The sequence below is a fragment of the Platalea leucorodia genome (genome assembly GCF_965183815.1).
Source record: "Platalea leucorodia genome assembly, chromosome: 8".
Lineage (NCBI taxonomy): Eukaryota > Metazoa > Chordata > Aves > Pelecaniformes > Threskiornithidae > Platalea > Platalea leucorodia.
The window spans coordinates 822288-894376 of record NC_138830.1 but is presented as its reverse complement, the minus strand read 5'-3'; positions in this window follow the sequence as shown (position 1 = coordinate 894376).

Sequence of the window (72089 nt, the reverse complement as noted above, 5' to 3'; positions counted from 1 at the left end):
CTAACTTAGACCCTGACTAGATGCAAGTGCCTTATTTCTGTATCTTGTGCCAGACCGCCCCATCCAAGCCGTCCAGCTTGTAGCTCTGCAGTTCAGACAATTTTAATAATTACAAAGCTGTTAGTATTCAAGCTGACAGATGTGAACTGGAGTATCACTGTGTTTTAAAAACATTTGAGACTCTAGCTCCAGGCTAGAGACAGTTAACTAATTGGAAAAAAAAAGCCCTCCTACTTTCATATGCCATCTACCTGCTTAAATTTTAATAGGATTTCTCCCCTAAATATACTAATTTACTCTATGGATGAGACCCTTTGGAATGAGTTAAATTCTTATTACTTTTATTGCTGGGCTCAATTCTGCAAAGTGCCAGGCCTTTCCTACCTCTGCTGGGGAACAGCAGTTTAGGTTTGATTTTTAAGCACCAGTGTTTCTAATGCAGATAGGGAGGACTCCTAATTGTACAACTATTTTTCTAGGAAAGGAACGAGTAAAAACAAGTACAAGAGGGCTATGATAATTGCTAGTAAATATATACTGCTTAGTGAGGGTGGAGTGAGGGGAGCAATCAAATCCATTGAAGTAGGAAAAGTAGGAACCGTTTACCTCTTTAAAAATATTTAACTGCAACAATGCTCTTCTGCTCGGGATCATGCTGCTTAACGGCATTAATTGTGAAGATTAAGTTCTTGAGTGTTGCTAGGCGTTGTTTTGTGTTGACCAACAGCCCTCTGTGCAGCTCCCACATTGGAAGTCTTCGTTCACGCAAGCCTTCCACATTTGAACATTCACCGGTCATGAGGATAATGTTGTCCTTGTCCTGATGGCTGTGGCAGTGGGTGGTGGCCTGCTGTGCTGAAGGCACCTAGGTGCAGGTATTTCTTCATCAGGAAAGAGCAAGGCAGGTGTGCATGCATGCACTCTGCTCGGATGGCTCAGAGAACAAGGCAAAGGGTGGGGAATTAAAGTGCTGAATAAAGGATAAGTTAGATAAGGGGAAAAGTAAGGGGTATTTTGCCAAGCTGAGACTGTCCTGTGGGGTCTGTCACTTAGAAACCCAATTGCATGGTCAACTGCAGTAGCATGAAAGCCTGTCAGCCCAGCAATCTCCAGCTTGTAATTGATTCTGTTTCTACAAATGTTAGCTAAAGCAAAAATCTGCATTAAGGTAAGTTCTAAACATCCATCAGCCTGACTGATTAGTCAAAGTGGGAATTGCTGGAGAAATGCATGTTATTTGCCATCAGATTAAGTGAAGTTTTGCTTCCACAGTCAGAAAGCTAATAATTTGCTTGTGATGGGATCAATTCAGTTTTCAGCTCCATGTGCTGTACAAATCTCGGTGTTTGAGGGCACTTCTCCAGATCATGAGGCAGATAGGCAATATAAATTTTTTTTTTATTAAATAGATATCCAAAGATGTTGAAAAAAGCTTGAACTGCAAAGACTGAACAACTAAACTAGACAATAAAGAGGCCAGACTCTTTACATAGAAAGACAAAACTGGATTTATCCATGGATTGTCTAAATCTTCTTTGATATTGCTTCTTTTGTCTTGTATCTGTTTTTCTTTGCTATTTTCTTTTCTTAAAGCGTGATCAGCTGGTATTAGTTTCCATGAACTTGTTAATGTAACTGCTTTTGTGAACCGGGCAACTATATTCCATACCTAAGAATGCACACAGAATAGATGTTTTTACAATATAATAAATATTGACTTAGTGGGGAGATAATACTGACTTTGACAAAAGTGTGGGGTTTTTTTTTTTTTTTTTGAAACACTCTAATGATTATGTGTGTCCATACTAAAATTATTCCTGGTCCAACCAAAATCCGTCATTTGCTGATGCTGAGCAGTTACGGGGCAGATGGTATTACTGTCCTTTCTAGCTTATGTAACTCCACAAGCCATCGTGAATTACAAGCTTTATAATATTCTACTCATACTTTCATTGAACATTCTAGGATTTAAACTTAAAATTCACTTATGAAAATGTTCTCTAGTAATCACAGGACTCTAAAGCTTAGCACAAATGAATGCAAAAGGGTTATAAAGAGATTAAAACTTGGTTTTCTTTGTGTTCGAGCAAGTACTTGTGAATAATTTTTTTCCCTATTTGCTTATGTCCAAGGTAAGCATCTTGCATGTACCTCACCAAGAAATCCAGTACAGAGCAACTTTGCAGGGCAACAGCAGCCCTTCCCTTGGCAAAGTGCTACGGGATTTTTAATGACCACTGGTGGTCACGACTCTGCTTTTCCCACCACCGATGATCACCTCTGGCCATGTGTGCTGGGCTAGCAGGTTTGATGTCAACAGACGACACTTATCTGAATCAGTGTTTTGGTGTTCCTTCCTCAAAACACCAAATACTTAATCGCCTTGGAAAGCCCTCTCATCCCCAAGTTCTCAAAAAATGTCCTCCTCCTACATACTGATGATGAGCCTCTTGGCCCTGTGATCCGACAGCTATGTTATTTATCAGCAGGATGGGGGAATTGTCCTGGCTGTGATCCCATGGGGCTGGTCCCACCGGGCACCCTGCAAGCCAAGCCGTGGTGGTGCTGAGATCCTAACAATGTCTGAAGATATTTGTTGGTTAGCCAGATATTGCCCTGGATGCATCATGACTTGGCAGGCTCAACCCAGGGGAAAAAATGAAGCAAAACGAGCAGCCCCACAAGCAGAAGGGAGCTTCTCCTACAGATCTGTCCTGGTGGGACTCCCGTGGGGGTCTGAGCTCTGCTGAAACGCTTCTTGCAGGCAGGGTGAGTCGTGAGGTTTCTCTCCTGTGCAGGTGCTGTGGTTCGTGTTCATGCTGCATCCTTTCTATCCGCTGGGGCATTCCTTGTATCGGAACTGGCTGTTTCCCAGAAACCCGTAAGGCTGCTGTTTCCAAAGACCTTTTTCAAATTTAGGTGAAACTGCTCCTCAGGCTCGAAAAGAGCAGCTGGCAAGAAGAACGCCTAGACTGGGTTCCTCACGCTTGTTTGTGGTGTCTTGCACGACTAGCAGTGTTACTCTTCGGACCTGCAAACAAAACCTCTCCACAAGGGCTTTCCCTTCCCTTGTGTGCAATTTGCACCTTACGTGTGTGTGGCTGGGCAAGCTCAGCAGGAGCAGGGAAGCTCAGTGGCAGAAACTGCTTGCGATATTTCTGTCCACAACAGAAGTGGGAAGAGCTGTAGTCTCTGGGGGGTAACTTTCTTTGAGACTTTCAGCTGACTTTTCTGGCCCAAAAAGAGTTGATGAGACTTTGTGTAAGTACCTAAACATTTAGATACATGTGAACTAAATAAAACCACCAAACCATGTGCAGTTTATTTGAGGTTACAATAGCTTAATTTCTTAAGCATCCTTGTTCAAAAATGAGCAACAATTCAGCCTTTAATACAATGTCGAGCTGTGATTCATAGTTGGTGGTAGGAGAAAGCAGTGAACTAATTGCCTGGATCTGGTCAGCAGACAGTGAAGCAGCTCCCTTGTCCGTGATACCATGCCCCTTCCCTTTCTGGTTATTCACCAGCAAACATCCTACGGTCCCATTCATAAAGTCCAGTAACGACACAAGAAACGTCAGGAGTATCTGCTGAAAGCGTGGGAGGCTGACAGAGCGGCACATTGTGAGCCCGCGAGAGCAGCTCTGCCTTTCCTCTGGGGTTGTTTTCAGTTCTTTTGTCAGCTGATTACATGGTCTTTTATAATTTCTAATCTACAGAATAGAGCTATTTGCTTGTGGATTATGTGAAAGTCGCAGGCTTATGCAGAAGAAAAACAAAATAATCTGAAAGTGGATTCTGTTGGCAAAAGTTAAACTTCATTTAGGTGATTTTTATCTAAAGGGGAGTTTAATCTAGGGGTGTGAAGGAAAAAAAAAAACAAACCCAAAACAAAACTTCTGTCAGTCTTTGAGATTTCGGCTTTATGGCATTAATTCACTGGTGCCCCCATGCACATGACTTAAATTACTTGTCCCTATTCAGCCAAATGCATTTAAGACTGTGCTTAAAGTTAAATGCTGGTTTTATGTGTTTTGGTGAATAGGAATGGTGTTAAACGTGTGCTAAAGTGCTTTGTTGATTTGGTGCCTGTACCCATTAAATACTATAAACAAGCTTATTACACTTACTGTCTCCTTTATTGTGAATGAGAATGGCACATACCTATCCTGATGCTTTTTCATGTTAGTCTGTGGCAGTGGGCGCTGAGTCTTTGCAGAAAGAAGGAACTGTGATATTGGGACTGGGATATAAGCAAACTGAGCTGTGAGATGTGTTTTATATTGGTCCCTAAACTTCTCCGGGTAGATCTGGGTTTGCAGCCTCAAGCAGGGAGAAAGTGTCTATTGAGCCTTAGCAGAATGTGCGTGTATGTGTATATAAATATAATAAAAAGAAGGAAGTGGTGAAATAAGTTGAAAATGGTGCTAGGGAGCAGTACAGTTTCTTGTGGGCCTCAAGATGGAAAGAAGGACCTTGAGATGGGACCCGGTGGAAGCAAGGGAGGTGGTTCTTGGCAAGTGTAAGAGCCGAACTAGTGAGAGGGATCTGAAATTCCAGCATGGATGGAGGAGGGAAGGGTTTGCTCAGCTGTATGTAAAACCTCCTTCAGCTCCTTGCAAGGCTTCCATATGACTTGCAGATGTGACTAGGTGTGTGCAGATGGCTGGTGTGATAGGTTTACAATTTATCAATATGAACTTTGGAAGCTGGCTTAAACTCCTCTCCTTAGCACCTGCAGCAGGCCCCCTGCTATCTGCCGTGCAAAGTGGACAGATGTGTATCGAAGAGGCACACTTTATTTTTCTTGGGTCAACATTTCACATGGAGTTCTAGCAGGATAGTTTTGTTTGGTTTTCATCGAGCCCCTTATTAGTGTACTTCTGTTGGGGGGTGAATAGTAATGCCAGCATAATAGGATCTGCAGCGGAGGGCGGTGTGCTGGTACCGCTGAGCTTGGCCTCCCGAGAAACTGCTCTTCCGCTCATGCGAGCGCATTGGCGGAGCAGAGAAAACCTACCAAGCGAAAAAGCAACAGCATGCGTGATGCCCCAGTGCAGAGGCAAATGGTCTTGGGGACAGAATTTGGCTCCGCAACTAAAATGAACAGACCCCAGCCCCGAATAAATAAGTCTTTTTGATATCTTGTTTTGCTATGAAACCTCTAAAAATTAGAGCGAAAGAGTCTCATTGGCTTTGATAACTATTAATGAAGTGTCTCGAGACATCTTGGTGCTTGTTGGATTGATGTATTTGGAGGCATTAAAAAAGCTTCTGTATGGCAAAGCTTGATTTGAGAAAAAGATTCTCGCTTCTGGTTTAAGGTTTTCTGGCTTGAATAGGAGTTAAGTTTACAAATCGGGGTTCCTGCTTCCTATTACAAAAGCAAGTACTGTCTGCTTATAGCTTACTGTTTGTCTGCAGATTATGCAGAATGAATTCTCTTGTATCACTAAAAAATGAATTTGATAGTTTCTGACTGGTTCTGTTAATCTGGAAATGGGGGGTCTGCCCAAGCCGTCCAGATGCCTGTCCTACTTGTGCGTTAATCCAGCACTCCAGCGAGAACGTGATCCAACATAAAGAAGCATTCACCTTGCAGAAATATCATACAAAACATCTTGCTCCATGACTGCACTTGGGAAAAAATTAAAAGGAGCTGCTTGCTTGGGGATGCATGTGACTTCTTGCACCGAGTCAGAATGGGGCGTTTGGCTTGCAAAGGCACAACCCCCCCTATGGTATATGTTCTGCTTGCTCTCTATTTTAAATGCTTCCCTCAGAGTTTACTACTCGTATGTTTAATAGTAGGTTTTTGTCTCCAAGATTACAAAGTAGTTTACAGACTGTTTATGTAGGGATTACTTTATTTATCTCTCAGCTGCCTCTCAGAATTTGACAACTGTGTCCCACAATAATGCATGATTGTTATTGTTAAAAAATAATCTGCATGGTGAGGATCTAGTTCACAAATCCAGACTCACCCACGTGATTTACATGAAGACATGTATTTGAGTAGGAGTTCAGACTCAAGCCTGGAGCAGAAAAGCCTATGCATGTTTTGTCCCCAAAGTGAATTGTTAAACTGTGCGTTTCTTCCCCCTCCTCCTGTGCCCCGGCAGTGGGGCTGGACAAGGTGTACCCTCATAAGGCCAAACGCAGTCCAGTCTCTGGCAGATATTTTGAGCCTGGCCTCTCCTAGGTGCTCTGTGGGTCCTGAGCCCGACTGGCGGCCAGACGCCTGGCTGGGAAACGTGCCGTCCAGGAGGGTCGGCAGCTTTTGGTGCTGCTCGCTGTGCGATGTAGACAGCCTTGGCGTTTATCTAGCTATGGGATAGGAAACGCACATTTAATTCCTGTTTTAAAATCAAATCTGAAGTAACAGAAAGCACCATTGCCACCAACCTCGGAAATTTGAAAGCAAGTTGAAAGGTAGGAGAGACTTCAGATCTTGTTGTGACCTTACAGGCTTTGCTTCTGGCTGTGGTCCCATACTCTGTGACTCACATCTTGATTTTTGTACAGAACTAAACTAAATCCTCAGGAGGGCCCAATTGTTCTTCTGTGCCGGAAGCTCCAGAGTTAAAGATTTACCTTGTTGGTCCTCAAGATGCTCGTATTGTCACGTCTTGTCACTTTTATACTGAAATATTTTGGTGAGGAAGATCACAGGTCATGGCTTTGATGCTGAGTCAACTCAGTATAAAAGTAGTTTACAGCTGCAAAATACCAGTACATTTAGATACAGAATTTACATTTACCCATAGCGCTCTGTTTCTTGTCTTTAGTCATAAGACTAGGTGTCTTTTTTTTGTACTCGGAGCTGGTGGTTGTTTTCCCAGACGCTGTGCCTGTACAGCCCTTGTTTTCTGCCCTGCTAGGCAGCGCCGGCTTCTGCCTGGTAACAACTGCGAGAGCCCGTTTTGTTCCTACAGAAGGTCTCCATCATCAGAGAGAGGGAAAGTTTGCCCTGCCTGGCGAAGCTGCTCTGCCCCCTGCTTTCATTTGGACTCGCCCTCTAAATCCAAGGGACATCAAAGGTTTCCTCCATGTGATGGAGGCTCCCTGGCCTGTTCTAAAGCGAAACAATGGCTTCCCTATATTCTGGGATCTGTGCTCAAAACGCGCCTGGCTAATGGGGCTCGGGCCGTTTCTGCTATAAAGGACTGGTTGTCTTTTGCCTAATGGCCTTTGAGAGATATTCTGGGTGGGTACACCCTAACATACAGTGCAGGGTACCAATTGTAGCCGCAAATGTTTTGTTTATGAGATTAAAATCACACGCGGTGTTTGAAAAAACAAACCCAAACGTGAAATAGGAATGAATATTTTGTGACAGTATCAGTGCAGATGTTCTCTGAACAGCCCAAGGGGGATGTGCAGGTGTGAGTACGTAGTGTTTGTCAAGCCAACTTTAGCTGGACCAGGTAGCAAAAGCACTGAAGAACAGATTTTTTTTCAAAAGTGGCTTGGCCACCTAAATGGAGTCAGTGGTCCCAGGTGGGCTTGCAACATGTAATTTTTAAACTTTGAGAATAAACAGGGATGCTGCAGCTTCATTGCTCTTTGCACTTGGAATATATAGAGGAAGCTTGTTTGCAGACATCCTGCTGGCACACTTCTCTGCCCCATTTTTAGAAAGCATGCAAGTCCTATTTTTAAAAAAAACTACTTTTGAAAATCTAATTCTGGGTCACTGGGGCCTGATAGTTTGTGCTGATGGAAAGTTCTGTTGTGAACTGGCCTTTGCTCAGTGTCCCGCAGTACTGCTGTCTGACTTCCACCTCTTGAGTACAAATGTGTCGTCTTCAGAAATGTGGGGATCACTTGAAGGAGAACTGCAAAACTAATCTAGAGGCAAAGGTGTCCTTGGCTTGCTTTATTTTAATTACTTCTGGAAGTTTTGTCAGGATACTTGGAGTTCTGCAGAAAGGGAGTTTGTGGGGAATTTTGTGTGCAAAGATTAATTTTGCAGAGGAAATTAACGTTATTTTGCATGTTTTCCATCTGAAAATGAAAATAATTTGGCTGAAACTGAGTAAAGTTAAACCTGAGGAGGGAAAATGAGAGAATACAATTGGGAGGGAAAGTAGTATCTTTTGCTGCTTGAGAAAGGGCTTTAATACCGAGGGTGTCTCGTGCACGTTCCATCAAAAGAAACATTCATGGCTGAGACTCGTGCCTGATATCGGGCAGGTTTGCGTCAAGTTTGGGTGTCTGGTGTTAGATCACTAAATATCCTCTCTTGCGTTAAGTTTTTGTTGCTTTTTTGCCTCATCTGTGCCTGAGGATTTCTATTAAACTGCAAAGTCATTGTTTCTTCTGTAGCTTGGATTCCTTCCTGTAAGCAGAGATGCGCTGACTGCAGAGCGCTCATGCGGCCGTGGCCGTGTAAGCTGGCAGACAATAGCTCGCACCATCACGTGCGTTAAAAGCCAGAACGTTCCTGCTTGGCCGACTCCGGTTTGACAACCATTGTTCTTTTTGTGTGTGCAGTATAGTATCACAGGCAAATAAGGAAAAATTGCTTTTTATTAACAACTGTATGAATTGGAATGAAAGTGTCCTAATTCTATTTCAGTCAACCTGAAAAGAAAATCCCTCCTGTCAGGATATTGACAACACACTCAACTAATGAAATACAAGATGCGAGGGTTGTGTCACAAGAAGGTTTCTCGTCGGCTAAATACACCTCAGGGCAAGCTAGAGATACATAGCTACTTCTAGGAGCTTATTAACTTTCTGATTGTGTCCTTTAGGCTGTTACATCCTGGAAAAAAAATTGTTTCTATCATTCAGCTTCTTTGTTTTCAGACCACTTTCTAATGACGATGCTTGTTTGCTCAGTCCAAGTCTACCCACAAAGGTTCGTACTACTCCCACTGGACGGAGATGATTTATCTCCGTCCACCTATTTATATCTCACATGGGGAGCACTGTCTGAAGTTACGCCGAGTTATTGTCATAACTCGCAGGAGAAATGCGTGTTAGCTTTGGGGTGTACTGCCTGAGCAGATGTGGGAATGTAAATCGCCTGGGCAAAAATGCTTTCTGGGCGAAAGCAATTTCACTACACCTTTACTGCTTTGATTGCTGCTTTTTGAATACAGTGATGGCAGCTATTCTGGAAAATTAGGTTTGAAAGACAAAAATCAATGAAGGTACTCCCCCCGCCTCCCAAGTTAAAAATAGTTTGTCTCAAACATTTCTGAGGTATTTGGTAGTGCTTCCTTGTTTCTTCTGTGGGTTTTAAATCAAATCTGTTAGGTGACGCAGCCTTGCTGCAGAGCAGCTCTGGCTCCATTTTGTTTGCTCATCACTGTTAGCCAGAAAGGAAGAACAATAATTTATCAATGTGGTATAGAAGTGGTTGATGTTGCTTTAGGGAACTGGCCCTTTCTTAGCATCCAGAATAAACGCCATGAACATCTCTGTATTCCTGCTTTGGTCCAGTAAGCGATATTAACATCCTTGTGCTATGTGGCAAGTCACCAGTGCTTAGTTGCCTTTGTGGTCTAGTGGACACAAGAGGTAGAAGCATTACGGGCCATTCCCATCTAAAACATACTATCATTTATGGCTGATGTCCAAAGGGTCAACCAAGCTGTCAATTTTAGATGCCTAATTCAAATCTCCCCTCTTATTCTTAAGTCTTATTCATCAGAAGAGGTGGAGGAATCCAGTTGGCCCCAAACAGCAGATTAGGGCAAGGTAGAGGATTAGGATTTGGGATGGTGTGCTGCCAGAGGGTAAACCAAGATACCCCTCGCTCCCCATGCTGCTTGGTAGCAACTTTGCAGAGCACTTAATAGATCTGGCTTGAACTTTGCCAGTTCAGTGTTCTTGTTTCCCGGAGACCGTGTACTGGTGTGCTTGACTTGGGTAACTGGAGATGGCATACAGCCCCCTTCAGTTTAGCCACCCAAAAATTAGGCGTCCAGTTCCAGGGAGCTGGGTGTGCTCCCCTGGCAGCTGGTGGTCAGGGCTGGCCTCCTCCAGAGGTTGCCTTGTCCCACCCGGCAGCAGCTAAAATGAGGTGAGTCCTGCTCTGGTCCGTCCTTTCTCCAAAGAGTTTGTCTCCATTACTGCCCTCTGGGCTCTCTTCGTTGCTTTGGGGGCAGAAAATGGCCAAGGGCATGCTCCTGGACTAAGCACAGGCAAAAGCCAGGCTGAATCTGAGCTGGGCAGAGAGTTTATCTAGGGAACTGGTTATTTCTTTTCTTTTGTGAGAACAGTCTTAGGCCAAAATTTTTCGCATTTGAAAAAACAAGTTCTGATCTGAGCTTTTATCATCTGCTAGTGTAAACCTCTGTAGTCCTAAAGAGTGTTCCCGTAACAGCTCCAGCTTCTCTAAATTGTTTCTCTGTTACCACCATCTCGTCCCCTGTCCCCATCCTTCTGCCCCTTTGCTCTGACATTAGTGCTTGTCTTTGAACCAGCTCGTCACGGGGCCAGAGCTCATCTGGCTGGAAACCAGCCCACCCCAGAAAGGTGCAGGGAGGGTTGCGTGGCGGCTTCGGGAATGTCGTGGGGTTTGAGAACAGAATCCTTCTCTGCCTGACTTCAAACACATGGAAAAAAGCCCCGAGGGTGGATTGTTGGGATCTGCCAAGGTTTAGTTGCCAGTACAACTGCTTCTGTTGTAAGAGGCAAAGTTTGCTTGCTGCCTGCCTGGACAAAGGAATCCTTCAGGTGACGCTAGCAGGTGTCACCAACGACCTGCAGTGGTCATCAGCCACCTTGGTCTGGTGTCCTGGGTCGCTCAGTCTCTGACATCAAAGTGAAGGCAGAACAAAGTGGCCACGCTGACTTTTGCATCCCTGTTTTCTGATGTAGGAAAGTGAAGAGTCTGCACAGGTAACGCTCATTCCCCTGCTAATTAACCAGTAGGCTGTGTTTATAGATGTGTTTTTCTTTCACTGCTTGACTCTATCAGGGTGTCGGAGGGGTCCCTTCTGGTCAATGCTGAGGGGTGAGGAGGACGAGGGATGGCGATATAACGCTTATTTGCGTTGGTCGCTTACTGCCTGGGGCCTGGCAGCCTGCAGGCTTCCTTAAACGCAAACTTATTTGTGGAAGTCTGGTGGAGCCTTTTGTGGACTAGTCTAGCCAAGAGGTATTTTGTCCCAAGGGGGAGGGAGGGAAATGCATCTGCAAAGTCTGCAGGAACTGTTACGGAGGCCTCTGCTTCGGATCTGCCTATACCTGTCACGGGGTAAACAAAGCGCCCTGGGAGGACTCGGGGTTAGCTGAACACCTTGGTCACACACTAAGCAAACTCTCCCCCAGGTGTGCTTGCAGAACAGACTCTCCATCAGCATCCTGTCATGCACAAAATGTTTATCCAATTTGTCAAGATAATCTTTCTTCAAATAAGCTCAGGTCCTAGGCCTCAGAACAGCCCAATTTCAAGCAGTGTAAAGTAACTCTTTTTTTTTTTTTTTTCCCTTTGCTCACCTTCCCCCCCTCCTTTTAATCACTGTGTCAACTTTTCCTTGGCTTTAAGCAAACTGAAAGTAATTATATCATTCTCAAGTGAGTTATCTTTTGACCGAGTTAGCTGATTTGTAAGTTCCTTCAAAATGCTCCCAAGTTGTGGTATCCCTTTCTAAACACATGTTCTCGGGTGCTTCGTGAAGTTGAGCTCATCAATGACCCAACAATTTGTTTATACTGGCACATGTAATAGCTAATTAATGATAACTAATTTGGGGCATTTGTAAAGAAATAGGATTTGGATGATTTTTTTTTTTTCCCCTTAATGGTAGCTTTACCTATAGTTCTGGATTTCCCTTAGGAATTCAAAAGAGCCGGTACATTGTCATTTTCTGCTTGAAGCTGTCAATACATTTTAAGTCTGTTCTGAAGTATGGATTAATAATAGATCAGGTGTTACTGCCTAAGACAATGCTCACTCTTATTTCTGACAGACAACAGAGTTTCTTAGCTTTATTGCATACAGAATATTACTTCTGTGATCACTCACAACTGTCAGATTGGAAGTCACTAGTGCATTTTTCCCCTGGCTCCCCCAAAGAGCTGACTGTATATCCAAAAATAGAAAGATAAATAATCTTTTTTTTTTTCTCCCCCCCCCAATATGTTTCATTCATTGATTTCCTTCCTTCCCCCTCCCGCCCCAGGTAATACTACAGAAACTGTCACTTCCTTTTCGCTTAAATTAAGGTGGAACCAAACTTTATGTATTCACTTAGCTCTTTACAGCTTGGATCCTGAATCCAAAAGGACTGCTGTACATGCTGTTTCATCTTAAACCTTGTGGATAAAATCCTGCTCGCTTGGAGGCAGCGGGTCTGTTCCGGTGGGGCTGTATGGGCCAGGAGTGGCCAGTGGGGAAGCTTGCAGGAGGAGTTGAGTAGGAGCCCTGTATGTTCTTAGGTTGCCTCCAGTGGGGCAATGGCCAGGTCATCCATAACGGCTATTTTTGAGCTTTGCATTAGAAAGCCTCTGTTGAAAGGCTGATTTTTAAAGGGCACGAAGCAGCACCAATCGTTATGTTAATGATGCTTGTGGTTTTGGGAAGAATTGCTACGTTTAAAACAGACTGGTGATATACTATTTATTGTTTGTGAGGGGGGAAACGGTAAAATTTGCCTCTGCAGCAGATTATGAATTGGAAGAGGAAAAAAAAATATTCTTAGAACCAAACATGTCTGTCCTCTTTGAATAGATTCTAGCTGGATTTAATTGGCCTGGCTTTCATAAGTCGTAGCCCCCCTACCTACCCCTGGCAGAGCAAAGGGGCTGCAGTGGGCGAACAAACGTGGAGTTCTGATCCAAGGTGCTCCCTCACCCGTCAGTCGGTTCTAGATGTCGATAACAATAAATCTTTGGAGTACAATACGGCAAAAAACTTAAAGGATTAAAAAATATCTAAAGCTGCTACAAAGATAATGATTGGCATATTTACATAAGTAAGGGATGTGATGGCCAATAAATAGAACTTAATTAATAAAGATTGCCATTATGCAGCTGAGGACCTTGAAGCGCTTAACAATTAATTAAGTCTCGCAACCCTCCTGCGTTATTGATAAGCGTTGTTATGACTATTTACCTATTCTACAATAGGTAAATGGAGACCCTGTGCACTTAAGTGAATCTTTTCCCTCAAGGTCACGTAATGACTTGGTGATAGAATTCAGGAATCTTCACATCACCACCTGAGACTGGTCCTTAGAAAATATGGTTTTGGCGTGGAGGGGGGGGGAAGTATATTCATGCTGGTGTCAATACAGCTCTTCTCTCTGAGGAACCATTGTCTTTGGTTCACGTGGAGTACATGTTCTACATGCTGTTCAGGGATTTTTGAATGGTAAATTAATCTTGCCTATTGCATTGCCAGTCAGCTAATTGCCGCCTGTGCAGCCTCCCAACTGTTCTAAGTTTGTTCTGTATAATTTTATTTCTGTTCATGCTCTCTCATGCTTTTGTTTGTATAACTTGGTTTGCACATTATACAGCACTTGTCAGCCTCATTTGCAAGGAAATAACTGAAGAATTGTGCTGCATAATATTTTGAATGAGAAGAAGTCATTCTTCATCTGGTTGATTTGATAGTCCCAGGAATCACTTTGCTAGTTGCCAGAGTGAAATACTGCCTGTAAATGGGTGTGAACAGGCACACACTCAATCACAAAAAGCAAACTGGAAGAGCAGCATGTCAAAACGAAGTCTGGATTTTGTTGAGGTAAGTTGCATATTGCCTGGCTCACAGAGGTAGCAGGAACCTACTGCTTTCGGGTAGAGCAGAGGCAGCATCCTCCTTTACAGGTAGCTCTAAAGCTATATATATAAAGGCTATACAATATATAAAGGAGATATATATATATATATATATATGTGTATATGTAAAAAAAATAGGCTTTCCTTTCTGGGTGGTGGTATGGCAAGATTCTTGTTACTCTCTGACAGGCTCCTTTGCTGGCCTCATGCAAAGAATCTGTCCCAGTGCCCTGTGAAAATAATGATCAAGTACTCCCCGAAAGCGTTAGCCAGGAACTATTTCTGGCAAAAGAGAAGTGTTCTCTGAGCCTGTGCTCAGGCAGAAAAATAGTGAAACACATATGGCCAACTCCAAATGTTTGCTATTCAATGAGCCAGATCTTTCAAAACAATGACAATGGATTAAAGATATTATTTTGCCCACATCAGTGAGGGCTGGAAATATGTCTCTTGTAAATAAAATAGATTCTTAAATAACAACAAGATTCTAGGAAGTGGGGTGCTTATGAAAATCATGCTATTTTCCATCAGGCTATCACAAATCTTGTAATAAAATGTTAAGTTTTGGCAACAGTAATGTTGCTTTGTGACTGTCTAAAAAACAAAGTCTTCAGACTGATCAAGTCTCTTAAATTTGTGGGTTTTTTTAAAAGCAAAACTTTATTTTTGTGTTTCCTTCTTTTGCAGCAGACCAAATTTTGCTCTTTTGCCATGTGGAAAAAAAACAGTTGTTTGGTTTTTTTCCGGATATTTTCACGTTAGGATTATTGGAAAGATACGCTTTTAATTTCCCTTAGTTTTGGAATCTCAAGGATACTTTAATTTCGTTTTTCATAGGTTTTTGTTGCCAGTCTAGATCTCGTGTGCTGCTATTGACCTGTACCAATTAAGGCTTCGTGTCCAATATGGGCACTCACCGTTTTAGCGTCATGGCAAAAACAAAGCTCAAATCTGCCATACGCAAGCAAGCCATACGCTTGCCAGTTGTGCTAAGGAACATCTCTGTGACCTCTTGGCTCCATGAGGGAATCAAGTTATGAGTTAGTCTTACTCTACCAGTATATGGTCAAGTTGCTAGTACTCATTGGACAGCTCTGGACACAACACTGAAGTAAAAACACGGAGCTTTGATTCTCAGACCCATGCATATGTGTGGAATTAAACTAAGAAGCTGTGGTTTCTGTGGAGCATTATGGCAGGAAAGCGGCCAGACTTTCCACTTGCATATTGGTTTTCTAGGGGTGATGAACTTCTGCCATTTAAGTCTGAGCTCTGCTGAAACTGGAAATAGTCAGAAATATGTTGCTGTCAGAATATAGGAAAATGCGCATGCTCTTCAATTGTGCTTTCTCTTTCTTCTGATTTATTAGTTGAATGTGGTTTTCTTACTAGTATCTTGTCATATTTTGGGAAAGTTAATATTTCAGATTTTTTTTTCTTTTACTGAGAATGTATTACGTGGGGAACGTAATCAGACAGCAGTGGTTCTTGGGGAAAAGCTCAACCTCATTTTGCAGACTCAAGAAGTTCAAATAATTCTGACAGCATGCAAATGTCAGTGCTTAACCAGGGATTGTCTCTGAACCTTTATGTTCATTGCTGCTTCTTGATTGAGTATTCATGTTGTTGTATGGAAGAAGAAAAGGTTGCAGGATAATTCCTTACCACTCTGGCAAGCTGTGATCTGGGGTGTGGAGGGAATCATCTCTCTTATTTTGTCAGTGTACTCCTTTGAACTCCTGGCTAAAAAGCTGTAATAAAGGTCTGTCTCAAAAGGAAGGTCATCAGGCAAGTGCTGAGACTTCAGGAAGCCTTAAGCAAACCTACGGAGTCTTTTTGCCATTCAATTGCTCCATCTTGAGCCAGACCCTTCCTTACCGGTGCGTACTGTAATGAAAATGCCAGCGCTGCTCTGACTCCTGCTGCTCTAATGTGCTTCTCCCCGGCCCTTGCACTGAATGCTGATGATCCCCTCGGCGGTGGTGCCCTGTGCATGCCGTACGTTGTGTAGAGCCCTGGAGAAGCAACAGATAGTCACGAAGTCGGAAAGAAAACGTGGCTGAGTCTAATCATAGAGGCAATCGGATACTAGATGGTAAATAGTATGTTGGGGAAGATAAAGACAGGGGGGTTGGAGGTGGGAAGAGCAGCTAAGTTTAGCCATATGCTTCAAAAACAGATGTTTGACAGCTTTTGCTATGAACATTTCCCACCTTTAAAATAGCATGTTCTGATACTTCCAATTTATTTACCCAGCTGTAACTATTGGGAGCCTGTTACAAGGACCGCGGGGTACGAGGGCAGTATGCTGTGAGTGTACCCTGCAATACAGGTACGTAACAGTGGCTGGTGTAGAAAGAGGGAAGCGGTGCACAGGAGTTTAAGTATTCCTAGAAGTCCTTTTCTCATGAATTGCCCAAGGGCTCCAGCTGCTTGAAAGACATGTCCCAAGGGCAAACTTATTCTCTAAGAAGACAACAGAGACATCAGATCTTGGCAGACTAATGCGCACGCTCTTTAATGTCTGCATTAACGCTTTAGCTGCTAAGCTCTTTTTTTCTTAAATATTGGTAATAATGTCTTTGGAAGAAGTTGACCTAGAAATTGAAGTTGCTCAGCGAGTTTGGTTGTGAAGCTCAGCTGTGCTCCAGGTGAAATCTCAGAACTGGTTGCATAAGGCTAAAGCATATTCCTTCTGGGTGAGAGAGTTTTGGCTGTTTATGTTCTCCAGTCAGTGCAAACACAAAAACTGTAAAAGCTGTTTGCAAATTCTCTTCTTTCAGGTGTTGTTGTTTTTGTACGTTGCCCGTTGGCTTAATGGCTTTCCAGGAACTCTTTTTGTTTTTATGTTCTTTTCATGAACTGTTGGGCAGGGTCTGTGCTCCAGAGTCAGCAGGAGTGTAGACTTTGAGTTAGAATATTCAGATTTGATTTTCCCCTCCCCTGTATCATTACAGCCTTGAGGAGCTATCCAGCTTTCTCAAAGCTCAATGTTCACCATCCTATGATCAGATTTGTAGAGGTCTCTGGTGGGTTGTGAGTTTTTGTGGTTTTTTTGGAGGGGGTGTGGGTTTTTTTGAGAGACAGGGTCTATTACGTAAATCAAGCACCCACAATTATCATGGATGTCCATAGGAGCCCATAATCATTATAGGGGGTTATTACCTCTTGAGGAGTGATCCTCAAATGACCCAAGAAAAGTAATTTGGAATAATAACTGTTTCCATTTCACTGATAGAAAAGTTTTAGTCTTGCAAAAGAAGAAACAGATGTCTGGTCTGGCATCGGTAGGTACAGTTCTGCCCATAGAGGAAGCCATAATGTGGCCTCAACAAGAAAAGAACCCATGCAGTTTTAAGCAGATTAGATAATTGAGATTAGCCCTCTGTGATCTTGCTGTGTTTTCATTTATTTCAAAACAGTCTAACACAGAGCATGTTGAGCAATCAGTTGAAAATCACGTGCAAACACTGCCTAAGTACCGATAAGAATCGTGGAGGTAAACAATGAATTCCTACTAATGGCTAAGTCACCAAGGTAAGATCAAGTCTAAACACACACCCTTAGTTAAATATAATTTCATTAACTCAGGTTACATGGCTTTGGTAAAGGGTGGTTTTTTTTTTCCCCTCTCCCTGCTCTCCACTTTCTGATGCTTGTCAAATGAATTGCATACAACTAATCCATCACTTTCAACTTTGTTTGTCTGTACCAGAGATGTGTTCTGAGCTGAGCAATAACCCAGTGTAGTTCTGTAAATCTAACAGCAGATCAACACTAGATGCGCGTGGTAATGCTGGTTAGGAAAGTGTGATTTCAGTGCATTTTGCACATGACATGTCTGTATCTGAAGTCTACTAAAATTTAGCTTATCCTAATAAAAAAAAAGACCACGGCCTATTAGAAATACCCAAATATCACAGCATTTCCCATTTAGAAGACACATGCAGATTTTGCTGGCATGTTTTTATTGCAGGGGTTTCTAATCCCCGGTTAACATCGTGCATTGTGCACTATGCACTTGATGTCATTCACTCATCCCTTTTCATCCTCTCCCATTCCAGAATTCTACATAGCTGTGGTGTTTGGGTTGGCTTTTTGGGGCGGGCGGGGGGTGGTGTTCCATACTCAACAAGCAAGTTCAGGTATTTTAAGTATAAGCAGTTTATCACTGGTTTAACAATTTTGTGGACAATCCTAACTTGAGTATCTAACCGATATTTACATCTCAGAATTTGCCTCTCTTTGTGAGACTTGCTCTTCCTTTTTGTGACATCTCGTGTCCTTTGCTTTTTTCTGCCCATGCAGCCATTTGTTTGGATCAATTGTCTTTCCTTGGTTTTCTGGCCAGCCATCCCTTCTAAAATATCCAAATTCCCCTTTGCTAAATACTCTGCAGTAAAGCTTCTAATCAGCAATGCAGCAGACGAAAGCAATGGGCAATGTGAGGGCTCCCTCTTCCACAGGGAGTTCTTGCTACCACAGAAAATGTTCCGACTTTAATATTCCTCTCATCCTCCCTGTTAAGTTCTACAGGGCCAGTTTTCTTTTTTAACGTAACAGAAGACTTTTCACCCCGCTCAGTACTGCCAACTGGCCCAGCCCCAAGGAGACAGTTAACACATAACAGATGACAATACATAATAGCAATAAGTGAAGCATCCATGGCAGTGTATTTAGGATTTATTGGCTCATTTATCAGCCTGCACAGAAAAACAGGTTTCCTTGCTGCCATAGTCAGTAGCCTGACAAGGGCCAGTAATAGATTCTTCAAGAGGGAATACAATAAAACCCATAGTGGGAACATATGGGCTCTCCTGACTCAAAAAAGAAAAAAAGTCATCCTGTTTAGATGTTGATGCATGATTTGTCCTATTACCTAGAACTATGAAAGTTCTTTATACCAATGGTATCTTGTGATGATGAATACTGTAGGTGCTCGTTATTTGTCTAAAGGCTGGACCTCTTTGTGTTAAGCAAACATGGAACAAAAAGTTAATTGCTGCCTCAAGGAGCTTACAACCTTGGAGAAGAACTAGAGATGGCTAGAAAGAGGTGGAAGAGTGTTATAAGACTTTATTGACAAACATGAAAAGCAGCGACCTCAGAATGAGAGTTGTCAAAGCATCACCCGTGATTTTTTGGTGAGGCTGTTGGGAGAGGACACAAATGAGCTAATAGTCTTGCAGGTGCTTGCAAGGAGCTTCCACTAACCACAAAGGCAGTATGGTTGAAATCATGAAGATGTTTTTCTGTTAATGTAACAAGTGTGTTTGACTGGTATATTGGGATGATGATGGTGCAGAAGATGGGGTCAGGGATAAACTGTGAAAGACCTTGCCAAGGAAGATAATCTTATGTAAAAAGTGAACCAGCTGAGAAATGGAACATGTAGTCAAAGTGAAGAGCTAAGAAATGATCTGTCCCCCGTGATGAGGTAGGAGCAAAACATTATGGTGTGTAATTGTGGCCAGAGGATAGTGGCAGGAACGGATACGAGATGGCTTAGATAAGAGTTGGCTCAAGTGCCCGATGTTATGCGGGACTGTGGAAATTGTCTATATGGGACTCTAGAGGAAGCTCTGAATCTAAGGTGACTCTCTGATACTGGTGAGGTCTCCATACTCCATGTCATGTCCATGACAGAACGTATGTGGGTGATGGGGAAGATGGTGGTATGCTCAACAGTGAGAAAAGGACAAAACTGGGAAGGGAGAGAATTTAATACATCAGCTTTGGATGTGGTCTGATTATGTTTTTTTAAATCCATGTCCCTCGTGGATATCCTAGCAATAGAAAAAGACCCCATTTGGAACACTAGGGAGATCTGGAGTAGAGATATGGATTTTTAGAGCCACTAAGATATGGTGAATTTGTGAATTAATCATCTGTGTAAAAGGAGTGCAGGGAGACAAGACAGAGAATAAAAATCTCTCCTGCTCCCAATGTTGCCACTGTGAAAGACAAGAGAAGGTGAGGACAGATTTTTTCCATAGAATGCAATAAATTACGCACTTAAACATGTTCCGTTAAGGTATGCTGCCTTTTAGCTTCACTGAACATCTCCCTGTTCCTGTATTGCAGAAGAAGCTGTATGAAGTACCCATTTTAATCCTTTACAGTTCATTATTTCTTAGATTTTTTTTTTATTTGCTTTTTCTCTAATCTAAAGAGCAATCATCTCAAGATGGCAAAGTAAGAAAAGGAATTGTGAACGCTGTGGCACATAAGTAGCGCATAGGAAGGAGCTGAAGTCATCCATTATTACTGTTAGTCTCATTTGCCGCTTTAACCTCTTTCATCTCTCTGCACTCAATGCCCCTTTCTTGCTTGGGAAGCCGATGGTTTAGCTTTGTTCCTAGATTTATGCAATTACAGGTACAAATATCTGCTGTATGTTTTCTGTGTTCAGAATTCTGGGATGAGATACCAAGAAAATTTCTTGGTGTGTTGCTATTACTGTCCAGGCAATGAGCTAAACTTCCAGCAATTCCTGCATTTCTGCAAAGTGTAGGTGGAGGTGGAGAATGCAGTTTATTGGCTGCATTTTTGTTTGCAACCTTTGGTCGTTGAATCTTATAGCTTGTGTTTGAAACTGGGGTGTTTGGATCTGATGATCTGACACTTTCTGTGGTGTTTATTTTTTTTTTTTTTTAACCCCTCCCTGCTGGAGTAGGGAAGCGTCCTTGCTGCCTCTCCACTGTGACAGCTAAGGGTGTCTTTTTGAAGGCACTGGGGATGGATCTCCTTTGGGATCTGGCACAGCATCTCCAGCGAGCACAGTCTCGGGTGTGTGCTGACCTGCTCTGCCCAGTAACAGTGGCTAAAGAGATGCGTGGAAAGTCAGCAGGGATCTGGCTCCCTGTGTCAGAAATGATGTAACAAAGTCTCCCATCCTTTGCCCGGAGCTATGTTACTCCACCTGCGAGAACAGCAGAGCAATACAAATAAACCACTCACCTGCTCTAAGGCATCTCAGTTAGTTAGCCCCTATCTGGGCTGTGATCAAAGTCTGCTGTTCCAGGTCTTGCTGCCTCTTTGTGCTGAGCTTGCATCTAGTTTTGGGAAAGCAAAGAATAATGTTGAGTATGGAACAGATCATGGGAAGTTTCCTAGGAAAACAAAAAAAAGCATTTAAAATCTGTTTTCTGTTGAAATAAACTGTTCTGTGCGCATCTAAATAGGAGGAAAATATCTCTGAGATTATGTCCAGGAATCCAAATCTGGTCGTGTGAATCCCAACTGCCGGCTCTGCGGCTCATCGTTTAGGAGGTTTGCGAGGAGGCGGTGTGGAATAGGAAGATCCTGACTGATAGGACAAAAACGTGTCTAGGGAGGGAACGAGCTACACATTGGCAAGTGTCTGCTCTCTAATGTCGTGCAGGACAGTATCAGCCAGGAGTGTGTACTAAAAGCAACAGGAGGGCCATGTGATGTTATATCCCAAATTGCACTCGGTACAAGTGAAGGAGCAGGCTTGTTGTGCCAACAAGCTGCTTGTACTCCAAGCCAGGCAGGTGGCAGCTGTGGCTGGTTCAGCGGGTAGGTGATGCTCCAGCCTGACCGCAGGCTTGAGGCTGGTGTGGGATTTGGGTCTGAGCTGGGAGGCAGCAGCGTGGTGCTTCATGAAGTTTGGCCTCTCAGATTTCTTCATTTAGAAAGTGCGATGGATTCCAAGGAAGGATTTTTTTTTTAGTGGCATTTTTAGTACCTTTGGCTGGAATTGGAAAAAGATCCTTTTGCAACTAAACCTGACCCACCAGCACAACCCAAAGATCTGAGGTTGTATTTCAGTGTTTAATCCCATCTCTGATGTCAGATTGCCTAATCCTCTTTGTAAATTCCACTTGCCCAACAGCACATGGTTGTACATTGCCCAGACCTCGACACCTGCGGATGCTGGGGAAGGAGGACAAGTTAAATCATCAGAAACTTTGGAGCCGGTTTTGGCTCTGTCCAGAATGAGATGGTAAATGAGATGGAAACTCATGGTATTTTACGGCGGCTCAAAGTTTGTCGATTGAATAATCGTAGCCGAGTCATTTACCGGATTTGAAACCACTGGCCAAGTAAGATTATTGTTGTATCCCTGAGAAACTCTGCAGATATGCCTGAGCCTGTGAACCTGAGGCTGCGGGAGCAGGAGGGGAAAGTTAAACACCAAACAGCAGCCAGGTGCTGTTAGCAAATGTTTCCCCAATAATCAGATAGCCCTGTGGTGGGGACAGCGGAGCCAGATGGTGCAGGAGAGTTCACATTGTTAAAAACCAAGAGAGGCAATGCACCTTTACAATAAATTTCACTTTCTGTGTCTCTTAACTACAAGACTTCCCCCCCTCTTTCTATGTTATCTTTTGGCAATGCTGACAGTTTTCTCTTATTCTCTTGGAAGTATTTTCAACATTGCACAGCTGTTTGTTTAATATGTCTCTAGTGCCTCAGCAGATAATAGCAAGTCAGAGTGAATATTTACCTTATTTCTGAAGCACTATTCCATTCAGCACTTCTAGCACTCAGTTCGGCGGTTTCAAGTGAGCAGCGTAGCGTTTTAATTTTTCTTTGCTTTGAGCATTCAGTCACTCTAGAACAAGACCACTGCTCATGTTCTTTCTCCCATTATCTTTTCTTTCTCATCAAATTGCAAATAACTTCGTCACCTCTTTTTCCTGGCAGACTTTCAAATTTTTATTTGACGGGTTTGAGTGACCTCATAGAGAAGAGCCGCTCCCCTCGCCCGCCCCAGCAGCTGCAGCGTGCGGAGGGAAGGACTGTGGGGTGCTGTTACGACGCTCCCCGTCCCGCTACCAGCGCTACCAACTAGCTGAAAAGCAGACCGCAAAGTCTATTAACATGAAGAGAAAGGAACCCCAAATATTACTTCCCCGCTGTGAGAAAACTAAGCTGTGTTTATTCCACCACTCATCGTGGTGTTGGTTTAGGGGTAGATTCCCAAAACTTCTTAGCCCCGCTTCTGCCGAAGTCCTAAATCTCTAGTAAACTTCTAGTGGCGGCTGAGAGCTGGAACCCTGAAAACCTGGTCCCCAGCAGGTGCCTAGGGAGGGAGCGGGGGAGGCTGTTTGCTGCCTGGATTGTACTTGTGCAAACTAAGTCACTCCGAAGAGTTTAAGAAATACTTCCCTTACTTTTCAGAAATAAAAATTAGCCCCAGCTGAAGCCAGGGCGTTAGTTTAACATGATTCTTTTTCACTGCAGTATGCCACAACGTAGTGCTTCATACTGAATGCATGATCGCGGGAATCTATTCTGGTCTGAACACGGTAGTTTTATACTGTATCCAAGCATCCCTTCATTTGAACCAGATCAGGAATTCACTGTATCTTGGAGAATAGGTAGTAAGGGAAATACTCTTCAAATGGCAAGGGTTATTTTTGTGCTTAGCTTGGATAGTGCACATTACGTCAGCCAGAGCACTTCTGCAAAGGGCTGCCAAGTCCTAAATTTTCAATAATCTCACTTCCTTCTCTTAAAATTGAAAAGGTAGTGACTCCCCTGGGAATGCCTGTCATTTCAGCATTCCCGTTGACTGTGTATTCTGAAATGCTGCAGTCTGTTTGCTCAGTAATCCCCTTGTCTGTGTAAGTTGTTAGGGGTAACCAAAGGCAGCTGATTACTTAATTGTATAAGGCAGGAAATCAGGTTCTTTCATTAGTTCCCATAACGTTCTTGAGAGCAGCCAGTATTCTGCCTGACTGAGTTTTCGATCCTTTAATTCAAAAGATATACTTTCCCTTGGCATACTCAGTGACCCTTTATCCTGATAGGCTATTTACTGAATAAACTGAACATTTTCCATTTTAAAAAAGTCTAAACTTTCTAAATAAAATAAAACATTATCTCTTACAATAAGACAAAACATGTTGCAACCAGAGGAGAAATAAGACGTGCAAGGTCCTCATGTCACTTTGCACTTTTGTAAGTTCATTGGTTTTTGTGTGTGTTGCTTGAACTGATGGGCCCAAATAGGAAAAGAAATATTACTATCAACTTGTCGCAGCCTTAGCGATCTGCTTTTGGTCAGTGTCTCATGCTTGGGGAGCCCTTTTCCGTACCGATGATTAGTTTTCTTTTGCTGAAATTAAGAGAGAGCTTGGGGCCAAATTGTGCCGTTTCTGTGTCCGTTGGCAAATAGTTGTCAGAGAAGGAGACGGTCCCAAAGTTTGTGCTTTGCCGTGTGATTCGGGGTACGTACAAAATGCTGGGCAGCGCTGGTGGGGTGGTGGCTCGGGCATGTTCCCCCCTCCCACCCCAAACAGGCAGGGAGTGGGAGCGTGGCGCTGGCATGGGCTCTCTGCTCTTGCTACCCATCAGTGCAGCCCCTGTGACTGAGCAGCAGGGGAAGAGAGGTACAACGGCAACCTGATCTTTAGGCGTATCTATTGCTTATCTCATTAAGAAAGAAACAGCAGGTTTTTTTCCTTCTTGTTTCCCCCCGCCATGTACAGTTAAGCTGATACAAGCATGGCATTTGCCTTGCTCTTCAGAGTCTGCTTATAAATGTTTCTCTTGCCTCCTCTATTTAAAACCCCAGAAGACCAGTTTGTGTCAGATTGTCCTTGTTTTCATGCCATGGGAGTCAAAGGGAACTTTGCTGCAGAGTTCAGAGTGCTCGTGTTCAAGTCTGCCTTGAGTCTGAATCGAAACTTTTTTTGGAAGCATCTTCTATGTATCTCCTCCAGCTTTCCAGGCCTAATATGCCTAAGGAGAGCTTGCTATGGGGAGAGATTAGCCTTAGTACATTAAGTGGTGGCAGGTGGAGGCTGGGAAAGAATGTCAGAATCTTTCTGATGCTTTTGGGTGATCTTTGGTTCCAGAAATTATGTTCAAACCCTCAGGTGTGAATACTTCTCCCAGGATGTCCCAATATTTCTGCTCCTGAAGAATTAAGGGTGTGTTTGCCATAGCGGCTTAAAGAGTGCACTGAACGCTGTTCCCGTGTAATCAGAAAGATAAAGTAAGCACACTCATCACAGCCAGAGCAAGGTGTGCTGCGTTGCTCCCTGCCAGCGTGCTGGCGTCGAGCTGTGAGCCCATTCCTACAATAACAGGCTGCCTCAGCTAGGAAGTCTCCTCTGCCCAGCGGAGATGTGGTACGCAGCTACTCTGCCCTACGTTTCCACGCAACGGAGGACGTTGTTGACAGTGTTTGAGAATGCAGAAATAGCAGGGGAACAGGGAGACCCCCCTGCCTGTTATCACACCCGAAAGCAGCAGTGCTGTGCTTGCATTTCATGGGTCCGTGGGGAGCTCGCAGCCCACTCCCTCAGTGTCCCCGAGCCTTGCATGCTGTCATGTTTTCATCTATGTACAAACCATTTAAGATCATGGATGCTGTCCTCCTCACTCTTTTTGGAAAACCAGGTTATAGAGAGGCTTAGCAGCTCGCGGAAGGTGTACAGGGCAAAGAGTTAAACCAAGATCTCTCACTGCTTAGGTAAGTCTGCCAGCAGACAACTCTTAGCTAATTTGAATTACAAGCTGTTACAAAGTTAATTTTCATTGTCTGATGGATCCGGAGTAAGCAGGGAAGTTGTTCTGATGAACTCCCATTTCGCGTCATTATTGTACTCCCATAGTAAAGGGGATAAAATGGATATATGCACCAGACGGGGCAGAGCCACGTCCTGAAGAAATGAAAGGATGATCAAAACGCAAGGGGATATGTGGCCCTGAGCAAACGTAGCCAGGAAATGAGAAGGCAGTTTCTGTTCAGCAGGGAAGTGAGTTTGTAAGACAGCCTTCTAGAAATAGCGAGGACAGAAACCCAGAGTGGTTAGAAGGATTTGGTGTCAAAATTCAAAGCTTTCTAAATTCTCGTAAGGCCCAGCTGAGGTTCCAGGGACCCCTGGGAATGTGTGACCTGCTCGTCAGGCTCGTGGGTTTTTATTCCTTGCAGCTACTGTGCACTGTTATGGAATGGGGCAGAGCCTGGAGGACATCACCTCTTCTGGCTGACGGAGCACCAGCTCCACTCTAAACCCGAGAGTTGCCCGTGGTCACTCGCGTGTATTGGCAATTCTGTAGCCTTTAAATAAAAATGTGGCGATTGTGGAATGGAAGCTCTTATTGCTTTGGATGGGAAGAAAGGCACAGTCCTGTCTCTGTTATTAGCTTTCCCAAAATTTTCAATGATCTTTTTCCTATGCCCTGTTGCAACCTCCTTCTTTTCAATACAACTGAATGTCCTGTGTTTGATGTCAGTGGGGAAGAAAAGCAGCGGCTGTCCTCTGCTACTATTTTCCAGGTGTAACTCTGTCTTGCCGGCTCAAGTGAAAAAGCAAGGAGGAAATTTGTGAGCTATCCACATGGCTGTGGATAACTTCAATTCTGGGTGGCCTGTTCATACTCCTCAGCAGCGAGTTGGTTCAAATAAACCTCCAAACCTCTTCTGCCCCGGATCCTCTCCCCACCGCTTTTCCACTCCCTGGAGCTGAAGCTGGGGCTTGCCCAAACTAGGCTGGGGTACCCCGTGTGCCTGCACTGCTGCTTGAGGTGACCCAAGACATTTTAGGCATGGCTTCGGGAGGGAGCGATGCCTCCTCCTACCTGTCACACATCACTTGTGTTACCTGTTCCTGTCACTGAAGGAGAACATTGCGTTCATAAACTTGTAGACTACTAAAGCATAAAACCCAAACAAACACAACTTACTAAAATTTCCAATGATTTGTACAGGCAAAGATATCCCTTGTAAGATATTTTCTAACATTTTGGACAGTTGGACCGCTACATCGAAACCGCGCATGTGGGTGAGTTTTGCAGGCTTATTTCAGATAAAAATGAATATAGTTAGAGAAGAGGAGCCTTAATCATTGAGCAAAGGTGTGCACCTAGTTTGGACCGATGTGAGAACAATCGTACCTGTATGCTGTGCGTCTTAGTGGATGTGGAATAGGTGAAATGAACTGTGAAAATGTTTGCGAAACATGCATAATTTCAGTGGACTGTGGTGGTCATGCCCTTCCATTGAGTTTGTGTGTTACTTTCCCTGGATTTGTAAGAGGACACCTTCGCTGGTCATTGGCCCATATTGACATAATGCAGAAGACAGATCTATAATGAGGTGTTTACTTTGGATCTGATTTAACGCTCATGGCAGCTGATGAAAAATCATCAGGTGATTTAAATGCCTTTATATAAATAGAACAGCCATTTTTTCCTTAAGGAAAATGTAGGGTTGCCTGAAGGAGACTACAGCCATGCAAACACATTTAATTTGAGTCTAATAATTTCAAACAAATATGTGACTCAACTTAAATTAATTGGAGGTTTCTGCTTCTAACTATAACATTTCTTATCGTGTAAAGCATTAAGGCAGCATAACATATACAAGACAAATATTAAACAAAGGTATTATGGATGGGAAATTCCTAATCTCGCTCACTATGTTGGTACAGTGGAAGTTTCTTAATCCAATATCTGATGAAGGAACAAGGAGAGAATTAATTTACTGCACACTAATTACTGAGGAGTATGCACTGTATATACAGTGAAAGGCGCTGAAATGAATACTTGATAAACAATATCTGGCAAATTAAAAATCTGAAATGTTAAATGAAATGCAAATTAAAAATCTGGACCGTTAAATTAATTGAATGCAAAAAAACCTTGACATTAACTATCATCAAGGGTCAAAGTTATATCAGCAAAAGCAAAGCTATTCAGAGTTAAATGCTGCTTCTGCCTCTGGTTTACTTGTGAATGGGTGGGTACGAGAGGAGCCCCAAAGATAGGGATGAATTTGCATGCATGAGGAGCCGTGCTTTCTGCCTGCTGTGCAAAATGCACTCCTAGGAGATGACGGGAACAGTCGGCACCTAAAGGAAGGTCTGCTGAAGTGAGCGGGTCCTTGGGGACAGGCGAAATGCAAGACCTGTGTTGCCGTGTCCGTACCAACTCCAGCTAAGCTAGTGGTGTGCAAGTTCTAATCTAGAAGAGACTTGATTTTTGTGTTATATTTTAAGTCTAGTTTTCTCTGTCTCTCTTGTCTTTTGGTGGAATGGAGACTGGAAAACACTACCCTGTGAGGATGTAAGATGCTTTTAAGAATTAATTTACAGGAAGTTAATTAAGGCTTAATATATACTCACACATTCATATTAAATCATGTTTTTCCAAAAAATATGCCTGTTCAGGATCTAATGCTACATGTATGTATGTAAACTTCTAGTCCAATTGAAGCAAATGGAAATATGTTTTAAGGATCATGCTGCTTATATCAAGCTGGTCAAGGAGAGACTGAAAAGATAGGGAAAATTTCGTATTTATCTCAGAATTCTGGGACATACCACAAACTGCGTTAGCATAGGGCTTTTATTTAACCAATTTAAATTTTCACATGTTTTCCCCCATTTTCATGTTTATTTGTAATTATTTGTGCAGTGTATAATGTTATATAAAGCACAGAGTATTGTTCCAGATGAGAACCGTTTCTGCATGCCCACCAGGCTGGGGGGGCCTAGGGGGAGAATCTGGAAACCTGGAAAAAGGTATGTTGTAGGCCAGCCTTAAGAAAATGAAGCCCTCCCAAACATAAACACACACACACATATGCATACATGCACGCTGGCCCTTATAAAGTGTAAGGGAGATGAAACCACTCCCCATTGTAAGCATGTGCATAGTCCTGTAAAAGCCAAGTGCTGAGCAGGGGGATCTGGCGATGCAGGTTCTCTTCTGGGGGGCAGGAGCCGGCTCTAACAGCTCTGGGACAAACTGTTTACGCCACAGTTAAAGCGTGAGGCTCTTTGCAGGTGCTTGCTTGTATCATCTGATTGCAAAGTGCGATGTGTTATTGCTGGGTGTTAGATCTGAGCTGACTTGAGTGCGTATCCGGAGAAGTGGGCAGCGTGTGTTCTGCATCATTACACCAGCTTCTTCAAGTGCGGGGTGTTCTTCCAGCTGAAGAGCCTGCGAGTGACGAGGGGGATTGATTTCACTGTTTGAAGACAAGGCCCTCAGAATGGCAGTTTTCACTGATTAAATGAGGGCACTTTTCAGAGGGAGAGCGATTGCAGTAAATTCCAGGTTAAACTGATCTTAGTATTTGAATTATAGGCAAGTATCGTAATGAGTAAGCATTAGGAACTTATATTAAGATAGGATCGATCTGGGAGAGAGTACTGCTAGTAAAAGATGATCTATGTATTACCCTTGTAATGTAATGTCACGACCCAATTCCAGCGTGCTATACCAGGGAAAGACTGGAAAGAATGCAATGCAATTGGTTTAACATTTAACAAATCTGAACTATAGCCTAGCACTATATTGCTATTAATCTTTGTTTGTTCCAATGTGCTTTAACAGGTTTAGACATACAGTAGCAGATCTATCTATCAATTAAAAATAAAAGTTCTTAGGTACTAGTAGCATTTCCCTGGAGGTCTAGGCAGTCTCCCACGGTAATGAAGATATAATTATACTGATGTAAATCACTAAATCACAGCACCATAACTAGGAGGGATTGGCCTTTCCCTCATTTAATTCATTGAAAGATTTTATCTTTGACAGGTACTGTCAAACAAGGTGATGGGCTGGAAGGCAGGATGATTTTCCTGGTAACTAATTTTCTTGGGGAGAAAACGATTTTTTTCTTCTTTTTTCTCCAAGATGGTTTGAGTTCTGAGATGGTTCTCAAGTCCTGCTTCTCCCATTCTGGGATAGCAGCAATTCCTGTAGGCTTCCTAATGAAGCGTGGTTAAGATCAGACTTTCTGCTCTGACTGTGCTGTTCTCGGCCTGAGAATAGGAAAATGTATCTGAAGGTATCTTGAGGTCACCTTTTGGGTTCCAGCATAGTCAGCTCTGCAAAGAGCCTACCTGGCTCCTGCTGTAAATAAGAAACAAATGGCCTTAGGGCTGATTTATATTCTGCTCAACTGTGATAGTCGCAGACATCCGTTCTTTGCCGTGAGAACAGCAGAGTACAGCGTGCTCAAACCGTAACCTTTTCTCCCTTGGTAGGCTTCCAGATATACTTCCTACCTGTCAGGTGCCGCAAAAGGCTACTTTGCCAGCTTTAGTGCTGCCTGAAAACATCCATTGACTCAGGATGTTTTCTGCAGGTTTGCTTCTACTTTGCTGCTGCCTGACTACTCTAAATGGGCCACAGCAGAGGGAGGCTCCTGCCTGTTGGTTTATTTTTCTTGGCCGTTCAAATACGACTCGTCCCACCGAGCTGTCAGCTTCTTAGGAAAAGAATAAAGTTTAAAAATAATTATCTTGGAATGAAATAACAAATTTATTGCTGCCAGCTCATATGTTCTGTGCTGGTTTTGTGTGTGTATGTATATATAAAAAAAAAAAAAAAAAAATCCCTAAACCAAAACCAACACCAACATCAGAAGGTGGCGATGTGTTAGGAAACACTTCCCTTCAGGCAGCAGTTTAACTTATCAAGGTTTTTTTCTGTTGCACTCCTGGACTGAAACAGCATTTAGTTTTCCCTTAGTCCCTTTTCTAGCAAACACATCTCGTTTTCTTTCCCTCAATAACCTCCTCTCCTCGAATCTGCGCATGTGTTCTGCCATGTTTTGTGTATGCTGTTAAAGCCCACAAGCAATACTAAATTAAGCTCAACCAGAAGATCCACTCCTTGTTTTATTGCATGGCTGGGACGTGGCGTCTGAGAAGGGAGATGTCGTCGCTGCAGTAAGAGAAAGGGCTTGCCGCAGAACAGTCGGAGAGGCTGCAGGTTTCAAACACCATCTCGGTGGTCTGATAGCAAGGCAGGGCATTTCCACAGAAATGGGTCAGTTGTACCAGAAAGCTGGAGGGCCACCGGAGAGGCTGTTCAACATGTATCATCATGAGCCTCCTTCCAGCCAACTGATGGTTGTGATCTATTCCTCATCAGATTGGTTACCAAAGATTTTGTAGGGACACATTGAGTCTCCTCTAACCTCTGATTTTCTGGGCAATGCAGGTGTCAAAGGAGATGTTTGAGGCAAACTGTCTGTAACACCTCTCGCAGGAGAAATTCTCACAAAACAGATTTCCCCCGCCATCAGTGATGACAGTCGGGTTTAGAACTAAGACAGAAGTGAAGGAAGTTATCATTATATTACTGAGAAAAAGACAGCTACTTTTTTTTTTTTTCTTTCCATCACTTGAGTAAATACTCTGAGGTTTTGCACATTTGTGTTTGTCATCTCTGGCAGTCGGCAGTGGACACCTTTCCTTGGTAGTGAACATAGGAAGAGGGCAGCAGCCTCAGCCGGCCTGGGCCTGGGGGCTGGGTGGCTGCTGACCCGTGGGGACGCTTCCAGGAGCAGACAGAGCTGCGGTGGCCGTGGCACTGCTGTCTGAGCTGCGCGTGCTCGCGGCGGAGAGCTTCAGCCTTCATGCTGAGAGTCCGGCGCCTTTCCCGATGGCTGAAATTCACTGAGGAAAAGATACAAAAATAAAATAAAGGTCTCGGTTTTATTTTCCATTGAACTGATGTTTCTTTAGAATTGGCTGTTCCACATACTACTCACCTTGCTGGCAAAAGCATCGGTAATCAATGAGGACAAAGTGATTCTGACTGTCAGCTTGCCACACACATCCAGAGCAAACGAACACATCAGAAGCTGATTTTGTGCAAGGCCGCTTTTGATTTGTCCATTTTCTGGCAGACTTGGGCTATGTTCTATTACTTTCTTACAATAAAAGGGAATGTTTCTTCTACTGGAGCTTGCAGCATGCAGCTGCAATAATCATAGGGGAGCCCCAGGTGGTCTGATTTATGGTGTTTAATGTGAACTCCTGAGGTTCTGTGGGGAGAGATTATATAAGGTATAAAACATTTTGCAGAATTGTTTTGCCACACTTCAGTTCTAACTTTGCACTGGGCCTCTGTCATTTATCTCCCTGCCCCAAGACAGCTTATCTAAATGCATGTTTATTAAAGAGCTCCTAAACCATGTTAAAGTTGCTTCTGAAAATATTCTGACTAATGGCGATGTTGATGAGGGTGAATCATCGCTGAGAACATCGTGCTCATCAGGACAGTTTCTCAGCTGATGGGATTTGGCAGAACGCCACGGAAGTTCACGGCACTTTTCTACGGATTGATGCTGGGCAAGGATTGATACGCTGGGCAGGTGTTGACTGACTGGAGCTCTGATGGAGCTCTGTGGGTTTGTACTGGCCCGTAGCCTGCAGTTCATAAAAGGAAGCCCTGAACTTAAATCAATCAAATACCTTTATTGTACAGTCTTTATACAGGGAATATTATTTACTAAATGCTAGCATACATCTGTGAGGATGTATCAGAAAGTTAGGCAAGGAGCAAGAAGCTATTTGTTTAACTTTGCTACCATTATTGAGGTACCAGCCCCAGGTTTCGCTGCTGTCCTTCTGGAGAACAAGTCAGAGCAAGCTCGGTTAGTGCTACCCTCCACGCTGGAAGTCGGCAGTGGGAGCGGTAGAGGAGGTGCACTGGCTGCACCCATCCATGCAACTGCACTGGCACCAGCGGCAGGGAGTGACTGGCTCAGCAAGCTGAAGGGATGTGCCTGAGGCTTTGGCTGAGTCTGTTCAAACAATGGTTTGTCCAGGCAAGGAGATGGATTTCCACCCTGGTACAGCCCATGACTCAGAGTCTGTGCTGGAGCCCTTCTCCTCCGTGTGCTTTCAGTGTGCGGGGTTGCAAAATACCACAACAGATGCAGATCTCCTCTTTCTTCAACAGCCAGGGGAGCTTAGACTCAGGGTTTAAACCTAGGTTTCTCTGTAACTAGAAATGATGTGGTTGCATAGTATTACAAGCACAAGATAGTCCTGAAGATGGAATTCATGTCCTGAAGTGTTTAGTGGAATAAAATAAGACAGCAGCTGAGAAAAGAAGGTACTTGCTATAAGTTGATGCTTTTGCTTGGTGAGGAAATGAAGGAATGAAATCAGAGTAAGCTCTGGATAGGTACAATGACCAAACTTGTACTGCCTCAGCTGTAGGGGTTTGGTTTTGTTCATTAACCCTGTCCATTCCTGTGCTACCTACCACTGAACAAACTTCCTGATTTTTTTTTTTTGGCAGAGAATAGATGATGTTTGGTGTTATAGCGCTTGGTTTCAGCTAATGACAAGAAGATACAATCTGTAATCTTGTCTATTACCTGTCCTGTATTACACCCTTTTATTTACTGCATTAAAGTAGCAGTAAAAAGCATTCCAAGAGACACAATGGAGCAGCACAGCAGCCCCAACGCAGTTTAAGGCTATTATATTACAAAACTACCCTTTTTTTGAGGGGAGAGGAGGGATATATTGTGCCAGTTTACAGGAAGGTTGGGCAAAAGGTCAGGGAAAGTGCGTAATTATTATCGGCTCTGCTGAGGCCACACCTGTGCAAAATGTTTAATGCTGACACAAGAATGAACTTGAAGCATGTTTGGGACGTACGAGCAGCAAAGATAACCAGAAAACTTAAACTGGAATTTAAACTGCATTAAGAAAAATAAATATAAAAAATCTGCTATAGGATGGAGAGACCGAAAGCAGCCCACAGAGACCTGTGGCCACCCTCTCCTTACTAAGGACACGGAGTGCACCCAGGTTAGAGCTTGGCATGAAGATGGTCCATCAGGAGTAGTCTTGGCAGATGAAGGAAGGAGGCTCACTTTCAGTGTAAAGTGGCCATACCTCCTTTTACGCAGGACAGCCTGTTACCGTGGTGTGACTGCTGCGTCCGGAACCTGTAAGCCATACCACTGACTGGCTGGCGTTCTCGCACGCCTACTCTAACAGGAGGCAGGGGCCGGTTTCCGCATCGCTGCAGCTCTGCTTAGCTTTGCTAGCATCAGTCGGTTTGTGACTGTTTATACCAGCTCAGACCTGATGCTAGTCGCAACTTGCTCACCGCTGCTGGCTGGAATAGAACCCAAACCCGGCTCCTGTACTTATGCTTTATCATAACACCCGTCTTCGTCTCCTCTGAAAATCTTGCACTATAGATATTGAACCCTAAAGGAGAAGTGACTCTCAGCAGACATAATTTTGTATGAGTAATTCACTTTTAAAGCTTGGATATATTCCATCTTCCTTGTGACTAATGGTACCCGAACAGAACGTAATTGTATAATCATTTTCCAATTGCTTAATAACTCATTTTCCTTGTTTGTAAGATGCTGTTTTTCAGCATTTCAGAGAGATGCGTGGACCTGCATGCAGTAATGAGTGACAGAGAAGTGTTTATTTCTCAGCAATAACACCATTAAAGACAACCTCTTTATGCTTAGAGCCCTGAGAGCTGGCCAGATCCTGACATTCTTACTCATCGCTGAACCCAGTGAAAGGCTTGCTGGCAGGCAATTAGTCCGCAGTTTCACATCATGTTGTCTTTGGTGGCAACGCTCACTTGAGGAGTTCCGACCCCACCACTTCTGCCTACTTGCCAACACCTAAAAGCCAGCACATCGCAACTGCTCGGGGTTGTGCTGCGGGCACAAACCCTGCAGCCCCACAAATGGCTGGTGGAAAGGGCAGGAAGGAATTGGCTGGGAGCTGAAACCTCTCGAGCTGGTTTTTCTGTTGGAGGGGGATGAACGTCTTCCTTAGATGTGGAAAGCTTGGGCACTTGTAGCAAATAATGTTGTTTCCAACTGCTGGACCAGCTAAGTTGGAGACAGCTATTCAGGGAGAAAAGGGCAGGCAGAGGAGATGGCGCAAGGAGGTGAATATGTGTGGAAACGCGCATGCATCTCTGGTGTGGCACCCGTGTGAAGGGTGCATGAAGACCAGAAATTTCCCGGGGGCTTTGATCTAGTTGCAGAAAATGCTTTTGAAGAGAAGGAGCGAGTGCAGGAAAATAGATGTCCTAGATGTCTTAAGCTATTTTAAACAGAGCTGATGTCTATGTGTGACTTCACTGTGGGGTATTCTTAAACAGCTGAACAAAGAGTATTCATTTTTGGGGGGGAATGGATGCCTGAGCCTTAGGAGTTGGTGCTGATGTTTAGGGGTAGAAAGGGAAACCTTTTGCAGGTGGGCATAAACTTCCATTCTTTCAAAGAGGCAACAGGCAATCTGTGCCCAAGATACCTTGCCAGGAACAGCAAGTGCTACAACCTACTGAAATAAAAAGAAATGTAAAGCACATGGGTCCAGATGGAGTGGGACTGAAGTACAAAGCCCGGTGAATGTCCAGTTCTAGAAGGGTTGTGTGATCCTAGCTAGGACCAAGAAATTAATTTTACACTGCAGTTACAGACAAACACCAAAACCCCTGTTGCATTTGGTAGTCCAGTATCAAGTCTTGATTTGGCTTATGTGAATTGATGTTTTACTCTTGGAGAGTTTGCTCTGTAGAGTCGCATCCTAGATTTCTAGAAGATTAATGAGGGGAATTTGCTTTAGCGTCTTTTGAGATCTGTTGTACCTGAAAACAGAGCTCAGGGCTGGGTGATGTTCATGGCAATTGTGATTGAGAAGAGAAAGTTATATGTGTATCTGAATATACAAAAAAAAAAAAAGGGTCAGTTCTTATTTGCAAAGAAATTCCACCAACAACTTCACAGTTGCACAACGTGTACATTTAGAGGTAGAAAAATGTGTTACAGAGAATAGGGATTGGAATTTTCAGGGGAGTGAAATACAGCTTTAATTGAGAAGCATGCGTAAAACTGCATTGCATCTGTCAGTGGGTGCCTGGAGGTTGCCTTAGCTGATGTAGTTGGTGGCACTGAAAACAAAGTGAGAGGATACCAGGACCATTTGGAAAATAAATATTCAATCTTGCTGACCAGAATGAATTTTTCTGTTCTGGCATTTAGACCTGCCTTCAGGGATGCCCAACTTGTCTGCTTCCCGTCCTCCAGATAGCTGCCAAGAGGAGGAAGGAGCCAGTTCAGCCATCTGAATCTGTTTTCCCTCTGACAGAGTAGAGTAGCTGTGTTCAAACTAGGACTTCTTTAGAGAAGAATGTTTGCCTTTTTTTTATTTTTCTTTTTTTCCCCTTTTTTTTTCCCCTGGTGTTAAAATATTTGGAGCATCTCTTAGGAACCTCTGTCCCTTCATGCATGGGAGGTTCTGCAGGTTGTCCTAGTACAGGAGCATTGCATTGTTTATTTTGTTTCCCCTTGGTATGAATTTTTTAGGTTTTGTTTTTCTGATATTGCCAAAACATGCTATAGCAGGCTGTGTTCTCTTGCAACCCATTCCACGTCGAAATGTAAACCCATTGCAACACAGCCCGTCTGGCATATGTTGTCATAGCTTTTAAAAAGTTGCCCTGATTTTCTGTTGGCGTTGAGAATTTTATTAAATAAGAGTATTTATTTTTCCAAATTCCCCATGGGCAAAAGCAGGTAGAAAACAGATACGTATGTCTAATTATAACCTTATATTTCACATTAATCTCTCTTAATTTTCTTTCATCCCACCTCCAGCGTGCATTCTCTCGTTCATAATTGCCACTGGATAATTCGAAGTCATTTGCTTACTCAGGGCTTTATGCCATATACTCACGGACGGTGGCAAATGAATCCTTCGCAAAAAATAAAATGAGAAGCTCGTTCTTGCTGTACAGGTCGCTCTCTCCCTGTCCCTAAGCTTACTGAGCAAATCGTTGCTATTAAATTAGTGTACTTGTTGCTCAGGGAAAAGCTCGGTGTTCAGAGGAATTTTGCAACAGACTCAAGACTGACTTTACCTCTTCAGGAGAGATGTTCCGTCCCGTGTTAGTTGCCAAAATACCTGGTGTATGGTTACTCCTTGGCTGCTGTTGTGGGAATTTCATTGTTCCCAAGGAACCTGTGGAAGGAGAAAGGATTGCTCAGCTAGCTCAGTCTTGGTCCATGAGGGATTTTAGACTTGCAGCACCATTGACTCCCATGTGGATGCTGTAGCTGATATTAGTGACAAGTACAAGGATGTTGCTTTTTAATTAGTCTTCCCTCTCTAATCGATATTGTTTTGATCTGTGCTTTGTTTTGCACTGTTTCAATATTTTCAGGATTTTGGGCTCACTTGCTGTGTTTGGAAATATTACTGCCTCTTGATTCACAGAAAAAAAGTAAATTTCCAAAACAGAAACTCTATGAGCATTCAGATTGAATGAAAAAAAAAAAAAAACCAAAACCAACAAATTTTCAAGGCTGCCTGGTATGTAAATATGCTCCAACTTCTATTACATGAATATATGGCTGGATGATGGTGAGATTATTAGCGGCAGTTATCCTAAAAGGAGATATAATTCCTCTTCTAGCTCACTGTCCTATTTCCAGCTCCCTTGAAGCTGTCTCTCTCTTTTTACAGAGTTAAGTCACAGAAATCCTTTAGTTCATTAGATATGGACAAACAAAAGGGGAAATACACTTTCAGTTCTTAAACTAGCCATGCCTTGGGAAAGGCCTGCCCCAGTTTCCAAACAGACTGAAGTCCTTGTGTAGTTTTCTTTGGCCCCACTGAGTTGGGCAGAGAATTGCGCTTACTGCCAAAGAAATGTGTTTAAACAAAAGCAAGTCCTAGCAAGGCCTCTTGTGCCTCAAGAGGGAATATTCCCATTGCTTTCTCTCTTGCAGTTTGGTCACCAGTGGCTCAACCGCAGTTTCCCTTTCTTTGCATTAGGGAACAATATGCACAGGGTTTTACTTATCCCTAAGCTCTTGAGCCCCAGTTACAAAATATGTTTCAGTGACCCACTTTCCTTTTGGTTTCAGTGAGAATTAAGACCCTTACTACCACAGAGGGAATGGTCCTACGCAGCACCACGGTCTGACTCGGATGTTGCATTGCGTATTTTCTGCGAGGCAAATGTCATCCCACTGGGTTAACCTGTCGGACACACATTGATCTCTTACTTTGTATTCACTTCCTTTGGTCAAGACGTATGCAAAACCTTAGTCTCCTACACTGGTTAATGTTTTCTGCTATTCACACTTCTTTCAATCCATTTTATGCAGCCCTATTTTTTTGGTCAAAGTCTTTCACACACCAAGTCATTTATCTTATAAACCAGCTACTTAGTTGCAACTTCAGTGTTAAGAATTTACAGTGTGATACAGCTGGGGAGGAGGTGGCTGAAAATCAAACATTATCAAGCAAAAGCACATGCCACTTCTTGTGTATCTTATTCTGCAATTCTTTGAAGTTTAATCTTTTCAAAAGAAAAGCCTTTCAGCTACTTTGTGGCAACAACTCGAGCTTGTAACTTTTGACTGCACAGTGCTCCTAGTTCATAAACTGATCTCATCCTTCTCTGACAATTAATACTGAAGCGAATTTAAATTGGATCTCCTACTGCCACCGCATCAGCTGTCTTGGAACAGCCTGCCTACCTTGGTCTCCCACACTAATTCTCTCTGTACCTTTTCAAAATGCTGCTAAAAATCCCGACCTCCTTCAGGGCTCTACCAGCCAGCAAGCTATCAACCAGTTTCCTTTCACGTGTGGATTTGGCCGCACGTCTGCTTTGCGGAGCTGTAGAGGACTACAGAAGAGACAGGGTAGCTGAGCGTTGGGATCAGGATATCGGCTTAGCGGTGCCGTCAGCCTTCGAAGCCACCCTTCACCTTACGCTTCAGCTGCATTAAGGTGCAGCCCAGAGCAGGGGCCGTGCAGCTCACGGGGCGAAGCTTGGCATGGCCTTGTCCTTCCTTCTGTTTTCTGTCTAGCGCTCTGCAGAGCTGCAGCCCCATCGCTTCATCCCCCTCTTGGGCACACCACAAACCAGCACACAGCGACGCTCTCGGAGCTGCGATGAGGGCTAGAAAAGGAAGAACCCTCCTTGCATCCTTTTCTTTTCATGCAAGGAAGAAGCATTCACAGGCTGGCTCTCAAGGCTCCTGCTTATCTGAAAAGCACTATCTTAATTATTGGGTTAAAAGTGGGAATATTTTTATACTGTAATAAGATTTTTTTTTTTTTTTAATTGTCTAAATGTGGCCTGGTAAACAGTGAGTATAATATCACATTGTCTTGTGGTTTGCTCTGTGGTCAAAGGAATAAATATACAAATGTCATCTTTTTTTTTTTTTTCTTCCCTCTTTAGCTCCTGCTGTATAGTGATTCTCCTAGCACCAGATTATGAGAGAATTGTATTTATACCAAGGCCTCTGAAATAGTGTGTGTACAGAAACTCACAGAGTCATGACCAAGAGCTTATTGTGTCTGACAAGATTTCCCGTGGCAGGTTATACATTTTGACAGGTTATGCATTTTGCATCCTATTTTCAAAGGCTCAGCACTCACAGCTGGGGCCAAATTTTCAAAAGGGGAAACATTTTGATGTAGAGCCTGAAATAAGGGACCATGATGAAAATGCGGTCATTACCTATCGCTTTGGAAAACCTGTGAGCTTATTTTTGTTGCCTTAACATACCTTTGCTTAAACACCTATATTCATAAAGACATCTTGCCCTTTGTGAACTGACTGTAAATGTTTCCTGAGGACATGACTAAACTCATACATGTCAGTGGCATAATTGTTTCCATGGAAACTAACATACTTTTAAAGGAAACTAATAAAAAACCCAACAGAGGACATATGAGAACATAAAAACGGCCGTAGCGGGTTAGAGCAAAGGTCTATTGAGATGCATGTCCTGTATCCAACAGTGGTCAACGGAAGGTGCTTGGGAAGGTGCGTCAGAACAATGCAAGCGCATGGCAACGCTGCTCCAGAAATTCTTTCAGCTTTAGCAGTTTTGGACTCAAAGATTTCCTGAGCCAAAGGTTGCCTTACAAGCAACGTGAAATTTTTTTTGCTACCGTGAAAAGCCTCGTACAGCACAATGACATGTCTTTGCAATCAGGCTCTTGCAACAATATCATTCCACAGAGAACATAGGGGCAATTTGACCATCTTTAGTTGTTAATTCAGTCCTTCCTCAAGCAAAATGCCTGCTAGCTTTGCTTCCTTAAATGTTTCAAGATTAACTGTCTAGAATTCATCACGGAGATGCTTTAGGGAAAGAAGTGGGGTCATAGGGTTTCACTTAGAATGACAGTTGGAAGAGAGCAATCCTCTGTATATTATTACACTCTTTTATCCTAAGAGCTAATCATTTGTTCAATTTTTTTAATATCACATGTCTAACATAACCTTGTTCACTTCACCTGCCCTTTGTCTCTGCCCCTGTCCATCTCTATCAGGACACTCCCTTTAAAACAGGGGGTTAAAACAATGTGCTCCCTGTCTTTTTTAAGGAGGATTGCACACCTTCATGTAAGTCTGAAGCCAGACTTTAAACAAATGTGGTTTCCCGTTGTACAAGTGTGTAAATTTTTTTTTTCTACACACATTTCTCAGTGCTGAAATTTGAAGGAGTGCCCGCTGTGTGCATGCTAAATTGCATCAGTGAAAAGCCTTCATTGCAGTCAGGGAGAACGCAAGAGATGTGCCCATGTGCTCACGTGCAAGCTGCTTGACCCTAGCTGACATGCGTCATCCTAATATTCCACAAATCTGATGAGTCGGTCATGGGTTGACCATGCTCTGCTGCAGATCGTCACGTGTCCAGAGCACGTGCTGTGCATTTTCCTATGTGGGCTAGTGAAATATTATGCTGGGAAAAGTCCCTGATTTATTAAGCTTTAAACAAAAAGTCCACCTTGGGTGTTAATTGGAATCTAAATTCAGGTGTCAACCTCTTTGATTGAAAATACATGCTGAGTAATTACAGGAAAGAGGCCAATTTCAAGCACAGCAGTAATTACTGAATTAGTAGAAAAGTTCAAGAAGAGCTTCAAATTTCATATCATTGCTAAGGTTTCTGAGGAACAGCTAATCCTGAAGTGACTGGGCTCCTCACACCTGTATGTTTTAGGAAACTCCACTTAAATTTCAAAGAAATCTCTGCATGAATAATTCCAGAACCAGATGTCAATATTTCTTAAAATGTTGCTTTGTTTTCAAATGCAGAAAATTGACCAGCAGCCTGAAATTTCAGTGATGATGAAATCAGGGAGAAAAGCTTTTTTTGTTAGACGGTATTTCTTTTTCTTGTTCTTGAACTTGGTGCTCTCTTGTTTGGTTCATTTAAGTGGAATCCTCTAGGATAACCTCCTGCCTGTAGTGGTGTGCCTCATGTCTGCTGCTTTTCACATTTTCCTTTCCCAAAGAAAGTCTTCACATTACTTACTTGACCACATCAGTTGCTGCTAAAACAATGTAAGGAAATCCATGTCCTTACCTTCAGTGCCAGTGTCACGGCTGTCACCAAAACAAATCTTAAACACTACCACTTCAATGTCAGGTTTCAGACCATTAACATTTATGATAATGTTTTGCTCTGGACGACAGCTGTAGATTGAAAGCTGTGTCTATTTTACAAATTAAAACCTCTTCTCTTCCTGAGAAGAGCTGTGCAGTTGTCATCAGATACTGTGATGCAGCAAAAAAGATGAGAGATACCCCAAGTATTTGTTACACTCTGTTACTACAGCTGTGCACTCACAAGAAGAACGTGATGCAAATCCTTAAATACAGAAGCTTCCTATTTAATTCTCACCAGGTACTAGACCATTATTGAATAAATCTTTCCATTAATCCTTTTTTGTATAAATAAATAAAGTTGTATAAATACAACTTTCCTTTGAGAAAAATCCATTTACAGCCAAACAATTCAGATCCTTGAAACAAACTGGACGTATATTGATATCAGTTAACTAGCGAGTAAGCTACTCCCAGGTTCAAAGACCTTCTTTGTTTATTGAAAAGACAGATTATGATTGCTTCAGAGAGTATTTAAGGCCACCTTGATAAGGCAAATCCAACCCGTAACTCCGAGAACTTTTGAACTGTTTCATCTAATTTATAGCATACCTAGATGGCATGCTGTGCTGTTAGAAGGAAAAAGATCTGATACACAAATTCTTTGATTTTGTCTGTCGCGACAAACCCTTGGTCAGTTGATTCTTCTTTCCCGCCCTTTGCTGCACCCAATATCTTTGACTAAGACAGAATGTCAGGGTATATTACATATTCTGAGAGAGTGATGCATGTATTGATGCATGTATTGATGCACGTACAAGAACAATATAGATGTGAAATGCACCAGGATTCTATTTTATAACAAAAATACTATATTATATAAAATTGTCTGATAGTCTTTTCTATGTGCATTGGTTCTCTGAGCGTGCTGCAATCGGGCTAAGCCACTGTGAGACTCATCAGAAAGTAATCCCAAACTGCGAAATCATTCTCGCTCGTTAATATCTCCAGGAATTTGAATTGAACAGTGGAACAATTCACACTTTTAATTGTATCCAATACATAAATCCAAGTCTTGCAGGATATTTATTTTGCACATACCTGGCACACATTAATCAATAATAAAGTTGTACAGCGATTAAAAGCTCTGCTGGGAATGAATGATCCAAGCGTTACATTGAATTGTTTTGAATGGTTTTATTAAAGTTTCAGGTGCAGCTATCCAACTTTTTTGTACAGCCAGTATTTGCAGTGGTGGTGATAAGAGGCAATAGCTTTGTGAGGTTTATTTAGCAATTAATATATGCAGTATTTTTTAACTGTCATTCTCCTTATCCTATGTTAGGCATTGAAATGAAATAATGGAATGGAACCGAGGAGAAAAAAAGACTGGTGAGGTGACAAGATAGTGCTTGTGTACAACACCCACGGGTGTCTTCCTGAGAAGTCCAGAAAGAAAAAGAAGGTTGTGGTACCTACTGTGCAGAACAGTGAAATCTGTTGAAATTAAATGTTCCCATTGTCTAGGAGCAGGAATACCCTTGATTGGTTTTGCCTGTGTGTTGGGAGACCCGGCTGATACTCTCAGAATCATCACGGGCAGCATTCGGGCTCCACAGAGCCTGCTGCGGAGACTGGTACTGTACTCTGGTGCCTTTCAGGGATGGCTGGACCATGGCTCCATAAATCACTAACGTAGGGAGATGATGGTAGTATCTGTACAAGGCAGCGTGGCTAAGTTAGGCTCTGAAACTATTTCTTTTCATGGACTCTCCAGGGACCAGTCTAGTTTGCACTGGTGAGGGGAGGTCTACGGGCATTTGTGGTGCATGGTGTCTATGCAAGCCCCAGTTGGCTCTGATGTGAGCCTTGCTGTGGTGATTTTGTCCAACTGCACTGAATCTCCCCATGATCCTAGACTTACTGACAGTTCATGTTTTTCTGTCTTTTTTTTTTTAAAAAAAAAAGAGCCATGGGGGATGGAAAAAGGGAAAATCCATAGGATAATTAAGGACAATAACTCTATACCTGTTTATTTTATCCCATCTTAAACCTTTCTGACATGTACTGATGTCTGTAATGTAAGCGCCCTGAAGGTGTGTGGGCTGATGTATTCTTTGGTGGTGTTTGCTTTAGGAACTTAGCTGTCTGAAAGTTTTGATATCTAAGAGGAGCTCCACGTTCTGGCATGATGCAGCTTGCAGGCTTCAGGGAGAAAAACAAGCCCAGCAATGCAGGCACGAGTCCCCTTTTAAGCTGCTGGAGGTAAAAGCACAGAAGTTCAGGCACTTAGATGTCCAGACTGAATGTAAAGAGATAAGTGATTGTATTTGTAATACCTTGGTGCGCTGGCTGATTGATTCAACCAATTAATAAACCCCTGCCCTGAGCATAAAGCAAAGCCTGTTTGGAAAGGTTAATGTCAGGCTCTCAGACAGCTCAGTTAAAGTTACCTTTTTGCACTCCGCAGGAGCTCCCTGAGAATCTTGTCATAAAGTCTGCTTAGTGAAGCACAGCAAAATGATGCAGTAATAACACTTGGTATCTCGTAAAAAGCTATCGGAGGATCTCCAAGCACTGTGGACAAATCAGTAAAGCCAGCTCAGCTCTCTCCTTTGCCAGGTAGAGCAGGGTGATGTTCTTTAGCAAGAGGAAGGATTCTTTTTCTTTTTTTTTTTTTTTGAATGTATTCATGTTCTACATGGTCTCAAAGCAAAAAATGCTCAGGAGGCCACAGCAGGGAAAACAGCAATGAAAGAGTTTAAAGCAGGAACCTGCTCTGAGGTGCGCAGGAATTGAAGGCAAAAGTGTTATTGCCCAGTAGGATCTAGACCGTACTTCTCATTTAGCTGAGGCTAAAGAATTTTCTCAGGATCAAGTCTCACCTCAGTTGGTGGCAATTGGAATTTTTCCATTTATTTCAATGAAGACAATATTGCCACCCCTAGAGGTTTCACTCAGAGCAGAACTAGCTTTTAAGGGTGGGGAAGATCCATGGAGGGGTTACTTCTGTCTGCCTGTTCTGTTTTTCATGAAACTTTCTCAATTTACTCCCTCCTTCCCCTTTCTAAGGATTTTTGTTTTGATTTTTCCCTTCAACAGAACTCTGGTTTCAAAATTTCCTACAGTTCTAAGCAGAGGTTTGTGTCTTGCAAACAATAAATACTCTTGTTGTGAGAGTAACTAATTCTTTTTTTGATCTGACGTGATCAAGCTAAGGTTAAAAGAACGCTAAATAGTCAAGGAAATTCACTCCCACATCTTTACCCTTATGATATTTGTTTTCAGAAGGCTTGAAATGGAATGAACCCTGTTCTTCCATACCTCATAATAACTTTAATTTGTTTAACAGTTGGATAAAAAGAAAATGAATAATACAAGTACCTTCAAAGGGAGAATTTGGATGTAGTAAATATTCAGCTGTGAAACAGCCATCTGCCATCACACGCAGTTTAAGCAGCTAGTACCCCTGAGCAGAGATGTAGCTGTGTATTTGAGCATCCTTAATCCTTTTCAGTGCAAAGTAAAAAGGACCTATCTGTGTCATTGTGTTTCAGGTGAGTTACCGTTAGTAAATTGTGACCGTGGCAGCTACTTGACTAGTAAATGTGCATCTATGTGTTACATATGAAAAAGTGTCTTGCTTAGTAGTTGGCCAGAGCGAGATCCAGTTTCTGGATGTAGTAGTCAGGAAAACAACAAAATCACCCCAAATTCAGTAAAGGTAATTAACCAAAGGGAATAGCTTACCAAGGAGCAAGGACAACTTTACTATGTGCCTTCTCCAACTTGAAAGCCATTTAAAATCAAGGAAAACACCGTAATGGATAGGACCTGTTGAATTTGTGACTTTTTCTAGAAGACTTATTACCTGCCTGTGTTTTAATATTATCTGTTGTTTGAAGGAAATTTTTCAGACTGTGTTTTTCTGAAATGGTTAACTACGGGTTGTAAAGCTAGAGAACTGAACCAGCTCTTCAGCTGCTGGTCCCAGACTGATTTATACTAGCCACGATGCGGCTGTTTGTCCTCACTGCGGGAATCCAGAGAGCGGGAAGCTTCTGGAACGAGCGGTACTTCGCACGGAGGCCTGGGCCCGGCTTACCTCTGCTGCGACGCCGTGTGCCTAAGGACATACGAGAAAGGTGAACAATAAAAGTGTCTCCAGATTGAGAATAAGAGGCCTATTTTGCCTGTAACAACAAATACATGGGAAAAGATCACAGAATTCTCTTTCTGCCTATAAAGCTGGCCCTGAGGCTCGAGGCTCATAGGTTTCGCTCGTTCTTTGTGGTCTGAAACAGATCCAACGTCAATCAGCGCTAGGAAGGGGGGAAGCCCTGCTCTGAGGAGATGACTGAACAAGAGCCCCTCTTCCTGAAGCTCTGGTGCTTAAAGAGCAAGCTGCAGTAAATCCAGTTTCACGGCACTGCTGCGAGGAGGAAGGGACTGGGAAGGCACCAGCGGGGCCGGGCCTGGCGGGAAGGGGCAGCCCTGGGTGCCGCTGCGGGGTGGCCCTGAGGCGGCAGCAGCCCCCAGCTCCCCACCCTGACCCAGAGCAGGCTCTCCCTCTGACAGCAAACTTCCACGTTTTGGGTCAATCCTGAACAGTTTTGCAATAAAGGGTTGGTTTTGTTGTGAGAAAGCTTCCCGAGGACCAGGGCAGAAATCCTCCCTGAAGGAAGGGAAAGGCCCGCCCGAGCCAGGCCACCCCGCTGCGCCTCCCTGCAGGCCATGGTTGAGGCTTGCTCTGCCTCAAGGCCTCAGGTCTGAGTGAGAGGTCTCGGTCCCCACTCAGTCCTCAGGGCGACGGAACGAACCCCCCCCACCTCAGTCTGCTGTGGATTTCTTTCAGGCGAGTCCAGGTAATTGTTCTTCCCATGTGTGTCTGCCTCTGACACGGCTAACTTGCTGTGGCGCGGCACTGATGTGTCTGGTCACTTGGAAGAAGTTTGTTTCCATCGTGCTTGTCCTTACAGGATTTATGTGAAGTATGAGTCTCATTAAATTAATAGCCTTCATCTTTTCAGCATAGGATATGTTTAAAAACATCCGGTCCTAAATGCTGGGTGTCGTTATCCACAAACGAAATGACAGGGTTGGGAACCTGCTTTCAGCCCTGAAGCAAGCAACAAAGACGCCAAACGCCATGGTCCCCTCCATTCAAAAGTGCTGCTCCTTAGGGTGCCTGAAAAATTACCTTCTCCTGGGTATGCAGCTGTTTCCCAAAGCTGACAGTGGCGAGCGTGCCAGTACAATCTGTTTCTGACCAAAGCTTGATGGCACCTTCTAACCTGAGGCCTTGAAAAGCAGCTGGACGTAAGCACGGAGCTGCCCCTTCTCCAGCCTGCTAGCAGCCTCAAACAGGTATAACCATGGCTAAACAATAAACACCCCCAGCCACAAAACTACCCCACCGTCCTCCCCAGAGAGGTGTCTCTGTCAGACCCCACTCAAAATCGTTCACTGTTGGCTTTGTGGCTCATACCAAGCGGGAGAGTTGGTTGCATACAGTTTTCTTTTTAAAAAAGTGTCCTCATCTGAGGTATGAGGATATTGTGCCAAATAAGGTCCAAAAGTGAAGCCTCTCATACTGCTCTGAGAGCTAAGTTAGGAGATTGTTTGAAAACAAGACATTTAAACACACGTTAGCGAGGGCATTAGGTGTTTCACAGGAATCTGGCTAGATGAGCAGATGCTTGCCAAGGACCTTTCTTCTGATGTATCAGTCAAGAAATAAAAAAGGGAAAAAGTAGTAGTGATCCCACATGAATGAAAGAAAATATACTTGAACTTATTGCTGGTTTGAATTCCTTCCCACTCCAGTTACTTGAATCCTTTGTTTTGTTTTGTTTTCATGTAATTGGATTTAATGTTTTAGGCTTTAAAACAATTATACTCAGAAGATTTAACTTTAGGATTTCAAGTTTCACACAGACACTCATACTGTTTGAATCCAAAGGAATTTAAATGACAGGAGCTGAAGGCTAATTTTACCTGTGATGTTGTTTATGCGGTGTGCAACACCCTGTGTGTGTGTGTGCGTGCATGTAGGAGTTTGCGAGTGATTCTGCAACTTGTCCTGAAAGTTATATTAAATGTTTCGCTACATCTTCTGTCTTTGAAACTACTGAGACTGCACTCAGATTCCCTCTCATAAAGCCTTATGTCATCTCCCAAAAAGCATTAGTCCAGAGTTCAGATGCAGGATAATTTTCTGTGGGAGAACTAGTGGAAGACACCCTGGAGATGGACTGAAACGGCTTAAACTTTCCTTTCACATTCTGTTACGGCATTTTCTTCTTTGCAGTGAGCTCGGTTTTTGCACAGAAGAGGGAGTGTGTGTAGATGTATCTGAGATCTTCTATGATTCACCTGCAGCTGGAATGATCTCTGGAGAACATATGTCTCTCTATTGGCTTCTGCTTCAGTTCTAAGTAATGCAGTTTGTATGTGGCTGCGTAATCTGTGGCTATTGTCCTACATGCTAACCCAGAGGGTCAAAATTCATCTCCTATGAAAGGTCAGCCCGTGACAAAGTAGTGTAGAATGACAGCCAGAGAGGGATTCTGCAACCTGCTTCCTTTATGTGAGGTACCTCTTTAGGATTTTCTTTACTGTCTTGGTGGCTTTAAAAAATACATAAATCTCCCTCTGAATTTGCTCTTCATTTTTTTCTCTCCCTTCATCTCCAGTCTCTGACAGTAAAATGTCAACAAAAAATTATCTGAGTGCAGGTGTGGTCAAGTGGGTTTGGAATAGGCAAACAAGATCACCCAGACCTGGACACTGACGCTGTCCAAACTGTCTGATCTGTCTGTGTTATAGGGATTTACTTCTACCTACTTCTGTGATTGAAAGCTCTGGAGCAAATGGAGCCTCTGACTCGGATAACCACTACTGTATCAAGTTCAAGTAATGTAGCTTATTAAAATGACATTTAATAGTTAGATGGGATGGTCCTTTTACAATCTTCCTAACAAGGAAGAAACTGATGCCTCGGGCACTGAGCACTGCCTGCGAGATAGAGTGCCCTAAATCATTGCTTTCGATGTGTATTTAGGGCGCTAACTTCTGTGCAGCTCAATGTCTTGCAAGGATGGGCCCCTAACAGAGCTGTTAAATGGGCTCAGCTACAGGAGTTGTTGCAAGTGTGCACCTGTCTAGTGACAGCAAGTTAAAAGATAAGTGTGTGAATAAATCAGTCGACAGGTTTTATGAAAGACTTGGGAGGAGAGAAAGGACAGCAGAAAGTAGCTGTCTGTAATGCTAATAAAAAATGAAAGATGTTCTAAAAGCATGTGAGAACAGGCGAATATTAGCAGGTGTTGTAAATGTCCAGGTTTAGAGCACAGCTTGAGCCACACTGGGTAAACTACTTTCTCACGGGTTAAACTGCACTGAAGATGCTAGTTCACCTGCATAGTCTCAGTGAAGGACATTGTAATTTAGGGATGGGTGACATATCTTAGGCTCTGAAGTCTCTCTTGACTTCTTTAATATAGATTCTTCTTTCCAGGTCTACCCTGGGCTCCCTGAACTACTTATACTACATAACACACTTGAGCGCTCCCTCTTCAGACAGTTAATTTTTGGAGCAAAATCCTGGTCTTTCGCCACCTTTCCCAGCACCTCTATGAATATAAGTTTTCTCAGTGACTGTTTCCATTGTATTTCAGACCATCAGGAGCAGTTTCCAAGGAGACTACCTCCTTGTGGGCTGAATCTTCAGCAGGTGCATATTAGCTCATTTCCAGTGAAGTCTGCAGGGTGAGTTGTTCCAGTTTATGGTATTAAGTTCACTAATCAAACTGTTAGCTGTATCACAAATGAAAAAAACATGGTTTAATCTCCTTTGACTATTCTTGAGGGCAACACTGATGATCAGTCTGTGGTTTCAAAAGAAATAAGCTCATTCTGGCTACAAAATGTAAAGCCTGTTTGCAGTGTATGCATCATGTTCCACCACGGGCTTCAGATTTTTTAAGAAAAAAGCAAGTTCTGGAAAACAGTATGTTCGCATGTGATTTCCCTAAGTCTCAATTTTCAGATCATTAGGAGACCAGCCTGCAGCTCTTCTGGTTGCTTTGTGTAAAATCAGGAACATCAGGATTCTGATGAAATTTTGGGCCTTTTTTTCCTCCTTTGGCACTTCTCTCTCTATGATTGTGATACAGGTGGCAATTGTGAAGTAAAGTGTACTTATTTTTCCCACTGCAAGCCCGAAGTTAGCATTTGCTACAGATCATTGCTGTGTCTCCCTCAGCAGGTCCCATTCTGGAACTGACTTTCTTCTTGTTTGGTGGGTGTGTGTGTTTTTGGGGGAGGTGTAAGCAGTTTTTACTTTAATTATCGGTACGCCAGGCTAGACCTGCCTGTGTATATCACTAGAAATAGAAGAAACGCTGTAGGCAGTTTATGTCACATTAATTTATAGCTTGGATAGGATTTGGATAACCATATGAATTACTTTACCAGTGGACTCGACCTTTACATGTGGTGGTAAATTGTGCGAAAGAGAGAACAGCAACAATGTATTTAAGGAGGGGTGGAATTTGAATCTGAATGGTCTTGATTTTGCAATAAATCAGCCACAGAATAAACATGTCTCTTCTCTCATCCCCCCCACATATGGAACGATGATTAGAACCAGGACATCAAAAAGGTCGCAGGAGTAAACAAATCTATTTGACACTTTATTTTTGAACATGTTTAAAACACTAACTTTGTTATTTCTTTTAATGCACGTAAATCAAGTGTATGTTTTAATGGTAAAAATATGGGTATGTTGCAGCCTTACCCCTCATAAATATATTTTGGGTTATTCTTTAAATAGCTGTGGCCCTTAATGAAAGCTATAACATTGCATATGCCTCTTAGGGTGTGGTATTCCTAAGGTTATTGTGTGTGTATTTCTAGCCTGGGAGGTCTCCTAGACCACACCCTCTCTTCTGACAGTTGCATCCAGCAATATGGTAGTGTTACAAATTATTATTAATATTATTAATGCAAGGAGATAGCAGCTCTACCCTTTCTGTGCCCCTTAATCTTCTCTTGCAGCTTCTTGGCTCAGGAGGACTTTGGCATAAATGTGCAGCTTCATTGGCTTGGGCTTGAAAAGTGGCTTTGCAGCTAACTCAGACATGTCACTGCCATCATTTTCACATGCAGCTTATTGCACCATCAAATTTGCCAAGACAGCTATAAAAGGAAAGCTGACTTAAAAAAAAAAAGAGAGAGAGAGAAAGCGAGAACCTAGATGAAGAATTAAGTAATTAAGTTTGTTTGTTGTAGGTTAACAGATGAAATCTCACTTACAAGGTTTGAATTTTGGGCTGAACTAATACAAAGACATCTATGGTATGGTGAGTTGCTTGTGGAAATTTCTAGTTCAGACTAAATTCATGAGAGCAGATCTAACAACATTCAGCAAATGTTGCTGGATGGGATAAGTGAGCTAAGAGACAATGTGAATCATCTTCTAATTACTATTTTAAATGTAGACTAGCATCTCAGAAGGATGACTATTTCTCATTAAAAGTCTGACCATAAAGTGCTAGAGATAAACTTCCTGATTTTTGTTCAAACCAGCACCAAAATCGTAAAGGTTGGACTGGATCCTCTGAAATTTTTAAAGTAAATTTGGCTTTAACTCATGTGTAATTAAAATCTTTCAAGCATCTAACCCACTCGGTATTCTGATTCAATTGGACTTGGTGTGGAACTGCATGTGTACCTGGATTCTTGTATATTAGTGTGGCTTTCCACCACCCCCGTGTTATTAACTAACTGTTGAGCATCACTGCAAATACATATTATGGTGTGACAATTTCCTACTGTATTTGGGTAAATGTTGTAGAAAACATAATGCTGTAACTCTGTTTAGTCAGGCTCTGTGCAGATGTAAGGTTAGTCATGGATCAGGCTTCGTTTTCATCTCTCCTTCTGCTTCATTGCCCACATATGGGGTTTTGAGCATGAATTATTAATAATTGAATCATTTTAAATGCTGGAGATGCACCAATTGTTGTCAGATTTTAAATTTGTTCCTTTTAATTACATAGTTACCATTTAATGCACAACATGGATCTAAGGAGTTCTAATTGTTAAAGAACATTTTTCACCTCTCCTGTTTGGTATGAGGCAGATTAAGGGTACAGAAAAAGCTCTTCATCAGATCCACTGAATTTTCTTGTCAGTGCTAAATTAACACAATATGACTGTAAGAAATGACCATGAATAAACATTTTAAAGGATATATGCTTTTTAATCTGTGCATTCCTGTACTGTTAATAATACTGGGGGGGCTAAAGCTTCCAATTGTTTTACCTGGTAACTGTAGGTAGTATAGGAAAGGTAATAAAACAGAACACACACACACACGAAGTGAGGCTTAATTACTTCATATGGATGAAAATCTGAAGTCACCCTGGAGATGCTCTTGCATCTGTTATTGCTTTGCTTTCAGCGGTCGGTGCTGATGGTAATGTTCCATCAAGGGCCCTGGAAAAATTTACATGCTAAATACTTGGGGCTTGGCTTAATAAAATGGCGTTTGGAACATGCTGATCTTGCTGTACCCGGCAGTTGACTGGGCCCACTTGCCACCTAGATCTTGGATCAAGAAGGTTCAGTCTGGAGACTGTTCCCCAGAGATTTTCCGCTAGAACTTCATATGCAATTGATCAAGGATTTAAGGTCATCTGTAGAAAAAGGTAGTTACAAAGTGAAGTTCAAATTTCAGCAGAAATGAGTACCTATAGGTTCCCTGCCCCCTCCCAAAATCTGGAAATATAAAGAAGGTTTCTTCTGCTGTTTTTCCTCAACAACATTTGGACACTGTTATTTTTCTGATCAATCATTGGATACTTCCATGGAACAGCCTGAAGAGAGATTAAAATGAGTGGGCTTTGCAAGACTTCCTTAAACCCAAAATCTAGGTCTGTAATGAGCAATGCTGTAAATAGGTAGGGAGTTTTCTTTTTTCCTAGACTCACTCACAGTGGGAAATGTCATCCCTGTCCCTGTCTGTGCCCCTCAACCAGTTTCTGTTTGAGGCTACAAATAAATAAATGGAGGAAAACCAGAACCTGGGAAATCCAATAAATTTAATTTGTAAGGGACAGCTTTCTGTTGCGAAGTAGGGATTTGAAAAAGCGATGGGCTTGGTTTGGATTCACCCAAGGGTAAATATGCAATTCTGGGAGGGCAATTAAAGTTTAGAAACTGCATTTTGACATTGCAGCCTTTTAAAGTCAGGTCCATTTAATTTTCTCGAAGAGCAACCTGCTGACCTGTCCGTAGCCATAGGGAAGTGTTTCTGTTCAGGTAACAGAAGTGTTGCAGAAATTCCCGTGCTATGGCAGAGAGAAAATTAGGTGTTTCCTATTAGGGCAGTGAATACATGCTTGATCCAGTCTTTAGAACCAGGAATTATGTTAGAACCACCACCATTTTCCAAATGGGTGAACCTTTCTAGAACACCAACAGACTGTGCTTTCTTACCTAGTTAGTGTCTCTGATAGCTCTTAGAAGTCCATCTGAGGAAGGAGATACGGTCTGAATAGGGTGTTCACCAGCCAAGGCAAAAATAGATGAATAAATCCCGAACTCAATATCATACTCCTCTAAAACTCTTCTAGCTAGCAAACCATTAATAAAACCATTAATAACTGCTGGTAGAACTTCATAGTACTTGATACAACCGGCTAGATTTGAAGCATCGATGTGAAATCTGTTTTCATTGCGTTCAAATGAAAGCGCTGCACAGGGAAATGGCCTCTGGTACTTCTCTCGTTATCATGTAACTTTGGGCCTGGAAGACAACGTGTGATGGTAGCCAGGTTAAATGATTGGACTGGCTTATCTGCAATTAGACTCGGTACTCTTCTATCCCAGAATGTTATAACGCTACAGATACTTTAAAAAGAATTAGAATCAAAATATTTTAGTCTTCTGTGGTAGAGAGAGTGTGATAACAGAGGACACTACTGATTGACTGCTGTTAACAGGGAATTCTCTGTTTCTGAAAAAAGGAGGCAGACCGTTGGATTTATCTTAGACTTGTCACTAGAGAGTTATCCAAACAGAATCTGGTTTGGAAGAAAAATTCTTGCTAAGGTGAGAAATCCATGTGCTTCCACAGGAGCATTTAGAGCAACTGCCTTTGGTACGAACGGTCCTGCTCCAGTGCGCTGTGGCAGGCTCCACAGAATCACATCAGTATTTGCTCTCAAAACCAAGCTGGTGATACCTCGTAGGAATTTTTATCTCTTCCTCCTCCGTTTTTTTTTTTTTTTCTATTTTTTGTAATGATTTCTTGAAACTGGAGGAGTCATTTTAGCTTTACATAGTATGAATTCCAAATCTGTTCTACTGGGACTTCTCATGGGTATAAGATAATAATTAAACTATTTCAATACTGCAAATGATCTCACTTTTCTTTCACCTTGCCCCAGTATAATATTAACTGCTCATCATTTACATAGCTAAAATAAGAAGTTTCTGAATACCAAAGAAGTCAGAGAGTGTATTATGAAATCGTAGTTTCTCTTCCATTTTCTTCTGGAGTTGGTTCTCAGAAGTTGTACATAATCATCTATCATTTTAATTTTATAGTGCCATTTAAATATCAAAATAATAATATCGAAATTCGTGCTAGTGTAAGATAAGAATCTAGTCCTATAATTTCAGCTGTAAGCTTGGCACCACTGAAGTTAATAAGATTCTCCAGCGTTACAGGATGTGGTTGGGATCAGGCCCTCTGGAATTAGCACGGCTGGCCACACACACGCAGACTGTTTGAGTAGGTAAGGATTTGCAAGCCTAGTTGTATAATCCGTTGAGTCCTCCTGTTGTAACCTATCTGGAATTTTAGTAAGAAAACAATTTTTCACAACTTTTGATGCTTAATCGATTTAAACTTTCAGTTTGAAACCTGATAAACTTTGCAACCTGTTGCAGCTTTGAGATTTTATTGCTTCTTGCTGCTTTCATTCACCATATGGTCTGCTATTCACAAACTCTGCCCTAATGAGAATTACTCTTGCAGGTAATTTTCTAATGATTGTCTTGGGATAAACAAATTTTTCATACTTGTTTTGCTAATGTATTCAAGTAGGTTCACAGGGGAAAAGATTAATCATCTAAAAAGCAAGCCAGTGTCTTTCATTATGCTAAAGGATCCAAAGATGATCAGAGCAAAGCCACTCGTTGCTATGACAGCAGATACCTTTTTCTCCCTTTGTGAGGTAAATGGCAGCTCCCAAGCTGATTGGCTAAAATGAGCTTATCCTGGTGACCAACCATAGGGAGTTAATTTCATCAGAAAGAGAAAATGGTGGGAAATCCTGCCGTGATCGTACAAAGGAATTTTCATTAGAAGCCAACAGAGTCAGGGGTTCTCTTTCATTATAATTAATATGTTCCATCTAATAAAATAATTTAGGAGAGGCAGACAATAGAATTAGCCTATCTATTATTTTGAATATCCACATAAGCTTTAATCTGTTTTCTACTAAGACCTACACTCAAAGTAAAGCAACCCTTATTTTCCCCATAATACCTCTATTACCGAAGACTGTCATCATGTACCTGTTTATATAATTGGAGATAAGCTAATTGCAGGCAATACAAAAGGGCTGGCATTCTTACAGGTATTCGCTGGAAACACTCATGCTCTATGGAAATAATGGATGCAATAAACTTTAAATAGGAACATTTCCCTTTGGTTTATGGTGGTAATTCACATCGTATTTCTCACTTTCTCAGTGGATGAGATTTTTATTTGGGTCAGATTCAAGGAGAGAGGTTCCATGTCAGTTCACAGGTGAAAAGAAGGGATTGTAATGAGGCATTAGGGTTACAGGTTGGTAACAAGGAAAGGACCTACACTAGCTTGCATGAGTTCTTACCTCCTGTGAGCTTTCAGCTGTGGCCATCTCACCCAGTCTTTTGGGTAGGACTTCCCTTGAAGAGGTTGGACTCTGTCACTTCTATGCAGTTGGCAACGCGTAGCACATCACGGGTCAAAAAAGAGGCGGTAAGAGTCGTATTAAGAGCTGTAAATTACATACTAACTGTTGTGTATAAGTCACTATAGAACAGGGTGTAAGTTGAGCTGTTTTGCCTGATGCAGAAGGCCTGTTTTTCCTTTTTACACTGATTGGTTTTAACTGGCATTGGTCAAGAGGGCTGAAGTCTAACTAAAGGTCTTTGTTCTGCAAGGGCCAAAGAAAGCACATCATATCTCAGAGAAGACTTCCAGTCTCTGAACCTGGGCTTATGGTTGCTTTACAGCTTATTTTTAAGGTCATTTGGGGGTTTTAATCATAAAAGCATTTATAGCTGTTGCTTTATTTGATTCATATATTCATGTTTTTGGAAAAAAGATGTAAAATGATGAAGTAACTCAGCTCACTGGGTATGTACTAGATTACAACCCTTTTCTTGGTTGTTACTAGATGTTTATAAAATATGTATTGTCACAGGAGATAGCAAAATCTCTATGATATCAAACTAATGTAATAGGAAAACTGTGCCCTGAGACGCTAATTTTTAGTATGAAGCATGATCTTAAAGTACTGAAATTGGTGATTTCCGTTGTTTTTGTACAGTGCCTATACTGAAGGTTTCATAAATCTGTAGTATCCTTTGCACTTGTCATTGTATATCTGTGGGATGAGAGAAGACATCTAGAATTGAATAATGTAATAAAGTTACTGGTTTTGGCGCTTTAAAAGGCAAAGGTCAGGCAGTAAAGTATTAGCTCTTATGCATCTGCTTTATTTACCCTTCTTTACATAAGGGCTGTATCTAACATAAAGAGAAAACCAAGACAGTGGAAAGTTTAATTACTTGCCTGAAACCACAGCGATTCAGTTGCACAGATGAGATTACAACTCAGGAGCTTCTGGTCCTTTGCCCAGGCTCTCTCAGTATCACGGAGCTCTTAGTTTCTCTGCTACTCTACCAGGACGCTTCCAAGACCTGAGTTGCTGCACTGTGTATGTGTACACATGCAAAAACACTTAAGGGCAGAACTTACATGTGTCTTTCTGTTTAACTCTGCTAATTACATATGCAAATCCACAGCTGACAGGCTGTTTGCCTTCATCATGTGCAGTTGTGGTAACTTGGCATGCAAATTGGCCATGCAACTGTAACCTACCTTTTTGCGTCTGCAAACTCCTGGGACTCCACTTCTTTGTTTTGCTTCTCAGGTTGGTGTAGCGGAGCTAGTTCACCCAATTTGTAAGCAGTGATGTGGTATCTGAATTAAGACCAGCTCTTCTAGCAGTTGAACACTGTCCTGTCCTGTATATGTTTAGCTGTTAACAGGAGAACAAGCTTCAGGCTCAACATTCAATGTCTTCATCTGAGATGCTGAATCTTAATTGCAAGTTCATGTGAGGCATGTAAGCAACTGCTTGGGTGCCCTGACATGGCCACGATTAACAGCCAAAAAAGGGAATCATAAAAGGCATGTGCAGCCTCTCCTAGATTAAGCCTTCATCTTTTGGGATGTGTTTATGTCTATTTGTAATCCCAATATTGGTCTTGAATTGAGGGTGGGACTATATGGCAATGTAAACATATCAAAGATGTCTCTCAAGGAGTTAATGCAGCTACGTATTTCCAAGGACCATTTTTAAAGCTAATGTGATACTCGGTGGTATCCTAGAACATAAACATGCATTTTCATATGCCTGTGCTGTAGGCTTCTAGGACTTGAATTTTGCAGGGAGCCTCCTAACATCAAAGCTGGGTGAGTAAGGTCCCTTGCAAGCAGTGTTGTGAATCCAGCCCTGCCTCTCCACGGACCTCAACGCAGTTAACCTTGCAAAGAGGGCTGTTACATCAAAGCCAGCTGCTTCTTTAAAATTGGCATGTTTTCTTGTTTTCTTCCGTAAAAGGTGGTGTTCTCAGGTGTGTTAAACCTTGCTGAAAGTGGCAAGTTTAACCACTGCCCTTAACTTCCATTAGCAGCAAGAGAGTTAATCGCTTGTTTCCACTCTAAACAAAGGCGAATGCTCAGGAATTCCGGTCCTTTCCCAAAGAGGCCCCAGTGGGGTGTTGCTTTGGGAAGGGTTTGGTGTGCAGGGTGGGAGAGGCTGAAACAGCTCCCAGGCACATGATACAGGTTTTGGTGGGGAAGCCAGATTAAACTGCCACCCAGGATGCTGCTGCGTAAGACAGCCAACAGGGTGGCATACTGTGGCAGGAGGGAGAATGGGTGGGGGAACGGTTGCCTTGCCCAAACTGGCTGGGCTGTGGCCACACATTGCTGGGCTACTTCTCCCCCTGCCAGCAGGGAGCTGACTAGGAGCCACCTGCTTAGAGAACTTTGGAGTTTAGGTACCTGCTCAAGTCTAAAAGGGTAAAAACTAGTTTATCGTAAAAACGGAGTGAAAGGAAAACAAAAAAGCCGGTTGTCTCTGGGGCAGTTCACACACAAATTTTGTTGTAAATGGTTTCAGAATTTTACAGTTCTTTGGGACTGAGGTTTTGGTTCAGTCCATGAGATAAGTACCTAACCTCGAAGTGTGGATCAGAAACTTGAATTAAAATTTCTACAAAGCTAATAACTATTTTATATATTTAGTTTAGGGTCTGCCTTGATCCAGTGTAGGTAGAAATTTATTTACTAAAAAAAGCTATATAACTTCTTACGTACCTTTGATTAGTATCTTCAGAAGCTTCAGTAAAAAAATGCACCTCAAAGCTAGGCATTTTTAAACTGTACTTTTCCAAGGTGATACTGAATTTTAATTCCATTTTCTCTGACAAAGGAAATGGGATGATTTTTTTTTTTTTTTTTTAAGAAATAAAACAGGGCAGAAAGTTCTTTGGTTTAAATTAATTTTTCCACTCGCTTGTTCTCTAATTTGCAGCTGGAATTTAAAGTAATCTCTCCTTAAAAAACAGATGAACAGAATTATCTAACAGTGGTCGAGTCATTATTTCTAAATGAGCATTTTTTTTCTGCCTGAAAAGTGAAAACCATAGTTTCTGAGGTGAGCAGCAACCTGTAATATGTTCATTGAGTACAGAATTTTATATGTTTCAACTCTTCAGAAATATGATCTTCTATATAAATTTCAGCTGGAAAAGGTATTTAAACATACACCTGTAAATGAGCTGGCTTTGAGTGTTTTCTCATAGAGTGCATTAACGTGATGCAAAGGCTGCAACGGAGCTGCTATTGTTCTGCAGTTTGTAATGGCCCTATTAAAGTGCTGCGTGGTTAAAATGATAGGACTTGGCTTAAAAATTCCAGCACCAGTCTCAACACTGTGCTTTTCAGTGCTTTTGAATTAGGTCAGAACGTGAAGATAAAACATATTATTGTGGAAACAGAATCCATTTACAGCCTGTGCTGTCAAAACCCGAGTGATGATTCCTCTTCTAAAGATGGTGTTGATGATGTATTTTCTGACACCAAACAATTTCTATTTTTGACTCTCTAATTCTATTGTTGCGTTTCTGTTCAGTGCCCTTGGATTTGTGTTCAATCCCCCTGTACTTTGGCAGCTGTTATTCTGTCACTTACAAGGTACGCTTGCAGCTTTCTTGCAACTGTGCTGACATACTCATAACAGGTACAGGCTTTCTTTGACAGTGCAGTATCTGTTTTTATCAGTGTGTGGGCTGCTGCCAGTGATTTACAATCAAATGTTAATAAAATTTGTCTGTTCCCTGTACTGTGTTTGTTTAAGCAGCTACTCTGAGTCTTTTCATGAGTTGCTCCAAGTAAGATCAAAGGGTTGAGAAAAATGTTTGTCAATCTGAGAAGTTACGCTGATGGTGTTCTTGTAAACTCAGAATCCTAAAAATTCATAGCTAGTAAAGTGCTCTGCACACATGATTAATGACTTAATGGCAGACGACAAGATAGAATACTTTTTGGTAAAGTTTCACTTTAAAAACAAAGAGTAATCTGTTTCAAGTCTGGAGAGAAGGGGGGAAGAGAAGAAGACAGCGTCAGGCTAGATTTCCCCTGTAGATACCACTAGAGCTTCTGTCCCTGCCGTTGAACACAACAGCTGGGAAGCAGCAAGCAACTGGAGAAAAAGCCCTGCCTTTAACCCAGTACAATGTTTTCTTGTGCCCATTTTACTGTAAGTCTCAGTGGCAAGGGGACAAAGGCTGTTGACTGATCTGTGCAATTACCTACCGATTGCTTTCAACTGTCTGCCCAGAGTGACAAGAGTGGATGAGGTTTAGTTAAAGTCTGGGAAAAAGGCCCTTTTAATAAATAAATAAATAAATGTCCCTCTCTGTTATTAAGCTGCTCTTTTAGACCTTTGAATCTGTTTTGGAAGAGTGCAGGTGACGTGATTGAAAGTTAGAGTTAGTCTGAACTCAGATAGCAGCAATGCCAAAAATGTCTTTTACTGAAATACCCTTAGCGCTGTACGCAGTTTGCACTGGGAAAGTAAAAGTCGTCTTTCCCTTCTCTCCCCCCCCTTCTTTTTTCCCATGTGTGGGGTGGTATCTCTTGTACATAGTGTGACTCAGAGGCAAACATATTTAAAAATAATTATCCAGTGCACTCTTCATTTCGAGGCTTTATCTGTCCTTGATGATAAAAATGTGATCCTTTAAAAACAAACAAAGATAATCCAAGCTGCTCTTTATTTCTAACGTGGAAGATGGAAAGGTAAAATTGTGTTTAATGAACTGTAGATGGAAGCCTTTTCCTTTTATCTGAGGAGATAGCATGAGGAGGCACTGCACATACCTTTATACTCTGAATCAGTGCAATGGAGTTGAAGCCTAATCCCGAGGCCCTTTCTGTGATGCGGGTGACTGTAACAGCTGGGATCTTGGTCCCTTTTAGAGCTGTTTGTGCAAAAGGGGACGAGCGAGCAGGAGTAGTGCTGTATATGAGGGCTTGATGTGTGCCCTGGTTATGCAGTCATAGTGATGAATGCACCCTTGATTGACGGATAGGCAGCAGTTCACTAAGTACAGATGTTCAGATATCACTATGCCGAACATGGTATAGGCACAGAGAGGTGAGTGTTGCAAAGCCCGCGTGGTACATGGCGGAGGATATCCGTATTTGTTGTGTATGTGTCTTGGCTAGATGCTTTCACAGATGTGGGCAGTTGGGGCTGAGGAGAGCTGGAATCTAAGGCTTTAACCAAAATCACGAGAGAAGGTGATTGTACTAGGCAGCTTTCTGTTTTTTTCATGCCTCTAGCCAGGGACAGGCTGGATAGGGACACTACCTCGCTCTTTCCCTTTTATGAATCCAGGGATTTGGGGGGGGGGGGGGGGGATCTGCATCTGAATAGCTGCAGAATTGAGCTGGATGGGGCTCCTTTTGCTCTGAACGTGAAGACGCAGCATTTGGAAGGCAGCAGATTTCACTCTGTGCCCCTGCAGAGCATTGATTACCTGCTTACAAATTTTGTAGCTAATGGTACCGCAAATTCTTCTCATTTTATTAACAGTTATTTTTATCAGCAGACCTGAGGCCATCAGGTATCTTAACACTCAATTGTCTCCTAAAATGCCTGAGAGGAAAGGCCAGTGAGAAGTTAATTTAGATTTCATTGTATGGCATTTCTGATTATAGCAGCAGAGTAGGAATGGGGAGTGAGACCACCAAATCCTTCCAAATATGGCATCAAATATGAGTCCATACCAGCATCTGTTGAATAATGCTCATATATTATGTGAATGAACCTATTAATTCTCTAATAGTTAAGCTACTGTTCAGTACGTTCCAACCATGGCTGACCCTCTTACATTCACTTTGACGTATAAGCTTGTATATGCATTATTTGTCTATCAGCAAGAAAAGGTGTACTGCAATAGATTTAATGGTAGTAGCTGAGAGGTAAATACCACTCCCAGTCTCCATTTTTTCTGCTTAAATATTCTCCCCCCCCTCCCCTGGCATATTTTATTTAAATTTACTCCCCTGTTTCTGCAAAAGCTCTGAGATCTTTAAGTGGAAGTTGCTAAAATAAAGCCTACATTTTGTTATGGTTGCTTAATAGGTCACTGAAAATTGGCAGTGACTATCTGAGCATGATCTGGAAAGGTGGCTTTGACATAAGAGTTTTGCTATGCTGTCACGTCTGACCCTGGATGGGAAATATAGTGTATTTGTACCACTCAGTGAGTGTTGCACAGTTAAGGACTAAGGTTTGCAGACGGTATAGTACTACTCTGTTCAGCGCAGGACAAGAAAGCCATGCTTAATGTCCATCCCTGCTTCAAAATCTCTGAATCCCAATTTATTAATCACTGTTGCTTTGGTACCTTTCTAATTCTGCCAGGTGCGTTGCTGACTATTGCGGTGCCTGGGAGCCTCAAGGACATAGCTGCCTGGCTCAGCCCACACTTCGGTACTTGTACCGGTTGAAATGACTGCAGAGCACTGATATTATAACTCTGGACTGTAAGACACTTGTGTAGAGCAGTGGGAACAAAAAGAACCTACTTGTAATGACTTCATATTCCTTTATCTCTCCAGTCTATTTGTTCTGTAAAACCACAATAAGAGAAGAAGTAAAAGCCCGCACTACTCCTTCCTACCTTTTTTTCTATATGTAACTATATCTTAATGCTAATTGTAAAACTTGACTGAAAAAAAACCCTCAAATCTTTCTGCTTGAAAAGAGGAAAGGAAGCAGCATTTATGGATTTGTTCTCCTTTTGTGTTTCCTTAACAGTGATTCAAGAGAATTAACCTGTGTGGAAATAAAATAAGTTAATTCAGAAAACTACCTGAGATGCTTCCTGCCTTCCTTATTTTGGCCTAGACAGTGGAATTTACCAGATTAGGGGAGATTTGGAATTGATTTGCCCCAGACCCTTATCTGAGTTTCATTTGCATGGACAAAATGTGGCAATGGCTTCCTTTATGCCCTTAGTGTGAAGAGGCTCAAGTAATGGCAGCGCTGTTCGTTTTAGCATTGCGCTGGACCATCAAGTCTCTTGTTGCTGTCTCAAGCGGCATGTGGATATAAATCCCATTTGTAAGTCTATCTGATTCCACCTTTCAGTCAGTTTGGGTTTTGCCTTCTGCTGCTCCGATTGGAAGACTGTCTCAAAACTTCTCTAATAACGACCTTTGAGAGCCCAGCGCCCACTTGGTTTGCCTTGCGTTACACAGCTATGTTCTGATGCCAGTTCTGCTCTGTTTACTTGCACGTTTCTTCACTCCAAAGCTTTATCTTGCTGGGCTAGAAAGGAGTTACCAGACTTCTGTGTGGCTTCTCTCTCTGGATTCTGGAAAAACTATTTTGTGTGAATTTCTGTGATTTACGGAGAGGAGAAAGTACGATTCCCAAAACACACCTTCCTCTTCCTTCTCTGATCAACCACGTGCCAGTTGTGGTGGTTCTGGAAACGTTCTCTCTAAAAATAAGGTGCCTGAATTACAAGTCTGAAGAGTGTATTCCAAGAGGGGAATTCCTAGGGTGTGGTGAATTTTTACAAGACGCAGACTTTTAACGGAAGAGGGAAGCATTCCTTTGAAGTGCTGGATGAGGAGAGGGGGAGCCAGAAATCTCAGAAGGCCCAACTCAACCAATGCATTCAATTTGGCTTAAAGGTTCATTATTTGTGGAATGCTAATGAATTTTTATACTAGAAAGTTATCAGAGGGTGGCTAGAGTTATCCTTTACATTCTCAACATTCCCTACTCTGTGCAAAATAAATAAATAAATAAAAAAGCAAACTTACATTAGTGTGGTCTAAAACTAACACACAGGTGGGCTCTGCTAATGCTTCAGTACTTTCTCATATCTGATCTTTTCTGAGAAAAGGAATCTCTGCTGTCACTACTTAAGCACCTCATGTTGCATAGGTGTGGTGTAATTAAGCCTCTTAAGCTTTTTTCTTCTCTGTTCTTTTTTTATAAATATCTGGTGGTTATTGTAAATTTCTATTAAAATTGGACAAAACATTCCTATAAAACATGTATCCTCCTCAGGTTCAGAGAGATGATGACAAACAGCTGCACTAAAAGGGAGGATATAGGTTAAAGACAAATATAAGCTCTAAGCAGTCTTTTTTTTTTTTTGGGGGGGGGGGAAATACAGATACAGTTGCATATAATGGTTTCAAAAACAACATACCCAGTCCTGAATTTTCTTCCCAATTCAACATTTCTTTCTTATTGGATTAAAAGAAAGTTAGCTGCTTTGATTTCTGTTATTACTACTCAGGACATCCTTGATTGCAGGTGATGTTGATCTTGTTTGTAATACCTTTGGGTCACTTCAAAGACTAGGAATCATGAAAGAAGACTCACTCATTAAGGTTTGTGTTCAACTGATTTGGAAAACCAAAAAATACCAATAGAGCAGAAAAGAACATTTTCAAAATTTGGCAGCACTAAATAGACTAAAATGCAATCTGGGGCTGTTTACAACTATTTGGTTATTCACAAAGGAAAATTCAATCAAAGAAATCTAAGTTGAAAACCAAGCAAAATTCCTGAGTCTCCAGAGAGAGGCCATATGAAGCTGTATGCGGTAGTGCTTCTGCAGAAGTTTTGGATGAAACGTCTTATACGTGGTTATTGCAATTGCCACAGGCCTGACCTCAATGCCCTTGCCTGTCCTTCCAGTCACCTAACAACATTTTATGTCAGTTTTCCACTTATGTGAATGGGCTTAATACTTGTAAGGCAGAAGAACATGGAAACCTATTGCTTTCAATCCTTTTTTTTCTCCTTTAAAATATTATCCTCCCCAATTAAAAATCAATGCTTATCACCAGAGGCTACGTGCCCAGTAGAAATGGTCTTTCAAAGGCACAAGCAGCTGCGCTAATCTTCTCCGGGCCTCTAATGAAAGCCTTCATGAAGTTCACTATTTATTCCTGGTTCTCAAACTAGAGAAATAACTGGAAATTTCCATTCCACATTAATTGTTTGTAAGTGAATGTTGACTGTATTGGGGTGACTCGCTTTAAGAGTAAATAAGGAGTTTTTGTTGGTGTGTTTTTCTTTTTTTCGTTTTTCCAAAAGCACCTGTCAGGCCTGTTTGACCTTGATGTATCAGCTCCATTCATTATTCTTCTGCAAGGGGTTGGTTCGCTTCCTGCATCGGGGGCTAAGTCGAAAGGGCCCAGATAGCAGAGGGCTACTGCTCGCTTCCTGTTAGCTGAAGTCAGATGTCAGGCTAGGCTTTCTGTTCTCTGGTTTGATTGATAAGCTTGAAGGAGTCCCTGGCAGGTATGCAGGTCAGGGGGATAACAGCTGGAAAATATGCACCCAGCAGAGAGACCACACAGAGAGAGACCAAATTCTTTCTCACTTATGGCTGAACAATTTCAGGATAACTTGGTGGTTAACACGACATGATTTGACATTTGACACAGTGTATGATCTCTGGATATAGCCATATAATTATGCTCTGCATTCTACTCGACTGATAAAATACTCTGTTACAAAGTGGGATGATGCTAATTGTTTCTTACTTTAATTCTAGCTGCAAAATAATATCCAAGACTCAGTAACAACTGTCAATATGCTGTTGGGTATTCAGAGATTTTTACATGTAATTGTGAACCAGCTACATCCAAAGGGTTTGACAATTCCTGCTCCTCGCCAGTCATGGAAAGAAAAGTTGCTAAGCACAAGAAAAGCCCGGAGGAACTTTCTCCCTGCTCAGAGGCAGGGAAGTGCCAAGTCTGTACTTGGATGGGAGCCATGCCAATCCGGCATCACTGGTCATGCGATGCTCCCGGCAAGAGGGTAAGGAGCCCCTGGCACGTTAGTGAGGGTTACGCGATGCAGTCTGTCCAAAGGAACCGTGGTGTTCGGTTATCATTGACCTCCTCGGTTAGTGCTGTTGTACCTCGCGTGGGTGCCCTACCCAAACTGTGGGAGGTCTTGGGTGGGCACTGAATACACAGAGGCCTGGCCTGTTGCCTCTTCATTCCCCTTGTGTGCATCCTCACCTCTGCATGTCCTGTCTGCCTCTCCGGTAGATAAATGTTGAGGTTCTTCTAGCAAAAATTTCGGGTGTTCCGGCTATGTTGATGTTGCCACAAAGGTAAATGCTGTGCCTGGCACAAAATAAGGCTGCTTAGTCACGAAGTACAGAGCCCTGTAAAGGAGCGTGCCCCTGATAGCTCAAGGGCACTGTTCTTTGTGGCCTGCCCCTTTACAAAGCGAGGGGATGACGGCTTCTCTTCCCTGTATCAACATGAGGTTTCTATGCTCTCTGCAGTAGTTAGAAACAAGGAGTGCCATTAGAGAAGAATTGACCTCAGGGCTCAGTGCTGCCTGAAGGGGCACAGGTTACTGCCATCCCCTCTCTAAGGGCTACCTTTAAACCGCAGTTGATATGTTAGAGCTAAAACTGGTTCGAGGTCACATCCTTAGCTTTGATGAATGGATGGCCCAGAACTAAATAATATCAGCTGAGGCCTGGGCTTGGGAGGTGTCCAGAACAAGATTTAAAATAATATTAATAATGAGATCAGACCCCCTTCCTACAGCAAATTAATCTGAAATGAATTTTAAGACAGGAAACAGGCAGGGGCAAACAGCTGCTTCTGACAGAGGCATTCTCTGGCATGTGTGTTTTATACAGTTTTGCTCGTTCTTCTCAAATGATGAATTGGTGACGGGCCCTGCGCAGGGACACTTCTGTAAGAGTTGTGAATACGCTCTCAGAAACACTGCTGTTACGCGCATATAGAGCTAGAGACGGCAATAGTCAGGCACAACTTGGGTTTTGTGTGCTCTTTTGTTAACAGTAATCACTGAAGTATAAATACACCCTACTGGTCATATTTAGCTATGGATATATTAGGGTGCTCTCCATGTTCAGTGATAGGCAGTTGTCTGGCAGAGGCACAATCCAGCCATAGTAGAACGACAGCGTTTCATGTTCTCATTTCACAGATATAATTGAAACAAAGGAAAATCAATTGGCTTAATTTATCCAGGGTGCATCTATGAAAAAGTAGTAGTGTGGTATTTCACCAGTCCTTCTATATATTTTGGTAACAGAGATTTGGTGGCAAATTAAATTTAGATTCCCTAAGCAGTAGCTATTATGAGCTCTGACCTCTTGTTTTGAAACCAGTAGGTTGATTTCTACCGATGGGAACCACTCCACTGGGCATTAAACAGGCAAACAACTTCCCTGGGAGTTTTATAGGAGTGCTGGTTTCACAGTCAGGTGTTTGTACTGTGCCTGTGGGTCGCAGGTAATACTCCCCCTCTTCAAAACATCAACCTGGTCCTTTAATTGTGTAATTCCACCTCTTCCCTTCCTCCCTCTCCTGCCGACTCCAGCCCCTCGCAGGTGTCTGATCTGACCCGTCAGGTGGGTCTCTGTTTGCCTGTCAGCTTGGGAGCTGACGGCCTTACGCAGGTATGGCTGATTGCACAAAGCGGAACAGGCTTCGTCTGCACTGCAGGTGTGAGCAATCGGCAGAGATCTCTGCTAATCCTGGGATAGTGGAGCACCCTGGGCTGGAGCAGGCACACTCAGAAAGGGCTAAATGAGGTGCAAAAGGGAAAGAAAGAAAAAGTTAAATGCTGTGGTTTCCTTCTCCCAGGTGGCTTGGGTTATTTAGGGCTTGTAAAGTGAGTTGCTCTTGTTTTTTGGCAGCCCGCGAGGACGGAGTTTTGGAGCATGGCTGGGAATTCGTTTACGCACATATATATCTGTATGTATTTATATAAATAGCTTTATTTAAGTCATTTTACAAGGACTTTATAAGTCAATGAAAAATCATGCCCGCTTTAAGAATTCTGGGTTTGAAGCAGAAGTGAAGCTCACTTATGCTTTGTCTTCCTCAGCATCTGTGGAGACCAGGTAGCCAAAGGCATGACTGAGTTTTGGGCTTTATCATATGTGGTGCACAAGAGCTCTGCTGAGCGCTAAATGCATCCGACAGTCTTGGGAGCAAAGGGGAATGGATCCACTGAGAGACTGTCTGCTTTGGGCACCGAAACGTTGTGCAGGCCAAACGCAGAGGGAAATGCTAGAGGACAGCTGGGTGTAGAGCAGAGAGCATTACCGTAGGCAGGGGACAGGAGACCTTTAGGAAATTGTAACAGGGTGAAAAGGGAGGTGTTGCTGAAGAAGAAAAAATGGGGTTACTGGAGCAGGGGGAGAGAGAGGGCAGTAGGCAAACATAGAGGTGATACAACCCGTGTGAGCTTGGGTGTCTTTGATCTGCTGAGTAAATATTGCTTTGCTTCATGAGTTTTTAAGTTCCACTCAGGCTTTATCTTCAGGGCTCTCCTGAGATCTTGTGAGTTACAAGTTCATATTTTTAAATTTGTACGTTAAACTTTCTGTATAATCACAAGACTCCAGATGCTGAGATTCAGAAAAAAATACTATCTAATACATCTAGACTCTAATATCTCAATAGAATCTAATATATCCATAAAATTTATTTGCTGACATTTGATATTAACAGCCAGTAAATCTAACATTTTGCTAAAATCGCTGAAGGTTAAGCTTTCTTATAGCAGGGACAAATTTAGTGTGGAAATGATATATTGCAGCTTAAGGTCCAAATTCTATCATTCAGGGAAAGGGCTGCAGGATGTAGCCCTTTATTTGCAAACAGGGAAGGGCACTTACACTGAGCAAAGCGTGCCTTAAAAAACTAACAAGAAATTGGAGACGTACAGAGGAGATTAAAGTATTCCTCAGCAAAGGAGGCTAATCCAATTTCTCGGCACCAATTTTTCTGCACTTCAGAGGAGATTGTATTTTGCATTTCTGATCCATCAGGTGTGTGCTAGTCTAATGCAACAATCACCTGTGTTTGCTTGATATTTATTTATCTCTAAGCATGTATTTTACAGAGGGCAGTGTGATACAGTGGTATGACTTGTGTTCTTCCCCTCCTTCTCCACACACAAAGTAAAACTGACTCTGTGGTTTGTGTTCTCTGAGACCCAAGAGACCCCACTTCAACTTTTATTTCCCCTCCTTGCTGGCCTGGTATAATGTCACTTTGTCACACTTAGACTGCTTGTAGCATAACCTCTCCTTTGCATTGTGGAAACACTCCAAAAACACAGGAGATGCATACGCAGGTCCCTACCTCTACGAGTGTAAACTGAGAAGACAAAAACAGACACAGAATAAAATAAAGGCCTGTAACGTGTGAGTAAAGTGACCAGAACAATGGCTGGATTGTAGCTTATTGTTTGGTTTTCAAGTTAAAATCCCCAGGAAAATCCCTCCTGTCAATTAAACTGGACGGGGTGTGGGGCGTGGGGGGGCTCTCGCGTTCCTCCCTCCAGTCGAGAAGCGCAGTCCGCACAGGACGGGAGCGCCTGCCTTGGCCCCAGGATGCCTGGGCTGGATCTGTCAGTGCTGGCTTCTAGAGGGGTCTGCTGAAGGAGGGCTCTGGGAGGGGTGAAGTGCTTGAGGACAGAGCCAGCCAAAGAGCAGCATTAATGCTCAGGTATCTTGAAAAAAAGATTTTTTTTTTTTTTTTTTTTTAAGATCCCCCCCCCCCCCCCCCCTCCCCTTTATCTAATTCCTCAATGTGAAATGGATGCAGATGTGTGGAATGAATTCACCCAGGATTTAGAAACATCGTTTTGTATGTGTACCCACCCACATAATTGCTTTCCTTTCACACGCTGCACTCCTGCGCACACCTGTGGGATGTTGGCAAGACCTCCTGGATATTAGATCTACTGAACATATGACTCCTATAGCTTTCACAGTATGGTAAAGTTACCAAATTACACCTGGGTAGCCTTGATGGGCAACACATTGCGTTCCTGGTTTCATCTTCTGTATCCTTTTGCTTGCGTTAGAGCAGTGTGGTGGGAATCAGTACTAGTGTCCCTTGTGATTTACAATTTTGTAATTTTGTTTATTCAGACTTTAAGCTTCATGAATAATCAGAGTATTCCAGTTGCTGGGATTCACTTACTCCTACAGCGAGGTCTAGGATGTTATTTCTTCTCTCTGTGACTAAGTGTACCTATGAATAAAGTAGGGAAAATGCTCATGTGCTTGCTGATTTTCCTGTGAAGATCAAGTACAGCTGAGAGGCTCTAGGACAGGCGCAGCAGGTCTCGTGCAGGGCACTGCAGAGACTGCCATCGTTCTGGAGCAGGCGGAGGCCAGGCAGGATAGCACCAGGCAGCTCAGGCTACGTGCTGTGGCCTGGCCTTAGGCAATGAAACCAAGCTTTAAATAAAGGGAGATTAAAGATGTCTTTATGTTTTCAGCTTCTAGACTGTGTTCTCCTAATTTCATGCTTTTGACTGCTTCTTAGATATGCTCCCCAGCAGCTGCGTTTCTTCCTCCCAAGTAGCATCTTTTGGTTGTACTGCAGTCCTTCCATGACTGGCAGTTACAGCGCCTTTGTGGTCTCTTGCCTCCTCTGTTTCTGTTCAAGGAGAGAAACTCTGGCAAACTTGGGGCAACCTGGATCATGCAAGAAATGTTAAATAAGTACAATTTGGGAAGATCCCATAGAGAAATATGAATTAGGGGTTAGATGGCAAAATTTAGCCATGTAGTACTCAGTCTTTGTGTAGTCTGATAAGGAGCTTGTGGCTGTGTGAGAAGCAGGTATCGTGTCTTTAAAGACGCATAGCTACCAAAAGATGTGGCCGAGTGGTGCGGGGGATTTGCAGAACTCCTGAAAGTTGGGAGTCAGCTGAATTGAGTGACTCAGCCTGCATGTAAGGGTCCTGAAACTTTCATCTGCCATTACTGCTTTTCATATGTGGACTCTGTGTGGATTAAACTTAGTTCAACTATTGTATTTAATGTTCTACAAAGACTGATGGCATGGTGGGATGGTACAGGGGATGTCAGGGCAGTGCGGGGAAGCATCCCTGCCTGGGATGAATCCTGGAAGTATCTGTGAGTACGAGGCCGCTCCAGCGGCGTGCCACGGTCCGATGGCCGGTGTAGCCTTGAATCCGCCATGCAGGCCTGCCTCTCTGTGCAGTGCCAGTCTGGTTAAGGGCTTGCGTGATTAAATAACACACGGAAATTGTGCTTCAATTGGCGAATGTAATTAATTTTTACTAAAAATGTATTTTCTTGACACATACAGTTATTATGAACTCTTACTTCTTGATCAAAGCTGTTGCTTTTTAAATTGCTATTGCTTTTAGGATAAATTAACAGTGGAGCAAAATGACCTAACATTGCTGAGAGGTAAAAAATTGAAACTGCGCATTGTAGCTTTGAATCTTTTTGTGCACACGTTCATGAAACACATTCTCCTAGAATAGCACCATGTGTATAAAATGTCCTAGATAACGTCATCCAGAAACAACAATACAACATCTTACTTACTCTCCTTGTTTCAGTCAATTTTACTCATTTGTCTGAGTGTTTCATCATAAATTAATGTACAGTTCCTTAGTTTTCAACATTGGTTTCTGAAGGGAGCTGTCCCTGTTTCTCTAACAGGTGGCACAAGTCCTGAAGCAGGCTTTGTACCGGAGGATGTATTCTCGCTCTTCCACCCTGTTTTGGAAAGGTTGGTGACATCAGGGATAAGAACAGGAGTAACAATTATTCAAAAGCAAAGAATGGAGAGGAGGGAGTTCCTGCACGATTATGTCTTGACCAAAAATTTAGGACAGAAGGGAAACAGGAGTGATGTATATAGCTGGAATTACAGGTGAATGCAATTACCTAGGGTGAAACTCATGCTGGCCGCAGGGGAGGAGAATATTGACTTGCAGCAGTTTTCAGTGCAGCCTTTTTCTCCGTCATGCCCAGCTAGCAACTCCTCCTCTTCCTGCATGTTACCTTCTAGGTATAAGAGTGTTGCTCACCTTGATGCCTGTTTCTGATTCTCAGATGAAGAACTCTAGTCCAGAAAAAAGGGTAATATAGGATCTTTTAGAGGCTACCAAGTATGTGGGTCCTAGGACCTGTCTTTTGTTGTTTACAAGAACGGCAGCGTTACAGAAGGGCACTGCAATACCGTGGGGGAAATGTTGCCTGCTCCTGACTTGCAGGAAGAAGGTCGCTTACTGATTTACTAGCACCATTTCTTAAAGCACTTAAGATTTTCCTTGGAAAGTCCTTCATCCAAATTCTGATAACTTCTAACCTTGCTTAGCTTTCATGGGAGCTAGTGGAACCAGAGTCCACAGTGTGTTTTGGCTGCATATTATCAAAATGTCGTACAGTTATGTTGCATAAAAAATGATTTTCCCATTTGGGTGGTGATTTGGTTTTTGGTTTGGTTTTGTTTTGTTTTGTTTTTCTTGTTCAGTTACAGGTTACTTTTCTTCATTTTAACTTCCCCAAAATATTCCTTTCAAGGAAGGAAACAGTCTTTAGCGTGTGTGTGTTTTAGAGATTTGGGATATTGGAAAGATCAATCAAAATAGATAGCTAATTTCCCACTACTGCGCAATTCACAATCTGTAAAACACTTTCACACCAATCTGCAAGGCTAGAAAGTGTTACTAACCCCACAGCATGGGGTTCCTGAGACATGGGCTGCAGTGCTAACTATTTTTCTTCTGGTTCTCTCTCAATTTGGGAGCATAGAGCTTGATTCTTCTTCCCAAAGTCAATGACCATGTATTTAAAAAAAAAAAAAAAAGAAAAAAAAAAAAGACAGACTTCCCCAGGGATCATATGGAAGGAAATAAAACAATTTGCTTGCAAATGGGAGGTAATTGGTATGTTAATTAAAGTCGACTTTACCTCTCTTAATGTTAACCTCCTGATTTTCTCCAGTGTTTCAGGTAGCGGAAAAGAATTTATTCTTTAATATTCTCAAGAATGAGATTGGATAATAGACACAAATGAAGTCCAAACCTAGTACAAAAAAACATAAGAAGATACGTCTCCCGGCTGCTTTCCTAATACAGCATAAGGAGGATGAGATAGTTATCTGAGCAGTCACTCCACAGCTCAGACTTCAAATTATAGTAATTATGACAATTTGTGCCAATAGCCATGAGGTGGGGTTTTTTTTTGATGTGGTTAAAAATAACATCTGTAAAAATCCAATAAAAAAAAAATTACATTTTGCTAATTTTCTGATAAGATAACGTTCGACTGTACTGTGTGCCTTCTACTGCTGTTTTCAATTAGAGTATTTCCTTCTGGGCTTTTACCATCTCGTCTCATGGATCCGATTCCATCCTGAGCAGTTCATTTGTTTTAACTTTCTTAATTAATTGTTTTGTGTAGGTTTTGCCTTTCAAACTGATATCAATCTTCCAGACTTATTAACG